Source organism: Pelodiscus sinensis, chromosome 5 (assembly GCF_052426305.1).
Source record: "Pelodiscus sinensis isolate ZL-2025 chromosome 5, ASM5242630v1, whole genome shotgun sequence".
In the NCBI taxonomy this organism is placed as follows: domain Eukaryota; kingdom Metazoa; phylum Chordata; order Testudines; family Trionychidae; genus Pelodiscus; species Pelodiscus sinensis.
The window spans coordinates 53733627-53805715 of record NC_143056.1 but is presented as its reverse complement, the minus strand read 5'-3'; the positions used below and the strand labels follow the sequence as shown (position 1 = coordinate 53805715).

At 40.4% G+C, this 72089-nt stretch overlaps 1 long non-coding RNA gene across 1 annotated transcript; it reads right to left on the bottom strand.

Annotated features, from left to right (window-relative positions):
* Positions 1 to 34859: 34859 nt before the first annotated feature.
* On the bottom strand, positions 34860 to 67475 carry LOC112545828 (uncharacterized). Its single transcript, XR_012903410.2, has 4 exons — positions 67264 to 67475; positions 62534 to 62617; positions 45139 to 45272; positions 34860 to 35038 (listed from the first exon to the last, which is right to left on the bottom strand). It is a non-coding gene; the product is annotated as an uncharacterized LOC112545828 (long non-coding RNA).
* Between the last annotated feature and the right edge of the window lie 4614 nt (positions 67476 to 72089).

Genomic DNA, 72089 nt, shown 5'->3' with positions numbered 1-72089 from the left:
TTATTTTGAAGAGGCATTTATTGAAATGTTATAATTTATCTATTGAATCATTTTTAGTGTCAAATTGTTTCTGTGCATACACAGATATAGTTGATTTTTTCCCTTGAACAACTACTCTGTTATCTTGTGTTTTATAACAACATACCCTCAGTATCATATATCTGTAGCTGCGGTAAATGAATGGTGTCAAAGCTACGTAGAAGTGGCTGCATTGTCCTCGTGCAACATTATAGTACATCATGACAACTCTGAATGACTGGGTTATGAAAAACTGTATCAATATTTAGCATTCACAGTACAAGCCTTGACACAATATAGACTAAAAACCTTGAAGTGCTGACAATACTTTGCAATTCGATTACTTTCTGGTGCTTGTGCTTCCATCTCTAAGGTAGTGCTTTGAGGGTATAAAAGTGTATAACAAGATGCTTGGAAATTTTGGGTTTTCTTGGAGGGAGGTTCTCAGAAACACAAAGAGTAAGCTTAAAATAATATTTTAAAAATCTACAAAGAAAGGAAATTCAGACAATAGAATAATAGAACTGGAAGGAACCTTGAGAGGTGATCAAGGCCAATCCCCTGAACTCTTGGCAAGACTGAGCATCACAGACCATTCTTGACTGGCATTTGGCTAACCTGCTCTTCAAAATCTCCAGTAATGGAGATTTTACAACCTTTGAGACAATTTATTCCAATGCTTAACCACCATGACAGGACATTTTTCATAATGTCCAACCTAAAACTCCCTTGCTGCAGTTGAAGCCCATTGCCTTTTGTCCTATAATCAAAATGATTTTTCTCTTTTCTCCTTGTAACACCCTTTTAGGTACTTTAAAGCTGTTATGTCCCCTCTCAGTCTTCTCTTTTCCAGACTAAAACCCAAACCTTTCAACTTTCTCTCATAGCTAATGTTTTCTGGATTAATAATTGTTGATGTTCTTTTCTAGGCTTTCTCCAATTTGTCCTCATCTTTCCTGAAATGTGGCACCCAAAATTGGACACAGTACTTCAGTTGAGGCCTAATCAGCACAGAATTACTTTTCATGTCTTGCTTACAACACCCCTGTTCATACATCTCAGAATGATATTTGCCTTTTTTGCAAGTGTTACACTGTTAATATTTTGCTTGTGATCCACTATATCCCTTATATTCCTTTTTGCAATACTCCTTCCGTTACAGATGATACTACTACTTTTTTTTTCTTCAAAAGGAAAAAGTTTGCCAGCATCTGTTATTTTAAATTAGAATTTTCTTGAGTGCAGGAGGTTTTGGTTTTTAATACCAATTTATTATTCTACATTTATTTCCAATATGTTTATACAGCTTGATCTTATATTACTCTTTTGGACTGTTGGATGTAAATTATAGATGTCTGCAATGGGGTATGCTTAAGAGAAAAGGAGGTTTTAAGACTAACAATTTTCCTATTATTATTGCTAAGCTCCTTAACTAAATCCTCCTTTCTCCTATAATTTGCCTTATCTGTTCTTTGAATTTTTCCAAACTAACTTCTGTTGTGGGTCTTATGAAATCCATTGTGAATCCTACAAATTGTACTATGTTAAATTAATGATTCCTTTGAATTTATTGTATTTGTTAACTCCTGAATCATAGCAGGTCTAGGACTTCCCGGTTTTGTCAGATGAAAGCAACTCTGAATCCATTAACAGTCAGGATGATTCTTCTCTGTCTCTCAAACCACCTGATAGGCCAATTTTTTTTAAACCTTCAGAAAAGCAACCATAAAAGCCTATATAGACCCACAGAACCAATCCTTAGTTGCTCACTCTGCCTTTACTCAAGTACATTTATATTTAAGTCAATTATTTCTCCTTCCCTTTTAGTACTATTACTCTTCTATTATATACTTTAGTAGGTAGTTTCTCTTTTGTTCCTAACTGAGGAATTGAGTTCTAGATTATGAATCATTTTAAGACTAGTCTTGAGCCCAATCTCATCTTCAACACGAAGTTATTTTTCTGGATGTTTTGTTTTTTCATCTCTTTCCACGTTTGAAAACTCCAGTGTAGTAGTGCCCTGCCTGTTTGTGTGTGTGTATATATAATCGTGATTCCAGAATGTAATGGGTTCAGGCCCATATGTAGGAATTTATGTAGGGGTGTTTGCTTTTTTGTAAATGTGGACTGCAATTTCTTTTAAATATTAAGGAGTTCAAAATAGTCAAGCAATGAGTGCGCATATGAGAGGTTAATGAAAAATTTGAGTGGAAACAGTGAGTGGTAAAATGATTTTGTTATAACATGCTAAAATATATACAGTAATAAAGGTTTATTGAAATTATCTTCTGGGTTTTGCTGTAACATCGTAAGTGAAAAACAATACTACAAAATATTCCAGTCTACATCTTCAGAGTTTTCAGTTAAGACTATATATAGGCTAGTAATAGTGAAATAGATTTTAGGTTTTTAGCCCAATTATATCCTATATATGAAATGTCTAAGATGTCGATCATATCATGGTTGACTGGTTGATAGCAAGCTGTCAACTGGTGGAAAATGAAATAGACCGGCAGCCTGCTTCCCTAGGTGCCCAGGAGGACTGGGTCAGAATCAGTCCCTGTCTGACTGGGCCACAGCTCTGGCAGCCTGGCCTGAGCCATGAGAAGGGATGGTGGTTGCCCTGCTTCTGCCATGGTGGCTCAGCCACATCCCAGCATCGGTCCTGTTGGTGTGCAGGGAAATCAACCCTAGCCTTCCCCCAGCCAGCCAGACCATGGGGGAGGAAAGCTTGTGTAGTGCACCGCTTCTGCCTTTCCCTAGCTGGCTGGCCAAAGCATGGGGAAGGGAGGGTCCAGCCCCACTGTCCTACTTCCAGCCCCTGCCCCCCCACACACACTCTCCTGCCCCCACCCTCTCGCCTCTGCTCCCCAGCTCCATGAACCCCCCATATTTCAACCATCTGCCCCTTCCGTGAGCTCCTCATATGCCTCCAACCCCCATTTCACCCACTGCTTCCCCTGGCTCTTCTTGACTACAAATGGTGAACCGCAGCCAATGTGAGCCTTGAGGCTCCCTGGCTATGGAGCCAGTAAGTAAACAAACTGGAATGCCCCAGTAGCTTTCTCAGAGTGGGTCTGCGCACCACTTTGAGAAACACTGCTGTAGAGTTTCCACATATTTTGAGAATCTTGTCTGATCAAAATTAAAATATACCTTCTGACAGAGTCCTATTGGTACACTGTATTTCTAATAAGCATGCAAAGAAAGAGAGCCTATCAGAGTCAAGTAAGGCAATTTATCTGGATTACCAATCACATTTCTATATATTCATACAATACACGTTAATAAATGAACTATAACTGCAAGTTTCATATTTTTATTATTCTTTTAAATTCCAGTCAGTCAATGCAAAAAAGCATAGAATACTTACACAGAGAAGTATATGAACTGTAAATGTATGAGCTCTTCATACATGACGCATAAGCTAAATTGATGAAGGCTACACCTTTTTGCTTATTTTTCAAGTCTAAAATCTCAAGTCTGTATTTAAAACCATGTCTAAAACACATAAAGGGGTTGCATTTACTGTATTTTTATACTAGCTCATTCAAGAGTGTTTAGTATGTTCATTTTACCCTTCAAAGAAAATAATGGTTGCAGAAATGGAATAAGAAAAACTTGTAGCATCTCCATTGACAGCAAAGTACAATTTTTATTATTTTGTCTATGGAGGTTTTCAGAGGGCTCCTAGATAGTCATAATCTAATTCAGGGGTAAAATGTTAGGGTATGTCTACACTGCTACCCTAGTTCGAACTACGGTGGCTAATGTAGGCATTCGAAGTTGCAAATGAAGCCCAGGATTTAAATGTCCCGGGCTTCATTTGCATCTTGCCGGATGCCGCCATTTTTAAATCCCTGTTAGTGCGGACTCTGTGCCCGCGGCTACATGCGGCACGGAGTAGGTAGTTAGAATTAGGATCTCTAATTCATACTACCAGTACACCTCGTTCCATGAGGAGTCACGGTAGTTCGAATTAGAGAGCCTAATTCGAACTACCAACTCCGTGCCACGTGTGGCTGCGGGCACGAAGTCCGCACTAACAGGGATTTAAAAATGGCGGCACCCAGCAAGATGCAAATGAAGCCCAGGATATTTAAATCCCGGGCCTCATTTGCAACTTCGAATGCCTACATTAGCCACCCTAGTTCGAACTAGGGTGGCAGTATAGACATACCCTTAGAGAGTACCAACAAGACCAACAAATTAGGAACAAATTTTCTAAAAACTTTGCTGAGATTTACAAGCAAAACAAACTAATGAGTGATTCTATCCACACAGAATATTTATTTGCAAATGTAGTCGATCCTGCTTGGGCCAGCAATGGAGTTTGCATCCACAAAGTTCAGCATTTGGGCTTCTACCAGCTGAAATGAAGTCTGGCTAACTTGGTTGTAATCAATAACAGACTTCTATACCTTTTTTGTGAACCAGTGCCAGATCAGGACAGAGACTTTTATTTTCCTATTGTGGGTTACAGAGGCATGATAAACAACTCTAACTTGCAATTTGATATGACGACATTCATTCCCTTCTCTTTTCCACAAACATCTGGGGACATGGATTTTGTTAATGTTACTGGGGACGGGGCAAAGAGGGGGGAGAGACAGTTGGGAACAAGGGCATATATACCCCAATGTTGCTTGTGACTGGTAGTATTTGTAGTCAACGGTGACGAAGAATGAGAGATTAGTAAATTTGATAAATACAGTCAGCAGATATGCTAAATATTACCGTATGGGTCATTTAATACAGCATTTCCCTAACTGCCCTCTCTGGTCTGTTCTGAGCCCTAGGAAATTGCATTCTACACAAATAGTACTGTGCTAGTAAATTAATTATTGTAGTGAGCAGTTTATACTCAAGGACGATAAAGCCATTGCAGAGAAACTAAATGATTTCTTTGCTTCAGTCTTCACAGCTGAGGATGTTGGGGAGATTCCCGAATCTGCACCGTCCTTTGTGGGTGATGAATCTGAGGAACTGTCCCGGATTGAAGTGACATTAGAGGAGGTTTTGGAACAAATAGAAAAACTTAATGTTAACAAAACTCTGGGACCAGATGGCATTCATCCAAGGGTTCTTAAAGAACTCAAATGGGAAATTGCTGAGCTATTATCTGTGGTTTGTAACCTATCCTTTAAATCAGCTTCCGTACCTAATGACTGGAAGGTAGCCAATGTGACACCAATATTTAAAAAGGGCGATCCTGGCAATTACAGACCAGTAAGTCTAACTTCAGTACCGGGCAAATTAGTTGAAACAATAGTAAAGAATAAAATTGTGAAGCATGTAGAAGAACATAATTTGTTGGACAAAAGTCAACAAGGTTTCTGTAAAGGGAAATCTTGTCTTACTAATCTATTAGAGTTCTTTGAAGGGGTTAACAAACATGCAGATAAGGGGGATCCAGTAGATATAGTATACTTAGATTTTCAGAAAGCCTTTGACAAGGTCCCTCACCAATCCTTTTCAACTTATTCATAAATGATCTGGAGAAAGGGGCAAGCAGTGAGGTGGTAAAGTTTGCAGATGATACCAAACTGTTTAGGATAGTCAAGACAGAAGTAGACTGTGAGGGACTCCAAGAAGAGCTCACCAAACTGAGCGATTGGGCAACAAAATGGCAAATGAAATTTAATGTGGATAAGTGTAAAGTAATGCACATTGGGAAAAATAACCCCAACTATACGTACAGTATGATGGGGGCTAATTTGGCAACGACAAATCAGGAAAGAGATCTTGGAGTTATCGTAGACAGTTCTCTGAAAACTTCCACTCAGTGTGCAGCAGCGGTCAAAAAGGAAAATAGGATGCTAGGAATTATTAAGAAAGGGATAGAAAATAAGACCCAGAATATCTTACTGCCCCTGTATAAAACTATGGTACACCCACATCTTGACTACTGTGTACAGATGTGGTCTCCTCACCTCAAAAAAGATATTTTGGCCTTAGAAAGGGTTCAGAAAAGGGCAACTAAAATGATTAGGGGTTTGGAACAGGTCCCATATGAGGAGATGTTAAAACAACTGGGACTTTTCAGTTAAGAGAAGAGGAGACTGAGGGGGGATATAATAGAGGTCTATCAAATCATGAGTGGTGTGGAGAGGGCGGATAAAGAAAAGTTATTTATTAGTTCCCTAAATAGAAGAACTAGAGGACACCAAATGAAATTAATGGGTAGCAGGTTTAAAACTAATAAAAGAAAGTTCTTCTTCACACAGGTGTAGTCAACCTGTGGAACTCCTTGCCAGAGGAGGCTGTGAAGGCTAGGACTATAATAGAGTTTGAAGAGAAGCTAGATAATTTCATGGAGGTTAGGTCCATAAAAGACTTAGCCAGGGGATAAAATGGTGTCCTTGGCCTCTGTTTGTCAGAGTCTGGAGAGAGATGGCAGAAGACAAATTGCTTGATCTTGTCTTTGGTCCACCTTCTCTGGGGCACCTGGAGCTGGCCACTGTCGGCAGACAGGATACTGGGCTAGAAGGACCTTTGGTCTGAACCAGTACGGCCGTTCTTATGTTCCTATGTTATGTTATTATGTACATGATAGCGAATAGAAACTACTCTGTATTTTATCTCAGTGCACTTCGCAGATTTTAAATATGTATAATAAATTATTAATCATTATTATACAGAACATCAGAGACAGTTCCCTGACATCTCTGGCCAGAGCCCTGACATTCAGGTAGTTGAATGACCTAGTCAAAAATCTTTTTAAACATCTGAAGCTAAGTGTACAGATTTACATGCCTGTACAATTATTTTTGTAAACATGTTGGCTACGTCTACACTGGCCCCTTTTCCGGAAGGGGCATGTAAATTTCATGAGTCGTAGTAGGGAAATGCGCGGGGGATTTAAATATCCCCCGCGGCATTTAAATAAAAATGTCCGCCGCTTTTTTCCGGCTTTTAAAAAAGCCGGAAAAGAGCGTCTACACTGGCCCCCATCCTCCGGAAAAAGTGCCCTTTTCCGGAGGATCTTATTCCTACTTCAAAGATCCTCCAGAAAAGGGCACTTTTTCCGGAGGATCGGGGCCAGTGTAGACGCTCTTTTCCGGCTTTTTTAAAAGCTGGAAAAAAGCGGCGGACATTTTTATTTAAATGCCGCGGGGGATATTTAAATCCCCCGCGCATTTCCCTACTACAACTCATGAAATTTACATGCCCCTTCCGGAAAAGGGGCCAGTGTAGACGAGCCCGCTGAGAGTAAATATTATTTCTATTTAGAGGGCTGATGTTTCTGGTTTATTCCTTTTTCTTTTCTTCAGTCAGCCTCTGATTCAGCCACATATAATATAATTCTTTGAGCAAAATAGGACAACAAATAATGGTAAGTGTCCAAAGGGTTCCTGGAACTGTTTGTTTCCTGTGCACTCTTCTCTGAGAGACACAATGGCCCAATAATTTCTTCAGTCAAAGCTCCTGGTTACAGAGGTAAAGTCAGCAATTCAAGGAACAGAAGCCATGCCAAGTGACATGAGCTGAATACCAAATTCAGAATATTTCAATACTTGAAGGAGTGCAGGCTAGGAACAGTTTGCAACACATTAGTGAAACTATTTGTCAAACTGTGAATTAGAAACAAGTGTGAACATATCATGATTGGTTTTGGAGAACCTGCTAAAAAGTCAAAACTGACAATTTTTTCAAGCTGAGTTATATTGACTTATTTATTGCAATGATTACAAATTATGCTGTTTACCTCTGAGACTTCTGCTAGCACATGGAGACAAAGTTATAGGAGTCTGAAAAAGTATTTTTGAGGTTATGAAACCTTTTGATGTACTCAGCTTTCCGAGTAAAAGAAAGTACCCTGACATAGACTATTACAAGAAACCTTCAAGTAATATTTCACTGAACAAAAGTGTAGACATCTATGAATACAATTTGCAGGGCCAATGGTAAAGCAGAACGAAGAGTGCTGGTGAATAGTAAAGTAGTCTGCAATTACTCAGCGTTGCACTTCATGTTGGCTTTTAGGGTATCTTTGAAGCACTTATTTTGTTCTCCTCTCAGCCATTGATCTTGACTCAATAGTGATCTGCTTCAGGAGTTGATTACCTAGCATTCAAAGAACTTGACCAGATCAGAGAGTTGGTAGGAGATGATCATACTTCAAAGCTGGAAGTTTTGGTTTGGTACAGAATGCTGATATTGGTGCATCAGTCATTCTAGTTAACTTGGAAGATCTTGTGAAGAAACCATTGATAGTATTGTTCATGACCCTTAGCATTTCTACTGTACATGATCAAATTTTCAGCATCAGGTTGGAGAATAGGTATTATGATGATCTGAACCACAAGAAGCATGGCATGGTTCTTGATCTCATGATCTTCAAAGATAGTTTTTCACATGTCCAAGAACTGCACTGGCACATTGGAAGTGCTGTTGAATCTTCATGTCAGTGTTGACTTTGTTCAGCAGATAATTGCCAAGACTGAGGAAATGCTTAACATTTTCCAGGGTCTCTGTGTTAATATTGATTATGGGAACAGGATCCTGGTAGTTTGGAGCCTGTTTGTAGAGTACATTAGTTTTCTTGGTGTTGACTGTGAGACTTAGTTGATTGTATGCCTCAGAAAAGATGTTGGCTGTTTTTTGAAGATCTTCCAAGTGAGTGCACAGAGTCATCCATAAATTGGAGTTCCATGGCTGATTCAGTAATAGTTATTGTCATGGATCAGAGATGATTGAGATTGAGGAGGTTTCTGTTCATTCTGTATTGGAGATGAAGTCCTGAGGAGAACTTGTAAGTGATGAAAGGGAAGATGACAGCAAGCAAGATGGGGAAGAGGGTTAGCATGACGCAGCTTTGCTTGACTCCTGTTTTGACCATTTTGGAGAAGTTGTCATGGAGGAGTCAGAGGATGGCAACAAATTTTGGCTTGTCTCCAGATTTGAGGAGAATTGTGCACAGTTGCATTGCTAATGGAATCAAATCCTTTGGGACATTGATAAAGGCCTGTACAAAGGTTGATGCTATTTGTAGCACTTTTCCTGAAAATGGCAAGCAATGAAGATGAAATTTTGAGATCCACATTGCAATTCCCTTGGCAAGGGAAGCATCCAGTTGAGGAGAATTCTGATGAGGATTTTTTTTCTGGAAGAGGATAATAATTTCCACAATCTGACTTATCTTTCTTGAATATAGTCTGTAGAAGTTACCTTGCTGACACTGAACATTTTCATCAGACAGTTCATAGCCCAAAGAGCCATTATGGTGAAGGAAAATGATAAGAAAGAAAATTCTTCAGCTGTATTTGTGTTAGTATTATTTTTAAAAACAATCTTAAGAAAACTATCACTAATAGAGGAACGTATATGCATAGAAAAACTCCTCTTTTCCTTGCACACCAAAGTCTCTGTAAGTAGGAAAAAAAATTCCAAATAAATCACTCAACAATATAAATATACCATATGTCTGATAATTTGTCTTCTCTGCACAAAGAATGGCCAGAAGATATACAAGGTACAATGATATCTTCAGTAGTGGACTCTGAAATCCTATGCATACCTCCTATTTACCTAGATGAACACAATAGATATAATCTAAGGAAAACTTATTTTTTTTATGTTCAGGTCCATGTTACAGTACTCCACAACTATTTCTGAATCAGATTGCTTCATTTAAAATAGCTAACCTAAAACAAAGCTCAGTGCACAAGGTTCTTTAAAAAAATGTCAACTATAGGCCAGGAAACAGTCTCAGAGTCTAATCCTACCTTCCACTGAAGGGCATGCTAGTGGAATCGGACCTGCGTGACCCCGTTTTTTTCTCCTGGTATTCCTAGTAAGCCACATCAGCTATTGAGAACATTTTCATAATCCTCACCAAAAACAGAATTAACATATCCATTAATACAAAACATGTTTGTGGCCCTAACCCCATAACCCTGCCTCCACCCTGTAACCAGAGCCTCTATTTGGAGAGATGGTGGAAAATGGGTAGCTTCCACTTCAACAGAGCTTTGAGTCCTGATGCTTTTATCCTTCCTTGTCCCCATTATTTGTACTGAAATGATAGAATCATATAATGGGATACAATAGTTGAAATGGAGCATGCACACTACAGTATTTATATGTAACTGATAATTTCATTATACAGAGACAAAGTAATGAGCTGCTGAAAATAACTCTTCATTATAATCTTCAGTTCTAAGATTCTCGGTAAACCCTTTAAAAAGAAATCCACTGCCACCGAGTTCATAATTTATGAGAGCAGTTTCTGCTCTGTGTTTAACTGGCTTGTTGATTTTGGCATCTTACATTTTGTTTTCAGCCATCTTATTGTAATACATGCTTGTAATGCAAGCTGCCTTTCATTTTCATCTTCCTTAGCACAGCTGGTGCTTACAATGTACCTTGTGGACTCATGGAGTCATTTCCTGTTGATGCATAACTCTATATGTAGTTGTGATTATCACCTGCATATGCAAGTAATATAAACCTGTTCTTTTTTATGCAATAGCATTTGCACCAGCCTCTAATCTTATGTACCACTTCTTCCACTTTTAGAACCAAGCTGGCAATTCACATCTTAAATAGCTTTAGAATTGCTCACAGCAATCAATGACAACTGAGGCATCACTAAAGAATTTCTTTTATCTCCAAGCTCCAATTTAGATCAGTCATTAAGCTTGAGTAAGCTTGAGCTGTCAGAACATTTTCCCTCATCACATGCTCTGAGCACAAAAAGTCAACTTCAAAATCAAATTTGTTCTATCTCTTACTACACTTTGTAATGGTTTAGTATGAACAATAAACTTAACTGAAATAGTACTGTCAATCTTTAGTAGCTCAGCTAACTGTATGGGATTCTTTATCTAAGGAAGGCTGCCATACCTCACATATGATGCACAGTAAATCATTCACTCATGTTACCTTTTTTTCCCTTTTACATTATTCAATCTTATTAGTAATATATACTAGGAAATTTCAATGCAGTGACATTGACCTTTTGAAATAAATTTTTAAGAAAGTGAAATGTAAGAGCATTAACTGGAAAATATCTAATAATAAACCATAACAAAAAGCCACTGATTGTCTTCAGAAATACTGCCTAATAGTCCATGTTCAAATAGGTGTTAGTCTAAGAAAAGAAGTTACCAGTTTAAAATCTTAGGTTTGTGTGATATATTACTGCATTTCCTTCAACAACTCTCTCCACCTCTCTTATTTTAAATATTTTACAGCTTTTTGAATTGTACATAGCAACTTTAAATCTTACTTCAGTGGCAGACTGTAGTTAAACAAAACAATCTGGGACACACAAATTATTTAGTAAACTTTGTGATTGTTCTTAACTTTGTTAAGGCCTCAGTCCAGCAAAATAAAATGTGTGTGATTTTAAGCACTTGAGCACTGAGGTTGACTTCAGTGGCATACTCACACGATTGAAGTTGTGTGTATGTTTTGCTGGAACAAGAGTGGAGTTTGGGGTTTACTTCACTATCTTCAATCTGAACTGAGTGCCTGACTGCCCTATTTATGAATATGAGGATATAATCAGTTGCATATATAGATGAAAACCCACAAGTTCATGGAGGATTCCTCCTCAATAAGTTATGTTTTGTTTTGTAAGATTATGATGATACAAAGAATTCATGGAATGTCTGATTTTCTGACATAATTGCTAATCAGATACACAGCATCAAGATTCTATTGTGGAGAAGACAACTGTAAAGACTGACATGATTTCAATTTTGAAAAAGTTGTTTAGTTTTAACTTTCTTTTCCTTTGTCTGATTAATGCTTCCGTACTTAGAATAGTTTGCACAATAACTTAAGTTTCCCAGAACAATGAAACAATCTGGACCATATTCTGCAACCTTTGCTCTACAGAGTTCTACATCACTACACATTCAGATTTACTGACTGTAATAGGACTTGTGGAGTAAAAGTGTGAGTGAGGGTGGTAGAACCTAACCCTTAGAAAGATAATGCTGATTGTTTTGTTCTTTCCACTGAGCATGACACTAAGGATAGGGAAGTGGCCAAAAAGTCTCCAATATCACCTGAGTCTCATTCCTACCTACATTATTTTTACCCCCCCCCCCCAAAAAAGCTACACATTTACAGTTAGTTCAAGTTATTGCATGTCATGTTGGGGGCGGGCATAAGGGGATGCATGTGCATGGACAGTAGAGCTTGTAGATGGCATACTAGCACATATATAACGTTAATCCATTTCTTTAGCTATATTTTGAACTTTTCATTTCTAGTCTGCAATTTCTTTTTATGTAGCTACTGAATGCAACAAGTCTCAGCCATTCCTAATACCCAGTAAAACAGAACATGGCATTAGCATAAAACATAAACAATCATAGGCATTCTTGATCAGGCACGATTCATCTGTGCTTATACAAGTAGGTCCATAAATAAAATTGAGAGAACTGAAGAGCCCTTAGTTGAATACATCTCATTATATAAGCATGTGGAATGCGAAGCTGGGAAATAAGACTTAACCATGACTTTCATAGAACGTAACCTAGCCTTTGTGACTGGAGTGTTTTTAAACTCTCAGATGTCCACTTAGCAATCATGAGAACACATCTACTTTGAAGCTGTATTAAAATAAGTCTTAACTAACCTGCAGTGGGGTGAATATGTTCTGTGTTCAAAAATTCAACACAGACCAATATATAGCCTAGTCAACATTGCTTGCAAACTAGTAATCACACTTACTTCATGATGACTTTTTTAAAATAAAATGTTTTGAAATTACATTTCCTTTTTACAAAGCTGTTAAATTCTCAATTATAAACACAGACATGTATATAATCATCATCACAAATCCCAAAGAGTTGTGGCTTCCTCACTGATTATATGCCACCTAGATTGATCTCTGGTTAGGTAATTCAGGCGGTCTCCATCCATCACTGACAATTGTATTGCACTATCAAAACTTTTGGTGCACACATGCTTGCTGGCTGTGTAGTGGCATGCCTAGGTAACAACACTTTCGTATTTATTCATCATCTTCCATTCTAACATGTCAATATAAAGAAGGCTGCCAAAAGATCTATCATATATATTATCCACCTGTACTGGTTTGGTTTTGGCAGCTTTTATAGATATAGCTGAATAGAGAGAGAGCTATATCAACCTATTATGGTCAATATATATATATATATATACATACACATGCACAGGGCTCGACAAATCATTGAATCTACTTGCCCATAGAGAGTAGATTTCAGCCAGGTGCCCTGTTTGTTTCCAGCGTGAGCATGCGCAATACAGGTCTTGCGCATGCGCAGTGTGGGGCTGGTGAGCATTTTTTGCCGCCGTTCATCAAGCCCTGTATATATATATGCCCCTCCCCTAGAACACATATGCTTTTTCAAATGTGAGTGCTTAATTTTTGGCACTTCAGGAGAGGTTATTTACTTTGTATAGTAACTAGAGGTCTTTGAGCACATGTCCCTGTGGAAGCCCATACACCCCTACACCCTGGATCAGATTATTTCAACAGCAGTGCTCATTTTGCCTATGTATATGCCCTATACATTCTCATGCCTTGAAGTGAGTCTATACAGGACTGCATGGGCATCAGCAGTACTCAGGCCCACTGACTGAGGGGAGGGGCAAAGGGGCCTAACAATTCTAAATGGCAGCAGCAGCACCTGGAGTCTTGGACCCTTTAAATCTGTGTTGTGGTGTGCCGTGAAGCCATCAGAGGGGTGTGCAGCAGAGAACAACAGAGTTAAAAATGGCCACCCTTAAAGGGGCAGGTGACCTTTTTGTTTTGCTCAATAACTTTCCCTCCGACCCCCTTTTGGTCAATAACCCCCCCCCCCCTTTTTTTTTGCTCAACAAAAAAAATCCTTGGTCTTCCTCATTAAAAAAAAATATATTTTTTGGTGTTCCTTGGTCTTAACAAGTTTAAGAAACACTGCTTTAAATAGCTGCTGGAGCACTAAGTGATGTGCTCTGGCCAGTTCTAAGAGCTGTGGTGCTTTGCAGAATGCTCCAGGCAGCACTGAGTGTTGGCTGTCCCTGCCTCTTCCACCCAAGTTCTCACCACTTCCCAGAACACAGACCTATGCCATTCCCACTTTTCCCAGAGGTCCTGCGTGGCGATCAGCTTCCCTCAATTCAGGGTGTTCAACTTGACATCTTAAAAGATCCTAACTATTCTAAACTTTCTGAAAACTAGGCCCTTTTTCAGGTGTCTCAAGTTGGGAAGCTGAGCTTAGGAACCCTAAAATCACTAGCCATTTTTATAAGGTCTTAAATTCTGGGATGAGGGAATGATTTGAGGAATGTGCGCATAGAAATCTATGTTCAAGCCCTGAAATGGTTCAGCTGCTGCCAAGTGAATGGGGGAAGGATGGGACATGTATTCCAGCACTAAGTAATTTCTAGTGATGCATTTATTTTGATCCTGAAATGGTTAGATCTCTTCAACAATAGGTGAGGAGGGGATGAGAGGATAGGAGAGATTTTTTGCCTGTGAATTGGAGGAATGAGGTTGGTGTCTATACCCTGAGGTGAAAAAAACTTGTTAAAAACAGAATGAGGAGGAAAGAACAGCGTCTGTAATCTGGCACTGTGCATGTTACTCCTGTGGAGGAATGAGTGAGAAAAGAAGGAGGCTGCATATGATTTGGGGGAATATAGAAAGGTTTCTTTAAGAAACAAGACGTTGCTTTCTATTTGATTAAAACGCTTATTTACATTTAAATGGTTTCAGGCTGCTTGTCATTTAAGTACAGTTTGAACCTCTCTAGTCCAGCACTCTCTGGTCCACCAACATCCACTGTCCAGCATGATTTTAATTAGCCGGATATCCACTTATCATGGGTGTGGCCAAGTTTCCTGTTGTCCCATAAAGTTTGTTTACAACCACCATCTTGGCTCTCAGGACTCTGTGCTGTTGTTTAGCTCTAATTTACCCCTAAATATCTTCTAAGAGCCCAGTAAGCAGTGGAAGTTTTGGTAATGCTGCTAGACGATATTAACCTTGTGGTCTAGTAAATTTTCTGGTTTGGCACTGGTCTATTGGACTAGAGAGGTGTAACGTGTATTTCAAAGAAGATTAAACACGGATGGAAAGTCTCATGCAGCTTTACTAATTTCTGCAGAGACTTATGTTATACTTCAGATCATACCAAATGCAAAAAGGCAAGGCACTTTTTCAAAAAGATGAATGTGTTGTATCTGATTTTCCTCTCATTTTCACCGTTACAAGGACCCAATTCAGCAAAAGTATTGAAGCATGAGCTTTACTCCTTTGAAATCCATGGAAAATTAGTGGAATTCCACCAGGAAAAAAGTGGTGTACGTGAAAGAGAATTACGTCCATTGGTAACTGATTGACCATTCATTATCGATGATAAATAGATCAATGGAGGGATGATAGGAGTTACTATAGAGAACTTTCTGGGTGTCTGGCTGGTGAGTCTTGCCCACATGCTCAGGGTTTAGCTGATCACCATATTTGGGGCCGGGAAGGAATTTTCCTCCAGGGTAGATTGGCAGAGGCCCTGGAGGTTTTTCGCCTTCCTCTGTAGCCTGGGGTACAGATCACAGCTGGAGGATTCTCTGCATCTTGGAGTCTTCAAAGTATTTGAAGGCTTCAATATCTGAGAAATAGGTGAGAGGATTATTCTAAGAGGGGTGGGTGAGATTCTGTGGCCTGCACTGCGCAGGGGGTCAGACTAGATGATCATAATGGTCCCTTCTGACCTTACAGTCTATGAGTCTATGAGTCTATGGTTAGACTGTGCGTAAAAGATGATTTTGCTGATTTATTTCAACTACTCAGAAGAAATTACCTGTGACTGAGATAAAGCAGAAAAAATAGGATTTGTTGATTGAGTGGGGGCATAATAGAAGCCTCATTTTGAACACTTGAACTTCAGTTAAAAATCTTAACTGACTATGATTTCTAATCTTTAGATGATTATACATAATCTATTATCAGTGATGATGGTGGATAATGCTTTATACTTTTCTAGGGCATTGATCTGAGGTTCTCCAAGTGCATTTCAAACATTAATTAAGATTCACAGCATTATTATGGGGAAGGTAAGTATTATTAGATCTATTGAATCTAATAGATCTCAAGGATGGTCAGAACCTTGAGACTTACTGTTTGTCTACTAGCTCAGCTCAGAGGTAGAAGGCCAAAATGGGCTTGGAACTGTTGCAATTTGACTCCAGATACCACAAGGGAGGAAAGAAAGGTTCAGACCCCCAAATTAGTAGTTGCATTAGCTGATTGCTATGTTATTGTATAGTCTTTAAAGATGCTTGTAATGTTCTCAACTTGGCATCAGTGGGACTGACAGACTCGCAAATCCCCTGAGCAAGGTATGCAGGGTTCCCAGCTCTGTGCTACCAGAAGGAGCAGGGCCTCAGGTGGAATGGCGGGGCTGGGGTTAGCCTGACTTAGGCAATGGAGCGTGCAGCATGGGGTTACAACAGAAATTTAAAGGCCCTGGGCAATTTGTTCCCTCCCCTCCATCTGAAAGGCAGGCCTGGACAACATCCAGGAATTTGCGTTGCAGTTAGTTTTCTTTAAGGTTTTTATTGCACCATGGGACAAAGATCTAGCTCACAAAACAGTGATTCAAAACCAGGTTAAGTAACATGTCCAAGTTCACTCAGCTACTTAGTGAGAGAACCCAGGGTTTTATTTCAGATCTACTCCTCTAACTTCTAAACAATATTCCCTCCAATGCAATCATCATTTTCTACATATTAAGGGTATGACCCTCCTTAATATGAAACTTGTTTCCTCACCAATGGGCTCACTCAGTGGTATGTGATTGAGGGATTAGGACTGAAGTCAAGAATGAAAAATGTCCTGTCACAAAAAGCTATTTGAATATCATCAGTTAATCTTTTTTTCCTAAATTAAAAACTTTAACTTTTTGTTTACTCCAGCAACACTTTGAAATTTAGCAGTACTGAAATCTAACTGAACTGAGATTATAGCAGAAAACCATTCCCTACATATTAATTAGAAACAGGAAATAACAGGAGGTAGGATGTTTGGGTTTTATACATATACTATTATTAAATTATCTTTTCTGAAGAATAATAGAAGAGTCCAAGAGTAGTAGGCAAGCATTGGGATATTATCCTACAGCAAGCTAAACTGTAATTTGAGTCTTATTATTTTCAGGAGTATGACTTCAGATATTAATTATTTTCATTTCAGTTTTTTTTGTATTTTGTTTTAAAAATAATATTTTCCCTCTAACTTTAACTTGAATGTTTCAGCTATGTTAAATTCAAGACTGTGCATTGGTGTGCATTGATAATCAAAATCCACCTAGTGGATAAAAGTAAAATTGATTTCCATCAGTAACAGAACTGCAAAGAGAGCCTCAACTAGTCTGTAAGATATTCTAATTAATATTAAAATGTATTCAGTTTTTTCCCAGAAGATAATTTTTAGTACTTGTGCATGACTATATAAACTGTGGTTTCCATTCAATTTGATTCCTTGATCTAGATTTTCCATTAGAACTTTGAAAATAGTTTCACAGTTTGTGCTGCTATAAGATGTGATGTAAAGCTAATGATTTGTTCCACAATTATTATGAACAATAATAGGACATAAGAACAGACATACTGGGTCAGACCAAAGGTCCATCTAGACCAGTATCCTGTCTGCTGACAATAGTCAATACCAGATGGAGGGAACAACAGGTAATCCTCACATGATCCCTCTCCTGTCACCCGTTTCTAGTCAAAGAGAGGCTAGGGACACCATTCCTACCCATTCTGGCGAATAGCCATTGATGGACCTAACCACCATGAATCTATCGAGTTCTTTTTTGAACCCTGTTCAAGTCCTAGTCTTCACCACATCCTCTGGCAAGGAGTTCCACAGGTTGACTTGTGTGGTGAGCAAAGAAGAACTTCCTTTTGTCTGTTTTAAACCTGCTACCTATTAATTTCAGTGGTGACCCCTTAGTTCTTATATGGTGAGAATAAGTAAATAATGTTTTCTTATTCACTTTTTCCACAGTAGTCATGGTAGGGAAGCAGATAATTTGTTACTTTTCCTTTCACAGCTGTTTTCAGTTATTCATATTAATGAAAGAGCCGGTCAGACATCTACCAATAATGCTGATTCACATTTGTGATTCATACTAGGGATGTTAAATATCGGTTAATTTAATAGTTGAGTAACCTTATGAATTTTTATCAGTTAGTCAGCTATTTTATATTCCCCAGAGGCGGAGCTGGCAGCCACTGTATCAGAGGCAGCAGTGCAGGGTTCCAGGCAGGAGCTGGTCCACAAGGGGAGCCAGTTTAAAAACCAGCTCCTCTTCTGGACCAGCTGCCTATTACCCAGTGCTGCTGCCTCTGATAAAGAGGGCAGCAGTGTGGGGTGGCAGCAACCCCTGTCTAAGGAAGGTCTAAGCTCCTGGACCTGGAACTGAGCCAGGTGGCCTGCCCACCTAGCTCCTAATACATTTTAAATGCAGAGCCATAACAGGGTAGGTTCTGGACCTGGCAGGAGCCAGAACTGAGCCAGGCTGCTGGCCAGCCTGCTAAAAAATTTACTGGAAAGGGTTGGGGGAGGGAAATGCTTATAGTCTATAACATTAACCGATAAGCTTTTGCTTATCAGTTAACCGACTACAATATTACATCCCTAATTCATAAATGTATAAAATTGCAGAATAATGAATGTACCAGGGAATCCAATGGGGTTTATTTCCTGAGTCCTGGACTGAGGTATTTTAAAGTATGGTATTGATAATTCCCCTTTCCCTCATCTTTATTTTTTTTACCTGAAAGCTTTTGACTCCATAGCAACCAGGATAAAAAACACAGGTGGTTATATTATACTTAATTAACTCTAAGCTTAGCCTATGCCTAATAGCAGATGAACACTAGATATAGACAGGGTATATTATATAATAATAGATAATATAATGTATAATATATTATATTAATATTATATTATTATATTAACATAATATATTTTATATAATATATCAGGGTTCTCCTACTTATACTTGCACAGTTCAAGTATTTCTTCTTGACCAAACTGGCAGAAGCATAGTAAGGTTTTTTTTCTTCTTCTTCTTCCTCACAGCATCTTGAAGGTATGGTTAGTTTAATTAGCAATAGCACTTAGGAAGAGTAGTTCATCACTATTTGTGGCATTTGCCAGTGTGGTTAAAGAGGTAAGAGACCTGGAATTTTTCTGATGGACCCTGTGGTTATGAGTTGGGGGAGCTCCTATGGCCTTCTAGGGCTTAGATTCCTCCCTCTATCCTATTTAGTATCTTTGATCCCCCTTGGTGGGATGGGGAAAGACAGCAAAAGAATTCAGAAGACTAGGCTCAATCCCAGGCGTAGGCGTAGGCTTAGGAGAGTCTGTCCTGAATTACAGGTTATATGGTCGGCATTACTTAATTTGTGCCAGGTATTGCTGGGACTGAGCCCAGCCCTTCTTATATATGGCAGTTCATAGCCCCAGCACCTTTGTTTGCACCAAATCAGGTAGGAAAGCTTTTTAAAAAATTGCTTGAGCCCTGGCACCTCTTTCAAAATAAATTAAGCACAGCTGGTAGGAGCTTTGTAACCCCAGCACATTGTAACTACTTAAAATGCCTCACATGTGAAAGTCTGTATGATAGGTCAGAGCAAATTTCATGAAGTTGTGGCCTGTCACTTAAAATCCATTGTTTTGATATGTCGCTGAGTGTGACACTTGTTTCACCATTTCAGGTTTATATAATTTATCACGAAACCTTCAGTTAACCAAAAAGTGTTTAACAATACTAGAATGTTAAATATTGTCTTCACAAACCACTGCATTACAGTGTCTTTATGTTACATATAGATCAAAGGGATGGTATTTGGATCCTGTTTATGTCTACACAATGGTTCTTAGTTTAGATCTGAGAACAAATTGGCTTGTGTTGTTTGATGGTTCTAAAAGTAATGTAGCCCGTTCCAGCATGGTAGAAATCTCACAGTCATCTCTTCTCATAAAATGTCTGCTCTTAGGCCACAATCAAACATGGTAGGAAAACAAATAGAAACTTCTGGATTTTGTGAATGTATAGTATCATAACATTAATTACCAATATTTTATAAACCATTTGTATTATTTATGCACAAATTTCTATAGCAATTATAAACTTAGTTCCACTAGCAAGGCTGGAAGAGTTGTATGTATAAGTGAGTAGTGCACATATGGACAAAGAGAAAGAAAGAGAGAGGAATTTCTGGTAAAACTGAATGCCTGCATTTAAAAGTTTGGTCTTGCTACTGTTTGGAAAGTTTTGTCAGTGCTTAATACTGAAAATTGGTAGATTAGCCTCTTTTCAGTATGCACATGAAAATCTCATTATGCACATGTATTAAGGGGCATATAAACTCATGTGATGTATTAGGCAAATGAGTATAAGTGTATGAGATCAGAAATAAATTCTGACTACCTTGGGTATTTTCTGTACACCATTATTGAACTCTTCAATGTAATATTTTAAAATATGAAAAAATAAGAAGGTTGCATAATGACACTAAGTTTCAATTAATTTTTATGTAGAGAAATTCTCAAATAGCCATCCTAATGCTATTCATCAGTTCCAAAAGTACAAGTGAATTAGAACCATGTCTGAATAAGGATTACTCACAGCTATTTGCAGATACTAAAAAAATGCCTACACATTACAGCTAATCTTACTGACTAATACTTGCCAGCAGTATTCATCAAGAGATTAAGAACAAATTCAGAAAGTAAAATTTAGAGGAAACTTAAAGCAATCCTTCAGATTTCTTAATTATTTTTGAAGATTAACATAAGTAAGAGAAGAAGACAGATATAGATAAGCAGTGGTAAGAAAACAGTGAGATCACAAATGCAACATCTCAAAGCATCTGTCCTGAAATCAGTAGATACAAACACTGCATGATAAATGCTGGAGTGGTCTGTAGGTCAAAAAAGGCTGGCAGTATGACCAATGGCCTCTAACATTTTTGGTATGGAGGCATACCTTACTGACTCCAGGTTCCAAAGTGCACTGCTCCATAATTAAATAAAAAGCCTGCCCACAAACCACGCTTCCGTGTTATATTTTCTATAGAGTCATAGCACAAGGACTACTATGCTTTCAGCCAAGGCAACTGTTATTTTAGATGACAGAAAACAACAAACAGATAAAAATCTGCAGGAGAAATAAAGTGCACTGTGTTTCACTCCATATGATCTACTATCTTGAGTCCTCTCGTTGTCTTGCCCCCTAGCAGACAGGCAACTTCTTACATTAAAGGTGCAGTACAGACAAAACAGAATTCCACATAAAGGAGGACTCTAATCTGCTTTGTACTATGCAAAATTAGGTACGGCTCTCAAACTCTTGGCCATCTGCCATCACAGCTGTTAGTTGGGCAAATTGATATTCCTGATATATCCTACAGGTAATGTAGGATATATCAGGTAATGTTTCTGTTTGAGTCCAGAGAGACATGTAGACACAAAAGCTTATCATATTCAGACAATGCATTCCCTCTACCCAGAAAATTTCAAAATACTTGAAAAAGCATGGACAGGCTTTTTGGGTAGAGAAGGTAATGATAGAGATACCGTGGCCATTGGTTATTAAAAGTAAAGTAAACAAGGCTTAGACACTATGGGTGTGTCTAGACTACAGGGTTTTGTCAACAAAAGTGGACTTTTGTCGACAAAACTAAACCTGCGTCTACACTACCGCTGAGTTCTGTCGACATAACGTCGACAGAACTCAGCAGTTTTGTCGACGCTGGTAAACCTCATCTTACGAGGAATAACGCCTTTTGTCGACAGAGTTCTGTCCACAGAAGGCATTATTGCATCTAAACTGTCCTTTGCGTCCACACTGTTATGTCGACAAAGCAGCTTGCTTTGTCGACAGAACTGAATGTAGTGTAGACGCTCTTTGTCGACAGAAGCTTTGTTGACAATATCTGTCGACAAAACTTCTGTTGACAAAACCCTGTAGTCTAGACGTACCCTATGTGACCATAGAACCCTCAACAATCCAAAGGGCCACTTCACAAGAGAACACAGTTCTGCTTCTGGCACTCCTGGTTCTCTGCCCTGCCAATTCTACCTCCTTTTCCCCAAATTACAAGATGTACTCCAGCAGTCTCCAAAGGTAGACTTCCCTTTAATCCAAGTACTATGTGTCCCTGACTTTTAATCTTACCTTAATCCACTCTTGACCTTTGCTACACACAAATCCAACTCTTCAAACTCAGAGAAGCTTACAAAGAGAGATACAAAATATTGTTTTGTTTTCTTGGTCACCCTCCCTCTCAGTAGGACAACACAATATTGCCTCACTTCAAGGGACAAACTGAATTAGCACACATATATAAAGATACAACATGAATGGCTTTTAAAGCCAAGGAATGCTTTACATGATTCTCTTTTCTCATGTGTATTTTGCTTCTGAGATGAGTGGGCATGGCTATTAGAGGGGGCTAAAAGGATAGGCAAATTACATTCTGTGCTCTTTAGTAGTGGTTCCCACATGTTCAGATTTAAAAATGAAAACATCTTTTATCTAAATGTTATTCAAAAGAGTTGCTCACACCTAGTATTAATAGCACTGATTGTAATTAATCAGATTGTCAGTGAACATATAATTCCTGATAATAAAAGCATTATACTGTACCAAATATTCAATATGTTTTAAAAAATCTCATTTAGTTAGTACTATCAAATTAATTTGTAACATAAGGAATCATTACAAGTTTATGCACCTTCTCCTACATTTTTCCTCCTGCTCTGAGCCCTATCATATTTTCAAGCCCCAGCCCTGACTTGTGCACCTCCCCTCCCTCCCATGAGCCTTCCCACAAAAGGAGTTTGTTTTCTAGTAAACATTTGAAATATGTTTCAGCATTTGAATTGTTCATAGTTTAACTGAAAAACCAAAATCAAACATTGTGGAGTTTGGTCATCAACATTTTTAAAAAATGTTTTTAAATAAAACAGAAATCGTCTTAAAAATTGTCTACTATATATTAGAGAGTTTGTATATCTGTCTAGGAGTCTATTTGTTCAAGAATTCCTCCTAATCTATAAGAGCTAGAATAAACTTTGGTCTGAAGCTTCCTCTTCTCATAACTTAAAGCAAGGTCAGGGTTTGGTCAGGCCAGGACAATGGGATGCGTGTGAAATGCAATTGTTTCTCATCAAATGGAAAGGTAGGGATCTGTAGCAGAGACATGTCTTAGTCATCATGGAACAAATAGCATTAAACAAGACGGCTGTGTTTACATTGGCCCCTATTCCATAATAGGGATGCAAATGTAGCACTTTGGAATAGGCAAATCCACGGGGGCTTTAAATATCCCCCGCGGCATTTGCATTAACATGGCTGCCACTTTTTTCCGGCTTGTAGATAAGCCGGAGAAAAGCGCCAGTCTGGACGCGATCCTCTGGAAAATAAGCTCTTTTCCGGAGGATCTCTTATTCCTACTTTCAAGCTCTTTTCCGGAGGATCTCTTATTCCTACTTTCAAGTAGGAATAAGAGATCCTCCGGAAAAGAGCTTATTTTCCAGAGGATCGCGTCCAGACTGGCGCTTTTCTCCGGCTTATCTACAAGCCAGAAAAAAGTGGCAGCCATGTTAATGCAAATGCCGCGGGGGATATTTAAATCCCCCGCGGATTTGCCTATTCCAAAGTGCTACATTTGCATCCCTATTACGGAATAGGGGCCAATGTAGACACAGCCGACTGGTATAAAGAGAATGCACAATCGGGGTGGTATAAATGGTGCCAGTCCAAATGCATGTTGGTTGAGTTAATTTGCTACTGTAGGCTGCACTAATTGATTTATTGATGTGCCCCCTATGACCTGAAGCGGTTGTGACATTTGATTAATCTGTTACATAGTATTTTTCCAAATTGTCAAGCAAAGGTGTGTTAACTTTAATCTAAATATATTGGCTGTATACAATTTATAGTTGGTATGTTTGGTTAAACCCATTTGCACATATTAGCTCAGTTTTGTTGCTGGATGCTCCCAACCATGCCTGTGTGTATGTTCATGGGCTCAGCGAGGTGGGTGCACCAAGATTATTTTCCTTAAAAGTAAAATGACTGCAGTAGAGGTTATATGGAGGCTTCCCATATATCCAGCATCACCACTGGGATGGTCAGGATCTCCTTTATTGTTGACATCAGATATGTGACTGTTGTCTGCTCCCAAGTAGCTATGGAAGGAAAACAGGGTTAAGTATGGAAGCAAGTAGTATAGTAAGTGCTACCTACTCTGGTCTAATCAACCATAAAAGTCAATATTTCATTCTTTTAACTACAGTGGAGTTTACATTACTCCTATTATTATTGTTCCTACCTTCTGCCGCCTAGCAGGCCCCAAGGAAAAAAAACTTTAATCCAGTTATGGAGATCATCTGTGGTTAACAGCAGCCAGTAAGAGACAAAACACTGGGAAAAACAACACTTACTGCTACACTAAAACTAACTTATCACTTTAGCTTCTGCCTCCTTATAACAAGGTTAAAAGAAGTCTGTGGTATATAGATATTCAGTGTGCATATTAGCTATCAAAGTAGCAGCTGTATTGGTCTGTTTCAGCAAAAACAACAAGGAGTCCGGTGGCACCTTAAAGACTAACAATTTTATTATGACATAAGCTTGGGGGGAGGGGACCTAAGGCTTGAGGGCCAGATGCAGCTGCACAAATCCATATGACCCCTTGAATCAGTACTTGTACATAAATCACGTGTTATTGCAATCTTAATAATATTTTAGGCAAGCTAGTTAGAGCACAGCTAGTCCTGGTTTATCTCCACAAATTGCAAATCACACCTGCAGCAGCTATGTGGACATACCATAAGTCACAGGCATAAAACTAATGTAGAATCATACCCAAGATATTTCCTTAAAATACTCCTATCCAGCTCCTACTCCTTGACCAAGAAAAACTTCTATGTTTTTATTCTCTAGTTGTTGATGTGGTTACCATTTGTTCAAATTAGTGGTTAGCATTAGGAAATTGGTCATGCCTTTCCCACATCTCCTTGACACACAGCACTCCAGTAAAACACAGAAGTCAGTGCAAGGGTAGAGGATAGCCCAGCATCAGATAAACTCAGTGAATATTTGATTGATTGCAGATCCTGAGCCTCAGCATCAATACAATGTTTAAACATGTGAAATGAGGATGACTTGGCAGGTATATCAAATCTTCTCCTGTTTGGCACTAGTGGAAATTGTCCATCCTGCTTTATTTCCCTGCCTATTTTTGCTGCTGATATGAAAAGCAAAGCAATTGAGATTAAACAAGTCACTCAAGGAGCTGGAGTTTCTTAGTGTATTAAATGAAATAATATAAAGGACGATGCAGCATCTGTAAAGCGAATGCATAAATTGGATGATAAGCATTTGAAGTAATCTAATTTCCTCCGTATTGCAGAGTTATGTTTAATCTGATTTTAGACTAGTATATGGACACTGTAAACTGATTTGAGAATAGTAGGCTGCAGTCACTTGATGTTCTTCTTTGGCTTAAATGTTGCAATTCTTTGGCACAACCACCATTTATAAATTAGATTTAGATGTTTGCAGAGGAACAGTCTCTCTTTCTGCTTCACACATAGCCAGAAAAGGTTCTGAGCAGAGAACTGAACCTTGTTCCTGCACAGTATACTCAAAATTTTTGAAAGTAATGCTTTACTTAACTGCCAAACACAATGTTTTAAATATCACAGGTGCACTCACACAATTTCTTAAGAACTTTCAACACTATTCTAGTTGCATAGGAGTTTGTACTCAGCCAGAAAAAATTCTGACCACTTTGTGAATAAATTCCATTTCTAGCAGGTGTTTCATCAGATGTGCTGTAATCAGTCCTGGAACTGGCTGCCAAAAGACTTATCTGTACATGGAATTGACATCTGCCTTCACATGAGTAAGAGGAATTAGTAATTTCTTGGATCCAGAAACATTTTACTAAAACTATGTGCATTGATCTTTATTGATCGATTACATTTTAGCTGGAAAATTGGAGGGTCAGCTTTGGTAAGAAGAAGATTCATTTAACTTGGCAGCATAACTTTATGGGAGAAAGATTCATTAAAAATAAAACTCACTAGGAGTACAAGATTGTGTTTTAATTCCAAGACATTGTTTTGAAACAAAACCATGCATACTGTGGTCAAAGTCAAAGTAATGATAAAAGTAACTCACTAAGCAATTTCTAAAGGTGAAATTCAATGATATTGCTGTTGTCAGACCAGGTGTTAAAATATTATTGGGTGTTAAATTAATTCTCACTCTGTTAACACTTGTCTGAATTGTAACAGCTGCTAAACATTGTTCCACAAGAGTAAACTATGCCTATGTGGAAACAGATGCCTAATCAATAGGACCAATAGAAATATATGAAATCATGAAGAAAGCACTGTAGGGCAAGTGAGTCCCAGTGGAATGTCTCAACTTAATGAAAACATTGTTTCCATATATCCGTGTACAGTACGACTGAAGAAGCAAAATACACAGTCTTTCTTCTTTTATTTTTGGTTTACTATATTTGTGTGGAAACCCATAACAGCTTTATTATTAGAGGCAACACATCTGATCTCAGGTTGGAGGTAATGGAGTTTCCAAAAGCCTCTTAAAAAGGAGAGAATTTCCTGAGAAACAATACCAGGACTTGAGAATGAATGCAATTTTGTTGTTTGAACATGGGACTAGGAACTAAATAAACTGAGTTTCATTTCCAGGATACTTGATAGAGATTTGCTGCATGACTTTGTGCAAATCACTTGACCTCTTTGTAGCTCAGTTTTCCCAACAGGAAACAGTTCTATCTCCATTTTCCTAACTTCCTGGGGGTTATAAAGTCTGTCAAGTTTACATTTACAATGACTGGAATGTAGAAAATGATGATTATAGCTAGAACAAATGGCACTTAATAAGGTGATATCTTGACTTCTGCTCCAGTCCCCTTGTGCCAAATAAAATGATCAGAATAGTGCAAAGGAGACCTAAAAGCCTTGGTGGTTTTCGGGGATGAGTCCTCCTCTGCAAGCATTGTGGCAATCTGACCTGGATAAATCTGCCTTTGTGGTTCACCATCAGAAGCCTCAAGGAAGGAGCTGTGGCAGGAGTGGTGCTGATGGACAGGCTCCAAACACATGGGCTATGTCTAGACTGCCATGATTTTCCGCAAATGCTTTTAACGGAAAAGTTTTTTTGTTAAAAGCATTTGCGGAAAGAGCGTCTAGATTGGCACGGATGCTTTTTCGCAAAAGTACTTTTTGCGGAAAAGTGTCCGTGCCAATCTAGACGCGCTTTTGCGCAAAAAAGCCCCGATCGCCATTTTCGCGATTGGGGCTTTTTTGCGCAAAACAAATCTGAGCTGTCTACACTGGCCCTTTTGCACAAAAGCTTTGCACAAAAGGGACTTTTGCCCGAACGGGAGCAGCATAGTATTTCCACAAGAAGCACTGATTTCAGACAGTAGGAGGTCAGTGTTCTTGTGGAAATTCAAGCGGCCAGTGTAGACAGCTGGCAAGTTTTTCCGCAAAAGCAAACGCTTTTGTGGAAAAACGTGCCAGTCTAGACACAGCCATGCTGCTGCAGGGATTCTGGACAGTGTTACAGCCAGAATAGACTCAGAAGGCTACCATATCTCAGCTGCTTAAATTATGCTGGGGTCTTTCCAGCCTTCAGCAAAACCCAAAGGAACAGGTGGAATCCATTTCTTACTGGTATGAGAGGAGCAGCTAACAGGGAAACATAACTTCCTCCCATGATTCTCCATGTGATTCCTTCTCACCCTAGCCCAAGCCCCTCACACTATTTCCCTTCCCTTGCCATGATCCATCCTCCTTGCCTGGGGAGAGGAGGGGGGATCACTGTCCTTCTGCTGTGCCAGAGACTTTGGAACTGTAGCAGTGAAAGGAACAGAATCTGAGACTGCTGGGTGGCCCTACACCAGTAGCTCCTCCGAGGTGACTGTACTGCTCACACTCCTTCCATGCAGGATCTCCTCAATCTGCCCACTAGAAGGCAGGTCTGGGGGCATACTGGAGCTGCCAGTGTGAGGCTACCCAATGTCCCCATTTCTGCTCCTTTGCTCACTGGAGTTCTTGGGAGAGCCCTGTAGTTCAGGGCTTTCTTGAGGAACTGCAGCAGGGAAAGGAGCAGTGCACTGGCAGCTACTTGGCATGGCATCACCAGTCCCAGCCCTGTTCACCACCATAGATGCTGCAGAGATGGGGATGACCATGCATGGAAGATGTGAGTTGTGGTACAGCCACACCGGAGGAGCTCCTGTGTCTTTCCAGTATGCCATTCTGGCTATAAATATCTTGCTAGTAAAGCATACCAGACTGTACCCTACTTGCACTTCTGGAACAGCCTAGTATTGGGAAGACAAAAGGAGACTTAAATGTACAGAACAGAATTCATTCTTTAAACCTACATTTTCTTTTCCTAATTACCCAGTTATGTTTATTGAAACATAGAATCATAGAATCCTAGGGCTGGAAGAGACCTCAGGAGATCATCAAGTCCAGCCCCCTGTCCAAAGCGGGACCAATCCAAGTAAATCATCCCAGCCAGGGATTTGTCAAGCCAGGACTTAAACACGTCTAGAGATGGAGATTCCACCACCTCCCTAGGTAACCCATCCCAGTGCTTCACCACCCTCCTAGTGAAACAGTTTTTTTAATATCCAACCTAGACTTCCCCCACTGTAACTTGACGCCATTGCTCCTTGTTCTGCCATCTGTCACTACTGAGAACAGCCTCTCTTCATCCTCTTTGGAACCACCCTTCAGGAAGTTGAAGGCTGCTATCAAATCCCCCTCACTCTTCTCTTCTGAAGACTACATAAGCCCAAATCTCTCAGCCTCTCCTCGTAGATCAAGTGCTCCAGCCCCCTAATGATTTTGGTTGCTCTCCACTGGACCGTCTCCAATACATCCACATTCTTTTTCTAGTTTGGGCCCCAGAATTGGACGCAATATTCCAGATGTGGACTCACTAGTGCCGTATAAAGGGGAATCATCATTTCTCTAGATCTGCTGGCAATGCTCCTCCTAATGCATCCTAATATACCATTAGCCTTCTTGGCTACAAGGGCACACTGTTGACTCATATCTGGCTTCCTTTTCAGTCTTCAATTTCAAAATATTTCACTCAAAAGTATTTACTTTGTGTGCACAACCTTTTCCATTTGTGTTTAGGACCAAAGGCATCAAGGAAAATGAATCCTGAAACTGTTATGCTGATGGTGGGGAGAGGCTGTACAAGATTATGACTCGCTGAGAGAAGAGAAGTAAGCCTGGGACCTGGTAATGAATTAAATTTTGCAGGTAAGAAGTGGGGGCAAGACAATAAGACAGGGTACATATAGAACAGTGGTGGGCAACCTATGGCCCAATAGCAGTATGTGGCCCATCAGGGTTATATGTGTGGCCTACAAGACATTTTGTTTACTGTTGCTCATGTGCATGGTTGCCAGATTCTTCTGGTTTCCATCCATGTTGTTTTTTCCTACCAGTATTACTGAAATGACTCACATGTAAAGCAAGCACATGTGAAGTGAGGTGTGCGCTGATTGCACACAACATTGACTGTGAGACCTGTGCGCTCCCATAGGCTATTGCAACCTGTATGAAGTTTATGCCTCCAGGCATAAGTAAAAAAAAATCTTCAAAACTCCAAGCAAAACTCTTCCATGTGTACCCATTTTTCCCTGGATAGGGGTTGACACTATGTTAGATAATGAATTCAATAGGATTTCTAATCCATACCATCCATCCCCTTCTAATACAACTGATGTTTATGTAATTCACTTTTTTACAGCTTTTCCTGTTAATACAGGACTTCAGCCTGACTTCAGAGGGGTAAAGAAGGGCTGAGCACTATTCAGAATCAGCCTACAAATTAATAATTATTTTCCTTTTCCTATTCTTCCTTGGGACAGGCAAACATACAGATTTCATAGGATGTTCTAATATTTTCAGTGGCCTTAAATATCAGCATGGGTGAGTTACTACGATTTGCATTTTTATAGTCTTGTGTATCATATTAAGTATAATGTCACTTTTTATTTACTATGGTCTATTTTGATCATCACCATAAAACAGTCTTCTAAAATGTCAGTAACAGTTCATATCCCCAAAGAATATGATATGAAGGGCAAAACACACATAAAAAAACTTGACGCCATTTAAAACTTCACTGTGCTTAGAAACAAAGTAAGGGATACATGGATGAAATGTTCCATTGTGGCTAGTTGGTCTTGGGACCACAATACTGTACTGAATTACTTCACTTATGCATTCGCCTTTGAGTTTTAGCCTTTTATGTAACTGAATCTTTATTGCACAAGTTATGTTGGGTCTCACCCCTCCTTTGTGGAAGGAGGGGCAGAGGTGCAGCAGCTTCTGTGGGTAGATTTACCCAGCAGTGTAAGCCCCGAGTTACTAGCAATAAAGTTAGAAGCCCCTGGTTTTGTTAAACTAGGGCTTCAAGGTCAATTCTTATTTGTAAACCCATTTTAGGAATTGTTGTCCCTGTCTGAGGCTCCATTGCTTTATGAAGTCCAAGTCCAATCACCGATAACCCAGATTTCCTAGCACTTTCCCAAAAATGTAGCCACTCTAGCTCCTTGGTAGGGATGAAGTATGGAAAAATGTGAATGTCCAAACTTGACTGTCCAGAGGACAAAGCCAGTCCATGGGATTGTGAAATACTTTTAGCAGATGCTCCGGGCACAGATCCAGTTGAGCTACATCTATGAGAAATACAGCTTGACTGTTGGGTTGACTCAGGCTCTAACCTTCCACCCCCCATGATGTCCTGAGATTGGGTCTGAGCCTTGGTTAGTACCAGGTGTGTTTTGATGGAAGGGGTGGGGCACGGAGCCCAAGTTTGAATACTGGTCTTACATTGAAATGTGAACATACCCTGTGGCAAGGGCGCCATTTCAGGAGAGCGCGGGTGGCAGCAAGCGTGCACTCCTGGATGTGTCTTCCTTTTCATCCGCAGATGCTAAGGGAGTGAGGAGAAAGTACTTGCATTCTGTGCATGCCTCTCACACTTGGGTGGTAAAGGCAGGTCACCAGCCAGGTGTGAGCAGCATGCCCAGAATGCATGTACTTTCCCATCACTCCCTGATAGTCCAGGGAATGGGATGAAAAACAAATTGAATCCCCATGCTCATGGATGCTGTCCCCCTTCCCTCCTAAAATGATGGCACCACCATTGCCCTGTGGCACCACCTAGGACCCCAGCAAGGATGTTCAATGTGGTTGGGCTTCTCCTAGGACAAGGGACTGTTGAGACTGGAGGGGTAAATTGGTGGCTGAGTTTTGGTGATGCTAGAAAGGATGCACATCTTTTCCCTCCTGCCAGTTTGGTGATTACTGGAAAAAGTGGTCTCCCTGGGGATATTACACTTCCATTCAAAGCTGTCTTATTTTCAATGTAGTATTGAATTTTTAAAAAATGTGTTTTTAATCTGTAGGGACTTCTGTATGAAAGGAATCACCAATATAGAAAATTTGAGAATCACTGTCCTAAATATTTTTCAGGCAGGAAAATGATAATTTTGTACACCATAGATTCCTGTGTTCCTGACCTGCAGAACTTGCCAGTAAATCAAAGGAAACTGGCATAGCCCATCTGAATATGTCTCCAGCTGAAGTTCATGCAGCCTGAAAAAACCCTACATTCTGTCCCTCTTGGGAGACTTTCCCCAAGATCCTGATCTCCATATATAATTATTAGACTGCACACTCATCAAGCTGGGTTTTGATCTCATTTACATTGATGAAAATTGACAACTTAGTTGTCTTCAATAAGGATATGCCAGATCTAACAGCATCACTGAGATTCAGCTCTAGCTTCCTGACTGCCCCGAAGTAGAGGGCAGCTACAGAATATTGACTGATGATCCATTGTATGAATGGAAAAGCTGAAAAATAAAAAAGTTCCAGGCTACAGCTATCTTTTTCAAGCATAAATGAAGTCAAGCCCATCAGAGTAGCATTATTCAGGAGATGGTAGAACACAGGCATATTCCAAGGGCTGATAGCTTAGCTATACAAATTTACTCAAAATTGTAACTGGCCACATATTTACAGATCTCTAAAGTGTGGAGGATGACTAAACGTGGAAGGTGACTATAGAAATACACATAAGTGAAAGACAACAAGGTGTAAGCCAACAACAAGCTACCTCTACTGTGCTTGTAAATAGCTGTTGCCATATCATACATTTTAAGATATATCATTAAGATGGACTTGCCATTGAGTGGAAAACCTACACAAAATACCAACAGTTGCATCTATATTTCTTCACAAAGTTAACTGATTCTGCATGTGCCTGTGACATATACATAAAAATGCTCATCTGTTACAGGAAAATTTGTTGGCCTCTACTTTCAGCAAGTTAGACCTTAAGATTTCCAAAGACATTTTTACATAGTGGTTTATTGAACACAATTAACATTTATAAGCCTTGGAATATGTTAAAAAGCTCAAACTGGTGAGCACTTACTCAAGTGTGTAGTCTGTAGTAGGTTAAACCGCTCTCTGTCCCCTTAGGAGAAGGTAAACACTGTTATTGTTCCAGAGTCCTGCTCTACTGGTCAGGCCATCTAGTCTTTTTTTACAGGGTTGGAGAAAGAAGTGGAAGAAGGAGAAAAGAGGAGCTAATATGCTTCCATGTACCACAAGGAGTACGTAGTCTTAGGACTACAGGACACCAGGCATGGAAGATGGGGAAAGGGAAAGAAGAGAAAGTACCAGCCCTGCTCTTTTCTGAGAGGGTATGTCTACACTACAAAGTTAATTCGAACTAACAGACGTTAGTTCGAAATAACTTCAATAGGTGCGACACATACCAACTGCTGGTTCAAACTTAATTCGAACTAGCAGAGCGCTTAATTCGAACTAGGTAAACCTCATTCTATGAGGACTAACGCCTAGTTTGAATTAAGTAGTTCGAATTAAGGGCTGTGTAGCCACTTAATTCGAACTAGTGGGAGGCTAGCCCTCCCCAGCTTGCCCTGGTGGCCACTCTGGGCACCACCAGGGAAACTCTTCTGCCCCCCTCCTGGCCCCGGAGCCCTTAAAGGGGCACAGTCTGGCTACGGTGCCCGTGCCAGGTGCAAGCCTGCCAGCACCCAGCCAGTAGACCCTGCACGTGGCACAGCACGAACCAGCCACCCGCTGCGACCCAGCCCTCCACCTCTTCCCGGGACCAGGCTAGCGGTTCCCAGGAGCCTGCCCGGGGCCGCAAGAGGCGGGCGCCTGCCTGGTCTAGTGTGGACATCGTGGACCTCGTCCATGACCTCTGCACTAGGCACAGGAAAGTGGCCATCTAGGGCAGGATAGCTGCCAGCCAGGCCACCCAGGAGCAGGTTTGCATGAAAATCAAGGTGGTCCAGTGAGACCCCTGACCCTGAGCCCTGAGCCCTGAGCTTATAACGGCCGTACTGGGTCAGACCAAAGGTCCATCTAGCCCAGTAGCCTGTTTGCTGACAGCGGCCAACACCAGCTACCCTGGAGGGGATGGACCGAAGACAATGACCAAGCCATTTGTCTCGTGCCACTCATCTCCAGCCTTCCACAAACAGAGACCAGGGACACCATTTCTATCCCCTGGCTAATACCACTCCATGGACCCAGCCTCCATGAATTTATCTAACTTCTCTTTAAACTCTGTTATAGTTCTAGCCTTCACAGCCTCCTGCAGCAAGGAGTTCCACGGGTTGACTATTTGCTTTGTGAAGAAGAACTTTCGCTTATTAGTTTGAAGCCTGCTACCCATTCATTTCATTTGGTGTCCTCTAGTCCTTCTATTATGGGAACTAATGAAGAAATTTTCTTTATGCACCCTCTCTACACCACTCGTACTTTTATAGACCTCTATCATATCCCCCCTCAGTCTCCTCTTTTCTAAGCTGAGAAGTCCCAGTCTCTTTAGCCTCTCTTCATATGGGACCTGTTCCAAACCCCTGATCATTTTAGTTGCCCTCCCCTCTCCCACCCTCTCTCTTCCCCTCTCCCACCTCCTTTTTCCAGTCTCCCTGAGTTTTGTTCAATAAAGAGATTTTCTATTTTTGAACACACGTGTCCTTTATTTTGTACATCTAGAAGGGGGGCTAGGGAGGGGTAAGTGGAAGGAGGTGAGGGAGGAATGGGGTACGAGCCCCCGATGGGGAGGACTGGGGTGGCTCTGCGGGCTCCTCGGGGTGGAAGCTCTCCTGCAGCCCCCCGATTGACTCCCCCCCCCGGATGGCAGCTTGCGGCAAGTGCAGCCGGGCTGATGGCCGAGTGCTGTGATGTGCCGAGTGTGGGCATTCAGGGCACTCCAAGCCAGGACTGCTTTGCTGTCCCTCATCAAGTTAGACAAACGAGCGGGGAACCCCTGAGAACTGTCTGTCCGAGGTGGGGGTCGGGTCCCTTTAAGCACAGCCCTCGGCTAGCCTGAGACAGCAGCTCTATGCTCTAAGTCCTAATCTGATGACCTGCCGGCACTGCTTCCGGCCAGCCTTAACCTCAGTTCAGGGTCCACTCAATGTGGACATGCTAGTTCGAATTAGCAAAACGCTAATTCGAACTAGTTTTTAGGTCTAGATGCACTAGTTTGAATTTGCTTAGTTCGAATTAACTAATTCAAATTAAGTTAGTTCAAATTAGTGCTGTAGTGTAGACATACCCAGAGTGCCTTAGGCAGCCAAGGTTCTCAAGACATTTCACCGATCCACAACCTGTTCTTCTATTGGCCTGCAACCTTTGCCTCGCTGTTCTGCTTCTTCAGAGTACCACCTTATGCATAATAAAGATCCTTCGTTTTAAGGACTTACCCATCTCCAGACTTGACAAGCTTCACAGGTGTACCAGGTTGGGGATGATTGTGCCCAGAGGGGCTTTTTAACATTTTCTTGACTGGGTGGGTATTTACCTCTACCCCATTATCCTACTGCTTTCAGTAGGACAATGATTGAGTAAAGATTTCCCAGTGAGTCACTACATTATTTTAATTAGTTCCTGTAAAAAAATAAAAAAATACAGTATTTTAAAATGTGAGACTGTCATGCTGTAGAATAAAAATATGAGCAGCCCCTTTACAATTTTCTTTCTCTCTATATAAATGCTATGCATAGTGACATCCGTCTCTAAATTTTGATCCATACTAATCGAATGAAAAGGTAGCAAAAATGTGAGCCTGCAGTCTGAGAATAAAGGAACAAATAATTCATTGCTACAGTACAATAATAATAGACTTCAGGAGGGAAGTCTAAAAATAGTATGCTGAAGCTGTCCTTGATTTCCTAAGACAAGGCAGTTGTGAACTGTGGTTGAAATGTAGCTATTGATTGCATTGTGGAATTCAAGACAGAAGAGCCCAATTTACATGGAAACAAATTAAACAATGTGTTTTGACTGCAGGATGCATATCACCTTATCATAGATAATCCAGAGTTGTGGAGCGTTAGAGAATAAATCAGCTATCCAGCTAGATCAGATAACAGCTGAAAAATATGAGAGGATTCCAGGTTTCTTTGATTTGTCAGTTTAAATTAATGTGTGGATCACAAATAATTTACTCAGATGTAAATGGAATTTGCATTGGACCAAAATTAGACCCATGAATTACTCACAAAGGTGTCCATTTTGCTTCTCAGATTCCAACAATAAGAACAGTGACAAACAAGAATGTAGGAAAATTCCTAGCTTCTTACTGAGCTACAAGAGATCTATATAAAATGGAACTATCAATGACTAAGCTGAACCATAAATTCTTAGTATTCGGTCTACATTTGGGAATAGATGCATGGAATTAAATTTTCTCCATTTTTTCTGGTATTATTAAGGACCTGGTACAACAATCATTCTATTGTCAAGCACTGGACTTTGTTGGGATTCTCAGTGTCAAGTGTACTTAATACATTTGAGAAAGATTTCATGGCCTGAAATGAAAGTGTATTGACAGTAGGTGAGATTCTGTATTACTGCTCTAAGGACATGCCTATATTGGAATAAGAGACCCGTGGCATAGCTGTGGCTGGCACAGGCCAGTGGGGCTGAGGCTAGGACCCAGACTCTGGGATGCTCCCCCTTTTTGAGATCTAAAAGCAATGCCTACATAGCAATTTTACAGCCCTGTAACCTGATCTCCATCAGCAGAGTCAGCAGACTCTGGCCAGCCATCAGTGTTTAATTGCTAGGTAGAGTTACCCTAGGGATCTGTTTATACTTTGAGCTGGGCTAGTAATCCCCAGTTTAAGGAGATTACCAACAGTAGCTCTAATTGAAGTATCATGTTATTGTGACAGCACAAGAGATGGGAAGCTGTGCCATGTGCATTCCTAAGGTCCTGGATGAGCATCTAGCGCTGAGTTTCACTCATGGTACTATAACTATGCTTTTCTTTGGTGCATTACCGCAATTGGAGCTATTGTGAATATGTTTCATTGGACTAGAAATCCAATGAAGCACAACACAGAACTCACAGTCCAGCAGCAGGAGGGGGTTGAAGGTGATTTTTAGTCTTCAGGTTGCTGCCTCCTAGGATGCAGCACTACCTAGATTCTCCACAGCATTGCTGCGGAGGTCGCTACCCCCTCACTGCACACTTTCTTCACTAGAGTAGGTGAAGGAATCTTTGGGAGGTGGCTATATGGCTGTTTTCCACAGTAACTGCTACAGGAATTCCTCCCATGCTTGGCGATGAAGCTTTTAAAGGTCATTTTATCCTACTTCAGCTTTTTTCATGCAGCATAAAAGGGGCTAGAATGCAGGTGAAGTTCCTTCTAATTTACAAGGCCTTGATAGTACTTTTATTATATTTTCTATACATTAAACAGTTATCAATGGAATGAAAAGACGTGAATAATGACATTGAGAGAGGTCCCTTTCATCTGTACCTTTTATGATATTAACGCTTTGAAAATAATCAAGAACAAAATATTGAAATATAAGAACATACTTACTTTATCGTGCTATAAACTTGATTTTAAAAAATCACAGCAGGTCATAGATTAGCTTTCCCAATCACAAATGTTCAGAAATCATTAATCAACCATGCCCTTGTTTCAAAAATGAGGTTTTCTTAAGACTTTTGAGACTAAACCAATAAGTAATTTGGGGACTTTTTATTTGATTTCTGGTTTATTTCTTTGGAGCTCATTATTCAGTTTTCCTCTATAGCCATAAGGAAAACAAACTTCCATTTGAAAACTAATCATGGAATCATAGAATACTAGGACTGGAAGGGACCTCGAGAGGTCATCGAGTCCAGTCCCCTGCCCTCATGGAAGGACCAAGTACTGACTAGACCATCCCTGATAGACATTTATCTAACCTACTCTTAAATATCTCCACAGATGGAGATTCCACAACCTCCCTGGGCAATATATTCCAGTGTTTGACCACCCTGACAGTTAGGAACTTTTTCCCAATGTCCAACCTAAACTCCCTTGCTGCAGTTTAAGCCCCTTGCTTCTTGCTCTGTCCTCAGAGGCCAAGATGAACAAGTTTTCTCCCTCCTCCTTATGACACCCTTTTAGATACCTGAAAACGGCTATGATGTTCCCCTCAGTCTTCTTGTTTCTAAACTAAACAAACCCAGTTCTTTCAGCCTTCCTTCATAGGTCATGTTCTCTAGACCTTTAATCATTCTTGTTGCTCTTCTCTGGACCCTCTCCAATTTCTCCACATCTTTCTTGAAATGCAGTGCCCAGAACTGGACACAATACTCCAACTGAGGCCTAACCAGTGCAGAGTAGAGCGGAAGAATGACTTCTCGTGTCTTGCTCACCACACACATGTTAATGTATCCCAGAATCATGTTTGCTTTTTTTGCAATAGCATCACACTGTTGACTCATATTCAGCTTGTGGTCCACTATAACCCCTAGATTCCTTTCTGCTATACTCCCTACACCCAGGCAGCCAGGCAGAGATCCACCTGTGAAAATGACCTTTCAAAACAATGTATGTTACTTTTAAAAGCAGATAGCTTTAATCCCCAGAATGCAGAAAGTGCCTGGGAAGGAATACATTGTTTATTTACCTTACCTCTCCAAAAACAAATACAGAGCCATCCACCCAAGCACACAGATCCTCAGGATATTCTCTGACGGATTTTTGTGGAGAGCTAGTACTCTTCTGATAACTCTGGAACCCCAGTTTCTACTCTGCTTCAATCCAGTGCAAAGCCATAAGGGTTACTGTGTTGCCATTGGTACCCCCAGAATTTCTAGGGGGATCCCCACTGCAGTTGACTGCAGAAATGGTAATACCCCCAGGGAGACCACTTTTTCCAGTAATCACCAAACTGGCAGGAGGGAAAAGATGTGCATCCTTTCTAGCATCACCAAAACTCAGCCACCAATTTACCCCTCCAGTCTCAACAGTCCCTTGTCCTAGGAGAAGCCCAACCACATTGAACATCCTTGCTGGGGTCCTAGGTGGTGCCACAGGGCAATGGTGGTGCCATCATTTTAGGAGGGTAGGGGGACAGCATTCATGAGCATGGGGATTAAATTTGTTTTTCATCCCGTCCCCCGGACTATCAGGGAATGATGGGAAAGTACATGCATTCTGGGCATGCTGCTCACACCTGGCTGGTGACCTGCCTTTACCACCCAAGTGTGAGAGGCATGCACAGAATGCAAGTACTTTCTCCTCACTCCCTTAGCATCTGCGGATGAAAAGGAAGACACATCCAGGAGTGCACGCCTGCTGCCACCCCCGCTCTCCTGAATTGGCGCCCTTGCCACAGGGTATGTTCACATTTCAATGTAAGACCAGTATTCAAACTTGGGCTCCGTGCCCCACCCCTTCCATCAAAACACACCTGGTACTAACCAAGGCTCAGTCCCAATCTCAGGACATCATGGGGGTGGAAGGTTAGAGCCTGAGTCAACCCAACAGTCAAGCTGTATTTCTCATAGATGTAGCTCAACTGGATCTGTGCCCGGAGCATCTGCTAAAAGTATTTCACAATCCCATGGACTGGCTTTGTCCTCCGGACAGTCAAGTTTGGACATTCACATTTTTCCATACTTCATCCCTACCAAGGAGCTAGAGTGGCTACATTTTTGGGAAAGTGCTAGGAAATCTGGGTTATCGGTGATTGGACTTGGACTTCATAAAGCAATGGAGCCTCAGACAGGGACAACAATTCCTAAAATGGGTTTACAAATAAGAATTGACCTTGAAGCCCTAGTTTAACAAAACCAGGGGCTTCTAACTTTATTGCTAGTAACTCGGGGCTTACACTGCAGGGTAAATCTACCCACAGAAGCTGCTGTGGAACGAGGTGTACCGGTAGTTCGGAATAGGAATCCTAGTCCGAACTACCTAGTTCGAGCACCGTGTAGCCGCGCTACACGGGGTTCGAACCAGCGGGGATTTAAAAATGGCGGCTCCCCGCTTATGCAAATGAAGCCCGGGAAATTCAAATCCCAGACTTCATTTGCACGTTCGGTATGCATACATTACCCCACTAGTTCGAACTAGCGGGGTAGTGTAGACATACCCGGACATACAATGTAAGGCCCTGATCTGGAAAAGATTTATACATGTTATAAAAAACATAGATTTATAGATCCAAATGCCAGAAGATGAGTCCCAATTATCAAGCACATTTTTTCTGCTTAAATTCTTCCTCTTGGCTGATTTGGCTCATAATTGTTTTTATGTGAAAGTCTTTGAAAGATCAGGGTTAAGTGTGCATATGGGTAGACAGTGTATATATTTGCTGTTTCTGGGACACTTTTACAACATGAGTACATTATACTTAGCCATGATTATATTTAAAAAATAAAAATATATTTTAAAAAAGCTAGTTCCAAAGAAACATGTTGTTAATCTCCTATATAATCTATTTAAAAAGACTGATGTCAGTGGTAACCCAAACTTCTGTCCTAGAAGCACTTGTGCTTAAGTTTACACAACTGAGTAATAACAGTGAAGTTAGGCATGTGCACAAGTGTTTGCAGGATTATGGTCCTAGAATAAAGATAGATCCTACCTTTCAGATGAAAAGAATGAGAATGAAAATTGCTTCTTTCCTTTCTCCACTGAGTACAAGTGTAAATTTCTCTTCTCATATGCACACAAAGTAGATACATGTATGTGCAGTTCAATCAAGCTTCATCCTATACATTTAGGTTCACTCTATATCAGGTTCTGGGAAACTTTTCCCTTTTTATATCAAGTGTTATTTGGTGTGAGCACCTGTATGTGAGTCTGTGAAATGTGCTTTTTTGATCAACAGTGGGAATAAACATGAATCATTTGAAGAAATAAACACAAAAGTGACACAATCCCAGTTAATATGGATTAAATGCATGGAAATGGATTTGAGGGACTATTCTAGTACTGTGAAGCCTGTAACTGCATGAAAAAAATGATCTCATTGAGTTCAACAAGAAACTCTCAGTGCTTAAAGCATGTGCTCAAGTCTTTGTCTGATCTGCTAATACAAGATAGTTCTCTTTTGTCAGTTGTGACCAAATAGTCTGAGAGATCAAGGACCATTAAGCTGTCCCAGGTTTGAGAGACTTTTGTTTTTAAATAAGTTAATTTTTAAAAACCATTATCACTCCCTCTTTGGCAGTCTTAATAAGTTAAAATGCATTTAACGCTAGCAAGGCAAAAATAACGTAGTAATTCTGTTGTTATATGACAATTACATTCCTACTGCTCTCCATATATATTTAGAACTATCTGTAAAAAGAAAATATTCATCCATTTTAATGCAAGCAACTGTTGGGTGGCCACTTAAGTGGGATGAGTGAAGATCATGAACAAGACTCTGACTTCAGAGAAGGTGGGGGTGGGAGTGTTCCTCCCTCCTCTTCTTTTTTATGAGAAAGCATTATATATATATGTTTTTTTATTTTTTTAATTTGTTAGAGAATTGTGATAGGAAAGCTGTGGGCTTTGTTGAAGTTTGTTTAATTTTTATAGTGTTTAGTATTATATTGTTTATACTACATAATTTAAATTTTCCTAGCTTAAAAGTGTAAAATGATTGGATCTTTTCCCAGTCTTTATTGCATTTCTTTTTTTTTCTAAGCTTTTTCCAGTCTTTAATGCATTTTTTTTTTGGCTTGGCCATATGTGCACTTAGGTTTTTATCGTAAGCTTCTCAGTAAAATTGTATTGGAAAAAATATATTCCTAACATTGCCATGAACACGTAAGCTATGTCTAGACTGCAGGCTTCTTTCAGTAGAGATCTTCTAAAAAAAACTTCTTCCAAAAGAGAGCATCCACACTGCCAAAGAGCATTGAAAAAACGATCTGCTTTTTCAAAAGATAGCGTCCACACTGAATGGACACTATCTCGCATGTGATTACTATGGGTGGAATGGTCACCAGGGCTCTGTCTAGACTAAACCTCTCTGTCGACAGAGAGATATAGATTAGGTATGTTGAAATTGCTAATGAAGCAGGCATTTAAATATCCCGTACTTCATTAGCATAAACATGGCCACTGCTTTTTTTTGAAACTGAGCTTTTTAGAAGAAAAAAAAAGGCAATCTAGACATGGATCTGTGGACCATAAACCCTTTTTTGACAGATCCTGTAAACCTCATTTTTTGAGATTTATGGTCCACAGATCCATGTCTAGGCGACAGTTTTTTTTCAAAACAGCTCAATTTCGGAAAAAAGCGGTGGCCATGTTTATGCTAATGAAGCACAGGATATTTAAATCCCTGCTTCATTAGCAATTTCGAAGTGCTTGATTTGCATCCCTCTGTCGACAGAGGGATGCAGTCTAGATGTAGCCCAGGGCACCTGTGCTTTTTCCTCTTTCCTATTCTTGCGAAAGAACTCTTTTCGAAAAAAGGTTTCTTTCTCATAGAAAGAGGTTTACCCATGTTGGAAAAACCCCTCTGTTCTTTCAATTTCCTTTCAAAAGAACATGATTGCAGTGTGGACGTAATTGAAGTTTTTTGGAAAAACAGCTATAGTGTAGACATACCCTTGGCCAACATTTTGCTCAGGCTATTGATTATCACTATCATTTTTTTAAATGTCTGCTACTAATGAACATCACAGAATGATATCGGCAAATATTAACAGCAGATCTGGCAAATAACCTCCTCTGATATTAATATCTGCCAAGTTTGGTTGATGAACTACAGATGTGTGTAACGCACAACAGGGCCTTCCCCTTTGTGGCCAACAGAGCCCTAGGTGACCTTGTTGCAGAAACTCCAATGGTCAGTTGAGTCTCTCGTCTTTCAGGGTACTAAAGTTCAAATATAAAGGAATGTGACAAACATTCATTCAAGAAATCTTTGGTAGAACCCTGTCCTTCAATGCAGTTTTTATCATACAGCCAGTCCTTCTAGCCAGTGTCTCTAGGTATGTTCAGTCCATCCCATGGAAGGCTGAACCTAAGCTTCCCTCAATGAGAGAAGAGCACGATTCTACTCTCCTTCTTCATTAGGCCCACACTAAGCTTGGCCTTCTCTTTAACTCTTTCTCATTCTTGACATCTTCTGCAAGTGAGCTGAGCTAGGGCCAGATAGGGTCAGAAGCCCTCATCTCCCACCTTCTCCACTTGCCACTGTGGCACTCATATCGGTTGCTAACATTCTCTTTTGTGACTGTTCATTTTCTCTCATTTTTTTAATGGCTGGGAATGAGCTTAGTTGCAGACTAGTAACATATGGTAATGGACTGGGGAGATGAGCCTTCACTGAAATATAACACGCACAAGGACACTAAAAAAAAAGTAAAGTGTGAAAAATTGTTGTTGAAGCAGCAATAGCTTGGCTGTTGAAGTAATAGCAGCTTGTTGTGCTGTTGGGAAATGAAATGTGTGCCCACTGTGCATAAAAAGAGCTTTTGAAAAAAAAGCTTAAAATGTATATTGCACATTTTTCCCTTTTTTTCCCTTCGTGTTAATGTTATGTGACGTGGCCGCTGGTGCAGCAAGAGGTAATGTAATGAACAGGGATAAGAATGAATGTGTCCTCAACCTGTCTGGGCGATTGGGGGTAATGACACAGGTCCACATCCTCTTCATATTTTTCACACAAATTGTCCCACTTAATGGGATCACTTGTATAAGTAAGGTGAACAGAATCTGCCCCATAAGAAGGCTTAAATCAATAGAGCAATGTCTCCCTAGAGAACTAAACACACAGTTGATATTTTCCAGATTCCAAAACAGCAACAGTCTCCTCCTCTCTGAAAACAATAAATGATATCTATAATATCTTGGGCCTGATACCACTCTCAGTAACATTACTGTTGTTGGGGAACCAGCTGCAGCAAGGCCAGTCTCCTAGCAACACCCTGGACACAGTTGAGCTTGGCTAGGCCTGACTGATTGATTGCATGCCCTGATTGGTGAATGGGTAGAGCTAGCTACTACTTGATCCAGCAGCAGCCAAATCTTGATAGTTGTTTGTTGTGTTTGTGCCTGCAGCTGTGTTTGGTCCTGTTTCCTCTTGTGCCTCCTTCAGATCCTGAAATTGCTCATTTCAATTTTTGATGCCCATGGCTGTGACTCCATTACACTTCTTAACAATGTCTCTTGGTCACCCATTGGCTTTGGCTGGGCATTCCATAGTTCTGAATCTTGACCCAAGTCACCTCTGTTTTAACTAGGATTGCCATTCTTTCAGGACTGTCCTAGAGTGTTGATAAATAAAATATTAATTTTTAATTAAAGATTGTCATGTGAGGAAACCTCTAGGAATGCATCCAACGAAAACTGTCAAGCTTACTGTAACCTCTTGCTTGTTCAGAGTGGCACTCTAGTAATGGCATGGCCAGATAGAGAATGAGGCTAGTGTTAAGCCCTAGTTAACAGATCTATCTAGAAATTCGTGCATTTAGCTCCAGAGGTCCTAAGTTTGATTCCCTACCACTGATATTCCTGTTGGGGAGGGAGAGGAGTCATCATACAAAGTAGTTACCTGTATGGGGATTTTGCAGCAGTGATCAAATGCTGCAACTTAATGCATGAGTTTCTACTGCATGAGATAAAAGAGCCATGTTAGCCCATGATGTAGCAAGTGCATCAAGCTCTAGAAGGCCTGCCCACTGCTAGAGGGGACAGAGTGCCACTGAGCAAAAAGGAGTTACATTAGCTTTAACCTCCTGGCCTGGCTACTTCTATGGCTCCAACCTGACTTCTTTTATCCAGGTTGTGGTCTTGACAACTATAAATCATAGATTTATATAGTGTAAAGCCAGATGGGACTATTAGAACATTTAGTGTGACCTCCTTTGTAAAATATGTCATCTATTTGTTTTTTACCCCTGTTTTCATCTGAATAACATGATTTATCAAATTATAAAGCTTCCAGAAAGTCTTGACCTGAAATTGTCAAAGGAAAGAAAATCTACTTTTCTTGTTAGTTTGTTTCAACAGTTAATCATCCTAACAGTTAAAATTTGTTTCTTGTTTGTAATTTGACTTTGTCTACTTCCAACTTCCAACCACTGCTCCTTGTGATGCCTTTGTCTGCTAGATTAAGAAGCCTTCAGTAGCCAGTATTTTCTCCCTTGAATACACTTGTACACTAACATCAAGATACCTTTTGATCTTCAAGAAGAAAATCCACTGAAGTCAATGGGGTCCTCTAGCTGTGCTTGGATGTAGTAGAGAGAGCTTCCCCCAGAAAACTAGCTTCAGCTCCCAGATCCTTGATTGTCCAAGCATAGCATAAGCTGGATCAACAAGGAGCCTTCAATATCTTATATTAGTGGCATAAGGTCTATAATGAACCTTACACTGGTGACAGATAAGGAATAATGGAGCTGTGCTACAACCTTTCCCTGGAGTGTGCCGTTCTCTCCTTATGCTACTGGTAACAGGGTGGCAGGGTGGCAGAGCTGCCTCTGTTGCTTTGTTCTGACTGGGAGTTGCCCTACACAAACAGCATTCCCCACCAGCAATCTCCAGCCATTTTTAGGTCAATTTGTACATAATTCAAAGGGGAAAATGGCATCAGTAGATCAGAAAATCTGATCCAATGGAGATACATATGTGTACATTTACCTGATCAGAATTAGGCCATCATTATTCATTTCTAGATAACGATACAACAGATTCAGCATTCTAGTTTCAGTAAAACTCACCACTATTTGGGGAAGATAATTTACTTACCAGTTGCAATGCAATATTGCTCCCTAGGCTGAAGAATCTGGAAGCATTGCTGAGGTTTCTCAAATAATCCCCTCTAATGACAGTCTCATGTTTTGGAGGGACCCACAGCTCCTCTTCAGCTGTAAAACGGTGGTCTGGAATGGTAAAAGGGATAGTGATATGGGATTACAGGCAGAAATTCTAGACATGTTAAACCAAGGGTTTTATTCCAGCAACAAAGGAAGTTGAAGCTGTTGGGAGATAGCAATTTATAGGGATCTTTGGTTACATCAAAATCACACCACTGGGGCATGAGTGCAAATATCATCCAGGTCTGCTAAATGTCATTCTAATACTGAATTGTTAGATTAATGAAATCATCTATCTGTTCCATGGCTTTGTACTGCTGTTCATCAGAACATCAGAGTGCCTCTAAGATTACTATGAGGATTTTCTCTAGCACTTTTATTTAGTTTTCTGAGACAATGCATCAATATTATAGGTCTGAAATGTAAAGTGCATATGCAAACTGCTTCTAATATGCTGCGGACTGTGCCAACATATTTTCGCACATGTGAAAGCCTGTCATTTGTGCATATATTAGGCATTTCCAGTGTTGCTAATCCTTATAGGGCTTCTGGTTTCTGAGCCTTTAGGACCACTTGGACAGATTTTCAATTTTTTTGTCCACCATCATGAGGAATAGAAACTTCTTTACCAAATTAAAGCTGAGAGTCTCACTTTATTGTCTTTAGGAGCTGAAGCTGTAAGCAAAAGACTAAAGTCTTTTAAAGTCTTTTTAAAGCCGCTCTACTCTGCACTAGTTAGGCCTCAGCTGGAGTACTGTGTCCAGTTCTGGGCGCCACATTTCAAGAAAGATGTGGAGAAATTGGAAAGGGTACAGAGAAGAGCGACAAGAATGATTAAAGGTTTAGAGAACATGACCTATGAAGCCAGGCTTCATGAACTGGGCTTGTTTAGTTTGGAAAAAAGAAGATTAAGGGGGGACATGATAGCGGTTTTCAAATATCTAAAAGGGTGTCACAAGGAGGAAGGAGAAAATTTGTTCCTCTTGGTTTCTGAGGACAGGACAAGGAGTAATGGGCTTAAAGTGCAGCAGGGGAGGTTTAGATTGGACATTAGGAAAAAATTCCTAACTGTCAGGGTGGTCAAATATTGGAATAAATTGCCAAGGGAGGTGGTGGAATCTCCCTCTCTGGAGATATTTAAGAACAGGTTAAATAGACATCTGTCAGGGATGGTGTAGACGGAGCTTGATCCTGCCTTGAGGGCGGGGGGCTGGACTCGATGACCTCTCGAGGTCCCTTCCAGTCCTATTATTCTATGATTCTATGATTCTATGAAAGTATTGTGAGATTTACATTAAAATAAAAAAAGTTGGCAATAACATATTTTGTATACACTTTTATACAAACACACTGAAATTGGACCAGACTTTTTGGGCCTGTTTTTATTCCAGTTATGCCGCTATAAAACTACTGTGAGACAGCCTAGGGCCCTCTGCCTGTTTCAGATATTACTCTTGTACTCACCTTTTTTATTCTCTTCTACCCTACTTTTTTATTTTAATTTACTGAAGAAGCTGCCCCTGAAATGGGAAACAAGCACAGTTTCCTTATGTAAACTGATTATTTATGTCTGTTGTCTTGATGAGAGCTGGCTTATAACTATGCGGAACTGTGCTAAATGGTAATCAGATGTACTCAATGAATGAAGATCATGTTTTTATACATATAAATGATTTATTTATATTTATACTAGTACTGATGTACTCAAGTACATAGAAAGTTTAAATTAAGATGTATACATTGGGGGGAAGTAGGGAGAAGTGGAAGAGTAGGGTTATGGGGATAGAGCGATTGGGTGTGGGAGCATTAATTCACCTTCCCTTTGCATATGTATTATGATACAGTCTTTAAGTACAGGGTCACATACTATTTTGCTATGGCCCATTCAGCAGCAGTACAACCGTCCCCATTGTTCCTTGCTGGTGTACATCAGTCTTATGGGAGGACAACTCTGAGGGGTGAGAGTATAGTTCAGTTTCTATAGCTTTCACCTCTTGTTATGACAATAAGTGCCAACTGGATTAATTGTGTATGTAGTGTGGTTACACCCGTTGCACTGAAGGGAGCTACAGAGCATCATGGGAGGGAGTAGCACAGGTCAAGGGTGAAGTATTCTCACTAAAAATGCACTGCCACGAAGCCTCACCCCCTCTGTGGTCCGGTCTCCCAAGCAAACTGGAATCAGTCTTGGGAGCCAGGGTCTCTCCACATGCCCAGGGTGGGGAGCCTGAAAGTGTTTCCTGGACCATGTCCCTCTTCTGGGTCCCACAACTAGGGCATGTGGAAGATCTGCTGTTCCACACAGCTTCCCACGTGGCATGCTTCATCCTTTGGCTTGGCGGTGAGAGCTTAGTGTCATGGTATGAGCCATCTTGGCAGCTATGGATCTTCTACCTGCTTTGGGTGGGAGAACTGAGGGAAGGAACGTGGGCCAGGGTCTGCTCTCAGACCTTCAGCCCATCCTGGGCAGATGAAGAGTCTATGGATTCCCAGAGCTGCCAGGCTGCTCTTACCCAACTCAGTGTACAGTTTCTGGTATGGCCAGGGAGTAAGTCTTTGGTGGGAAGAAGAGGGATGAGGGTGGGGCCTGTAGCAAAAAGTGGATGGGCCAGGACTATCAACTTTCAAAAGTGGGAGGGACATGGCCCTTTGGCCCCCATATTCTGATGCTCCTGACACAAGTACATGAGCTTCCCAATTTGTAAGATAAGAACAGTATGTGATCATGTAATGAAATACTTTATCATAATGCATCGATGCCAGGGCCAAAAATTAAGTGTGCACAGACTAACTTAGTTTTGGCTTTTCCTAACATTTGACTGTTCATCCTTAATGTTCTTTTTGTGTGTGTAAAGTATTAACAGTAACAGGCAGCCTATTCACCAGTAATTGGAGATCAATGGGTGAGAGGAGTCACAGACTTCACCCATGTGGATAAGGAGGGCTATGACAGTCACATACCATGATGTAGCTGTTTCTAGGGACCAGGATAATTATGGGCTAGATAAGGACTTTAAAAAAATGTACTGCTAGATACAAACAGAACAAGCTGACTCACATTACTCTTTATGGATTACTCTTCTCGACACTTCATTTAAGTTAAATGTTTTCTTGTGTTTTTAATGTACAGCACAGGGAAAAATTTCAGGACAGTCACTCATGCAATGTATCTGAAATCTCTTTACAAAGAATGCACACACTCTGTATAAAAACTGAATAATTTTCACATACTTACCATCCCATGACTTCTGAGAGATTCGCATTACAGAGAAAAAAAATGCTGTAAAGCTATTGAGATTTTATCAACTGCTGCCTAGAGGGGGGTGGGAAGCGCCCCCCCCCAATCTAGCTGTGGTTATGAATGGAATGGGCCAATAACACAGATAGCCATCAGAGCACATGGGAGCCCTTAAGACCGCTTCTGTGATATGATAAAACATGTCTATGTATGAAGGATACTTATCACAGTAACCTTAGAGACCAAAAGGTATTAGTTTTAGGAAGATTAAATTGAATAGATTTCTGAGTCAATTCGTGCCACTTTTGCACATAAAGATACAGCAAGGTGCTACTTAGTCTGTTCTATTGAGAGTTCCAGAAGGTTGATACTGGAAATGTACATGTGATCATTCCAACATTCTGAATAGTAGCAGTTGTCTATTTTTCAAGACTTTAAAAAATGAGGCGATGTTCCTCTTCTATTGAATGCACTTCATATTTAAAACCTGAATACTTTTATGTTCAAGAATGAAAATAAGATTAAATTTATTCCCCCCGCCCAATCCTTATATATAACTGATAAAGTAGAATCATAGCTGTAAAATATAATATATATTTGAGTGTGTTTGTCTGTGTGTGTGCATGCTTGTTCAAGAGCTCCTTCTAAACAGTAAGTGTTTGTCTAGACTACATTCTTCTTTCGAAAAAATTAGGAGAATGGGATCTTCCAAAAAAGAAAGAATTTGAAAGAATCATATCTAGACTGCGATTTCACTTTCAAAATACCCTTTTTTGAAACAGTGATCGGATGCAAATGAAGTGTGGGATATTTAAATCATTCCACGAGGTGTAACAGTTAACTCGAACTAAGGACTTAGTTCAAGCTAACGTTTGACTGCCGCGTATAGCCGCAGGCACTTAGTTCGGACTAGGGGGATTTAAAAATGGCGCCCAGACGGGAAGATGCAAATAAAGCCCAGGATATTTAAATCCCGGGCTTCATTTGCAACTTCGAATGCCTACATTAGCCTCCCTAGTTCGAAATAGGGGGCTAGTGTAGACATACCCTAATAGAGTACTCCCTTCCCTATTCATATGCGAACAGTGCCAGCTTTTCCCATTTGTCAGCGAGCAAGAGAAAAGTGCACAGTTTGCTGTATTCCTCACTCTGGCTGGGGAGTGCTGGTGGCAGATGAACTTGGACCTGCCCCACCCAGGGGTCATGCACCCCTCCCTTTGCAATGCTGCTGGAGCTGTATCAGCCCTTGTGAGGTGCTTCTCACTGCTGTGGTGAGAGAAGGCTAGGGTAGTCTCCTTTACCCAGGGCAGCCTGTATCCTGAACTCCTCATCACCAGCCTCACCCCAGAGCAATGATTTAAATGAAGCATGTACATTTTCATTTTATTTTCCAAAAACAAAAATTAATTCATATAATCATAGGGCTGGAAGATATCTCAGGAGGTCATCAAGTCCAACCACCTGCATAAAACAGGACCAACCCCAACTAAATCATCCCATTCAGGGCTTTGTCAAGCTGGGACTTAAAAACCTCTAGATACCACCCTCCAGGCAACCCATTCCAGTGCTATTGAATTGAATTGAGGATCGAGTAATGCTAAGTAAATATTCGACAGGTTGAACCTCTCTAATCCAGCTTCTTTGGGATTGACTAGTGTCAAACCAGAGAATTTGCCAGACCATGGGAGCATTGTCTAGAAGCATTACTAACACTTCCACTGTTTACTGCGCTCTTAGAAGACATTTATGGGTAAATTAGAAGTAAATAACAGCACAGAACACAGAGAGCCAGGACGGATGGCCCAAAACAAACTTTATGGGATAGCAGGAAACTTAGCCACATCCATGATAAGTGGACATGCAGCTAACTAAAATCATGCTGGACCATGGATGTTGATGGACCAGAGAGTGCTGGACTAGAGAGGTTTATCCTGCAGTTATAAATAAAAAGAAACCTAGTATAACAGAACTCTAAGGAAGTAGAACTCTCAGAATAATTAAGATGTCAGGCACAAAAAGCTGCTGCTTCATATAAATCAGGCTATATATTATAGGCCAAAATACCATTTAGCACCAAACTTTTGTAACAATAAAAATGTGTTGAAGAAAGTTGTTTTTGAGTTGTTTATTTGGGTTCAGGTTGCCAAAAGTATTTTGCTAAAACAGAAAAATGTGCTTAGTTTTTAGAGCTAAATGTGTTTCTCGGAGCTATATTTTACCCTAAGCCACTTCCTATCTATGCCTAAATTTTGATATTTCTAAAATGGGGATAATGATACTAATTTCCTTTTTAAAGGGTTTTGGGATCTAAAGATGAAAAACATTACATAATAGGTAGGTATTATGCCATATGGTATCTAGAAAGTTTCCATCACCATATTATTTATCATAGGGCTCCAGTCTGCAAACCTTACATATAAAAATACTACACGATTTACTCAGCATTAATTAACTCAATTAATTTTTGTTCTTTAGAAAATAAAATAAAATAAGATAAAATAAAATAAAATAAAATGAACATTTACATGCTTCTTTTAAATCATTGCTCTGGGGTGGGGTTGGGGTTTCATATCCTAGCTCTCTCACCACAGCAGCTTGGGGCCAGGTGAGAAGCACCTCTCCATGGCCGCAGAAACTCCGGAAGCACATATGGGGGGAAGGGGTGCATGTCCAATTTTGTCTGTCTTCCATCCAGAGTGAGGAATGCAGCAAACTGTGCACTTTCTCTTTGCTCCCTGATGAAGGGGAACAGCTGGCACCGTTCCCGTATGAATCAGGAGGAGAGAGAAAGCTGCAGCCCCAACCCCATCCTTCCTAAAGAGCATCTGGAGGGTGGGAGCTTGGGGCTGGGACAGTCCTGGACTGGGAGGGGAATGCTCCCAGCCAGCCCCTTTCCCATGCTTGATGATTCTGTCTCCTTTCTGTTTGGTTTTATGAGAAGCAATCCCATTCTAGGCATATCTCATTTTCCTGGCACAACCATACACACACTTTGATTTAAGTTTTGTTAAGAGGAAGCTGTATACTGAATTTGTTGGTCCTAGCTCTTACTGTTTAGAAGGAGTTCTTGAAGAAACAGACAAAGACAGGCCAACACATTTTCTCCAAAATATAGTAGATACACAAACATTTTTGTGTCCATGGTACCTAAAGAAGTACTACAACTATTACTAAATAAGCCACAACAAGGTATATTTTAGCAGACTTGCATAACTTGTGCACGTTCCATAGGCACTCCATTTCCAGAAGAATACGCCAGCAACTTACTAATGCACCATCTGGAATGGTTTACTGATAATAGATTATGACTTATTTTTGCCATTTTAAAGAACAGGTCTGAGTTTTTAATGAATTGAATCTTTCTACTGGCAACTTTTTTTTTTCAGAGTAGAAGGATGAAGTAAAACGGTAGAAGAAAGCTTAAACTTGTTTCTTCTATTTTTTTGATGTCTTCTTCTGTTTCTCATATATCCACTTCTCATAGTCGATTTAGAGGCATTTTCTTTTGAAAGCTGCCTTCTCTCCTATCCCCACTCCACATACTTATTTTAAGGTAGAGACTGAGTTGGAAGTTTGTTTATATTTTCCAAAACATTGCAGAAGTGAGCAGTGATTTAATGTACCATAGTTCTGAGTTCCCAACCTGAGACACTTTGGAAAGGGTCTGATTTTCAGAAGGTACTAAGTGTTCACTATCTGAAATTCAGGTGCCTTCAAGGTGCTTCCCAAAATTTAGGCTACTATAATTACTAGACACTACCGAAACCCATTTAATACAAAAGACAGAACTTTTTTTTTGTCTCTATAGTGATGTATTGTAGCTGGGGGCTGGGGCATAGCTGTAACATCAAAATCCAGTATCCACATCTAAAGCAGATGTGCATTTTGTGGAACACAGTCAAGAAGCACATACACAGGTATGAGAGTAATGTTCCTTTATAGCTAGTGCAGAAGGTTTCTGCCTCAATGGCACACTTAAATTAGCTTTCATCAGTACTGGAGGAAGAGGCAGTATTACAGTATCCTTAAAGGAGGTGTAATTAAATTATTGGCTTTGAGGGAAAAAATATCTGGGGATGCTTCAGATTACTCTATATTAACGGATCTTAAGAAAACAGTCATCCCTAAACTCTAATACCACATATACAGTAAGAGTTAAATTTTACAAGTCTGGATTCTAGTAAGAGTTAAATTTTACAAGTCTATATTTTTACTGCTCTTTATCTTGCAAAACTAGAGCTATCTTCTCCTATCAATAGATGCTGATATTCGTAGTTGTTCAGTTCATTACCCTGAAATTTGCCATTGCTTCCAATGGAAGATGCATGAGACACATGACTTAAGTTCTTCAAAAGTTTATATGCATGACGCTCCTGCCTTAATCAAGTAGATGGTACACTGAATATTTTTAAAACCAACTAAAATTTGTTTTGACATAGGGCCTATTACTTTGCTAAACACATTGCTTATTATAAAAATGCATAACAATTAGAAAGGCCTAATATAACAGATATGCCATTGCCTCTCAAATGGAAAATATGTGTATCTTTCAGAATCCCATAATTAAACTACAAACATAATCTTTACAAATGTTTAATGGCACAGTTGGAATTCAGTCATTTTAGTACACAAAATTCCTTTCAACACATTTCTTTATTTAATTGTAGTTTATAGTAAACATTTCTTTCACAGACATTTCTTTCACAGGATAGCATCAGGCATTATTTATAAATAAATCCTAATGCATTTTTTGTTGTTCATAAGTACACAATTAAAATACATAAAAACATCCAAAAAAGAGTGCAATGCTATAAAGAAACTCCAGTTGATTTATCCTGAAAGTCCTCATAGTTTCTGTGTTTTAAGGTAATAATATTTCCTCTTCTGTTTCTGTCATTATTAAGCTATCACCCAGGCCAACATTAACTTAGAATTTGATCCAAAGCCTACTGAAGTCAAAAAGAAAAATGATTCCCAATGACCTCAATGAGCTCTCGAGTAGGCTCTTCTAAAAAAAAGTTTTAAAGAATGGTTGTAGTGATACTATACAAGTGACTTGCTGGGTTCTGTATTTATTCTCTTTGCGGAACTTCAGAACAAATCTGATCAGTTTTCAATATAAAAAATAAAGTTTGTAGCTTTCCTAAATTCAACTTGGGAACTAAAAGTTAGTACGTTGCAAACATCATTGCCAGTAATGGAATCTGTCTGGCATCCCCCTTCACTGAAAGACCAAGAGTAAAAACATATTTTTGTCAATGAAGCAAGTAAACGTGACTTACAGGAAGAGATACCAGGATCACCAGGATGAGATATGACAAATAATATTGTGCCATGTTTACACAAACACTGTACTGAGTAAAATGCAGGACAATGTAGCACTTTAAAGACTAACAAGATGGTTTATTAGATGATGAGCTTTCATGGGCCAGACCCACTTCCTCAGATCAAATAGTGGAAGAAAGTAGTCACAACCATATATACCAAAGGATACAATTAAAAAAATGAACAAATATGAAAAGGACAAATCACATTGCAGAACAGGAGGGGGATGCGGGGGGGGGGGGGAAGAAGGAAGGTAAGTGTCTGTGAATTGATGATATTAGAGGTAGGGAGAGTGGGATGTTTGTGAGTTAATGGTATTCGAGGTGATAATTGGGGAAACTATCTTGGTAATGGGTGAGATAGTTCAAGTGTTTGTTGAGTCCTTTTTGGAAAGTGTCGAATTTTAACATGAATGACAGTTCAGAGGATTCCCTTTCAAGTGCAGATGTAAAAGGTCTTTGTAGCAGAATGCAGGTGGTTAAGTCATTGAGAGAGTGTCCTTTCTGGTTAAAATGGCAAGAAACTGTTTTTTCTTTGTGATCTTGTCTGATATCTGTTTTGTGGGCATTAATCCTTTGGCGAAGTGTCTGAGATGTTTGTCCAATGTACATAGCAGACGGACACTTTCGGCACATGATAGCATAGATTATATTTCTGGATGCGCAGGAATATGTGTTCTTGATCTTATAACTCACTTGGTTAGGTCCAATAATGGTATCAGCAGAATGAATATGTGGACAAAGCTGGCAAGGGGGTTTGTTGCAAGGGAAGGTACCAGGGTTGGTATTAGTGTGGTATGTCCTGTGGTGGTTGGTAAGAATCATCTTGAGGTTAGGTGGTTGTCTATAGGAGACTATGGGTCTGCCTCTTTGAGTATGGTATCCTGTTCCAGTATAGGCTGTAGTTTATTGATAATGTGTTGGACAGGTTTAAGTTGTACTTAAACACTGTACTGAGTACAGTGACTAGATAAAATATCAGAAATGCAGCGGGGCCCAGAACTCAGCTGGTGTGAATCAGCAAAACAAGACAAAGTCCTAAAATCATTCTGAAGACCACTGACCTTTAGCCAATGAGCTCAGTTATTATAAAATGCAAGAAAAAAATACAAACAATGAACTTAAGCCAAACTATACCACAACCAGATAGAAGTCAGTCTTGTATTTATTTACAGCGCAAAACCATCTCTATTCTACTGTGCTTCACACATTGACAGTGTGATTTACACATATGAGGGAATTTGCAAAATTCAAGGAGTCAGACAACCCTGAAGTTTTGAGTAGCTCTTATAGACTTCTTACATATGCAAGCTCCCTCTAATGGGGTGTCTGACTATGTCATGATTCAGCTAACTTGTGCTCAGTCATAGCCAGAACTCACACATACAACTAACCTATGAGAGACTGACTTACTTGAATATTAATAACCCTGTCCCTGCAAGATCCTCAGGTCATAGATCAACTAACACAGCTTCAACAAGAACATTGTTGGAACAGCCCAATAAAACAAACAATATTTCACAGTTTTCCTTAAAAGAGAAGAGAGTCCTGGCATCGAAACAATTTACATGGTAGAAACCCTGGGATCTCTAGTTGTCTAGCCAGGTACTGGGCAGGGAAGCTGTCAGGAAAATCAGCCTTTAGAGAACTTTGGGGAAATCAGACTGTCTCTATGACACCTTTGGATTCTAGTCCTTTTCCCGGTCATTGTTACTTTTAAAGTTAGCCGTCTGTGTTGATTTCAAAAGTTCACAACCACCTGTTAGTAAGCAATTATCACTTTTTAAAATGTCAGCTAAAAACCCACAAATAAAACAAATCAGAGAATTTCGCTGTTTCTATAGACAAGACATGAACAGGAAAAAAGGCAAAGCTTAACAAAGATGGGGGAGGTGTTCAATGGCACAAAGGTCACTGGAACTAATTGGGAGATAGCTACTCTTCTTTCTGAATAATTGAATGATCAGAGTGAACTCGGATATGGGTATCAGGATTTCCTTGTACAAGCAATGCCTCTATATATCCCTATCTGTAATAATACTGCCCCAGATACTTCTATATAGAAACTCTAGGGGAATATGTATTCTTATTTCAGTGGCTGCTGGATCATACCCTATGCCAAATGCACCATGTACCTGTGTTCTCACATGTATCTAATAAAGAGTTGTGGGTCTTTTTTAGATTTTTGATGATCTGGCATGGAGGGATCTAATGACACTACCAGGAAGAAATAGGTGAAGCCTGAACATTAGCTGCCAGAGATACTTTTATTATACGGAATAAGAGGTAAGTATAAAAGGGGGAGAACATTTTTATTAGTACATTATTTTTTAGCACTTACTTTCTGCAATAAGCTACTTTACATGTCTTCAGCCTTTTTAATACTTTCCTTCATTTCATTATGATAAATTATATCTCCCACTAAAAGAAGCTGGGAAAGGAAAAGATCACTGTAGCAACTCATAAACAGTACAAGTAACTACTGTATGAATCAGTAACTTGGGGTTATATCTTCATGGTGACTATAAAGGTGAAGAATGAAAAATCTTTGGCATTTACTCTCCTGAGTAAAAGATGATAGGCTATAAGGATGTATGAGATACAGTATTTCAGGAAAGAATTAGTCATATAAGCATTCTTTCTCTGCTTTCATATCTAGTTATGGTGGATATTTATTCAAAGAAAAACAGTAAAAGTATGCAAACTCCTTGCTGTCAAAGAAGCAGGGAAAAGTAGTATGACTTTTCCATTGAAAAAGGTCAAAATAGATAGACACACAGTCTGTGGAATAGTTTGATGAGTAATCACAGAGTAATCTCAGTGGCTGCCTCCTCTCCAGAAAGCATACTCTTATCACTAAAATTGTTCAGTATGGGCTCAGTTCAAAAGCTCATGAAAGTGTCCATGAGACACTTTCCATTGATTTCCAGGTGCTTTGGATCAAGCTCCTTAAAACACTCAAAGTGAGGTACAGTGATCATCAGTATTTTGGGACCCTCACCAGAAGTATTTTATCAATACAGGACTCACATTACTAATGTTTCAGGGCATAAACCGATCACCAGATGTATACAAAGGAAATGTCTGTTTGTGTTGCAGTCTTAAAATGTTAAACCTCTCTAGTCTGGCATCATCAAGACCTGACTGGTGCCGAAACAGAGAATTTGCCGAACCATAGTAAGCCAATATTGTCTAGCAGCATTATCAACATTTCCACTGTTTACTGGGCTTTTAGAAGACATTTAGGGATAAATTAGAGCTAAACAAAAGCACAGAACACCGAGAGCCAGGACTGGTGGCTTTAAACAAATGTCATGGGGCTGTAGGAAACTTGGCTACACCCATGACAAGTGGAGATCTGGCTAACTAAAATCATGCTGGACCACAGATGTTGCTGGATCAAAGAGTGACTAGAGAAGTGCAGCTTGTATTTCATGAGGGTTTGTGCCTTCCACTGATGCAGACAGGACAATGGACTGAATGGAACATTGGTCTGGTGGTACATGGCAAGTTCCTAAGCCCCTGCTTTCAAACTATAAAAAAGAAGATTCAGCTTGAACTGCCATTACTGGAGAAACCCTAATGTCTTGTGTGTCACACATTTTCCAAAGCCAGATTTCATTATATATACAAGAATGAATCAGATACAGGCTGGAATGATTATACAGCAATTATTTTACTGCAGACAAGTCAAAAAGTTTCATCATAAATTGTGTTTCTTACAAGAAGATGACACTATTTCATGATTGCTGCAATCCCAAGTTGGCTGTTGCAGGAGATTTGTGACAGACCTGACGGTGTGAGATACCCCTGTTCTCTTTACTTCTGAATTTGTACCTCAAAGCTCTCATCTGTCATCCTGTTTGTCCCAACTCTGTCCTCAGTCATGCTGAAAATTCTGTATATGCCATCATCTTTGAAATGTCATGACATTCATGGATCAGTAAAATCTTTTAAGAGAGCATGGAAAATGTCTGAAATAAGCTTTCTAAATTGAAAATATGATTGTTTTAGAAAGATGAATAAAATGAATATAATAGAAAAGAAAATATGTTAACAAGGTTGATTCCATTTGATAATTTTCTTCTATGTTGTATGATCTTTATACATAATTATACATATAGGAAATTAATAAATTTGGGATTAGATGAAAGGCATCACTGGAGGCCCTCACATAATCTCACCATTCTGGTGTTTATACTAGGTAATATTTAAAAAGATCTGTGAATTCTTACTTAAAAGAATCAGTTCATAAATGGCTTGGTAAATACTGTAAATGGAAAATGTAATTCAAACATATACAGTAAATACAGAATCAGGGGTCTGGTAGCAAAGACTGAAAAGAGGAAAAGCTGCTACAGTAAAAGGATTTTTAAAGAAGGACTTGGAATGACTGTAGAAAAATCATTAAAGCCTGCAGTTTAATAGCTGGTATTAACTTAGAACACAAACAGAATGCCAGGGTTTCTAAAAACCTACAAGATTACAGTCACAGTTTCAGGGTAACTGCACCTCTGTAAGTATCAGAAGGGTAGCCGTGTTAGTCTGAATCTGCGTAAACAATGAAAAGTCCTGTGGCACCTTATAGACTAACAGATTTATTAGAGCATAAGCTTTCATGGGCAAAGGCCCACTTCACCCACGAAAGATTATGCTCCAATAAATCTGTTAGTCTATAAGGTGCCACAGGACTTCTCGTTGATTATGCACCTCTATAAGGACTCCCAGTTAAGATTTCTTGCTCCCACCTCTCTCTTCTCTTGTGTGGACTGGAGTTTCCCCCTCCTGACAAGGGCTATAAGGCTCCATCTATCTTACACTCTGATATATCCAGCAAGCCAGTAGTACTAAAGGCTGGTAGTACCAGGCTGTCTCTAGACTGGCAAGTTTTTCCGCAAAATCATCTGCTTTTGCGGAAAAACTTGCCAGCCGTCTACACTGGCCGCTTGAATTTCCACAAGAGCACTGACGATCTCATGTAAGATTGTCAGTGCTTTTGTGGAAATACTATGCTGCTCCCATTCGGGCAAAAGTCTTTTTCCAAAAGACTTTTGCGCAAAAGGGCCAGTGTAGACAGCAGAGATTTCTTTTCCGCAAAAAAGCCCCAATCGCAAAAAGTACTTTTGCGGAAAAACGTCCTGCCAATCTAGACTCTCTTTTCCGAAAATGCTTTTAACGGAAAACTTTTCTGTTAAAAGCATTTCCGGAAAATCATGCCAGTGTAGACATAGCCCTAGTGTTTTGCTGTGTATTTACAACAGTTACAAGTTACCTCACACTAACTATCACCTTTATTCATAAGGGAAAACCACTAGAAAGAAAAAACAAACTTCTTATAGGTTGGACCTCCTTATTCCAGCACCCTTGATTATTGACCAGTCCCAGATGGGAGAATTAGCCGGACCAGGGGAGGTCTCCTGCCACTGGCCCCCCAGTCCACCGCCCCTCAGTGCTGCTGACTCTGTTGCCCTAGCCATCTCTGCATCTCCTACTATTGTCGACCCAGCTGGGTTACCAGCCCCACTGCTACCAGCACCTGGCTCCCAGTTGAACTGCCTGTTGTGCTGCTGCCAGCCCCAGCCCCACTTCTGCTGCTGGAGTTTGTGGGGAGCTGCTGGAGGTTCTGACCCCAGCCCTGCTGCTGCGGGCTGCTGGAGACTCTGGCTCTGCTGCTGCAGACTCCAGGGCACTGCCAGTCTAGCATCACTGCTATGGGCTGCTAGGGGCTACTGCAGGCTCCAGCCCCAATCCTACTGCCATGGTTTGCTGTCAGAGGCTGTGGGCTCCAGCCCCATCCCGCTGCCCCAGGCTGCTGGGGGCTGCTGCAGGCTCCTGCTCCCAGTTCTGCTTCTGGATGCTGGTCTCCTCTGCTACTAGGCTCCCAGGGCTCTCTGGTCCAGGAATATCCATGGTCCAGCAAAACCACTGATGTTGCCAAACCAGAGAGTACTGGTTTTGGGAGGTGTAACCTCTAAGGCTACATCTACATTGCTCTCTCTTGCGCAATAACATATGCAAATGAGGTGTGCCTCATTTGCATACTTAATGAGCCACCGCAAGGGGCTTTTGCACAAGAGCCATTCTGCTGCTTATTTTCAGGCAAAATGGATCTTGCACAAGAGGGGAGGGTTTGCACAAGAAGAAGCTGTATAGACGGCTCCTTCTTGTGCAAAAGCTCCTTGAGCTAAATGGTGGCTCATTAAGTATGCAAATGAGGGATTGTGATATTCGTAGCAGCGCCTCATTTGCATATGTTCTTGCTCAAGAGACGCAATGTAGATATAGGCCATGTGCAGGCTGAAAGCTGACCAGAGATAACACCTATCAGTCTTATGGGGTCGTGATAAGCCAAAGTCTTTTGAACCCTTCCTCAAAGCTTGGGGCCCTTGGACAGAAGATCCTCTCCATGTGCTGAATCAGAAAGAAGGTCCTCACAACCTTTTTAAAGCTAAAAACCTTTCTTTGTTTCTTAGTCTTTGGAAACCCAGTTTGAACCAGTGTAAGCAAACGTCCAGGGTGTTTACATTGCAAGTGCTTCATCTTAGTCACCCTGTGCTGTCATTAGTTCCTGAAGGAGGTGTGATAATCCTCCCCTATGGAGTAGAACACAATCCTACCTAGGCTCCTTAGCCCACAGTGCTGCAGAAACTTAATACAATATAGTTCTTCCCAGATGTACTGCATGTGGGTGCAATATCTGTCACAATTACAATATGAATCAAAAGTTTTACCAGAAGATAACACAACATAATGGCTTGAGATCTCAGCGGGTGAGTGTTTCTTTTTATTTTTAATGCAAAAATAGAAATAACATATTTGCTCCTAGAGGGTTGCTATGTACAGCAACCAAAGCTAGACCAGATGTGCAAGCAGAAACCTAGGCTTATTTCCATTAGGAAATAACACATTTTATGAAGCTATAATGGAAGTTTGTATATTTCTTAAGGGGATTCAAAGGAGCCTTGCAAACTCAAATTTTCAAAGGACAAAGGAATAAGATGATCTAAAAGCTGGGATTAATATGGGGGAAAACATATCAAAGTATGTTAAACAGGTAGCCTAAAAGATAATGAAAACTGCTAACAGCTTCAGTGAGTTCAGGAAACAACAGGATGAACGTAAAATAAGAGATTATACAAATAATGGGAAACATTTGTTACTGTATTTATATAACTAATTTTATTTCGTGTTTGAAGGTAGTTTCTTTAAACATGAAAGATTATACATTCATATTGCTGCAATATGCCTGCATAAACTAAGATGTTCTGTGAACTAGTAACTATAAATCCCATGAATTATAGCTTTAAAACAAGCTACAGTAACGGGGGAAAATACTGGGGGGAGGGAGGGAGAACAAATATAGGTGCAGATCCTCGGCTGCACCAAGTTTCTGCTCAGCACACAGAATGTGATGGACTCCCTGAATCTCTGACAGGATCTGCTCTGACTAGATCCCCAGCAGAACTTAGAGCATCATTGGTTGTGGTAACAATCCTCAACGGACTTTATATCAGTCTGAAATAACAAAGTACTCAGTCTCTTTATCCCTCTCTGATCACTACCTGCACTTACGGAAGATGGAATAGGAGCATGCTATGACAGCTTTGTGCACACTAGGAATGATCCTGTATTAATGGAATCTCAACTGGGGAGTCTCCAGGCTGGTTTCCACACCCTTTGCACTAATTAAGTGGACAAGACTAAAGAACCTGGCCGACAGAAGTTGTAGCAGTGTGCAGTGTTCCCTATAAGCTTAGCACTTGTGCGGCTGTTCATCTGGGTGTTTTGTTTTTATTGGTGGTGCATATTCACACATGCCTTAGGGCATATAACAAAATTTATTCCACACAGAGATGGAAAAATATCTGCACAGGGATAGAAAAGATTAGAGGGAACATTGGTAGTGTATGAACAGCCTGTGATGAGCAAGCTCATGCTGAGTATTTTTCACTTTCATCAGACAGTATGATGAGGGATTTTGAATATGTTGATACGAATGGCTAGGTATACAGTTCTGCACTGAAGAGTGTTATTTAAAATTCCATGATTAGGAACATAGAAATTGCTCTACTGGAATGGAGCAGTGGTCCATTTAGTCTAGAATCCTGTCTCCAATGGTAGCTAGCTGTTTGAGAGGATGTTGTAAGAATACCAGTACTGGAAAATGATCTGCACATAGAAGAAGATTCTGACTCATCAACTTGTGAATGTCTTATGCCCTGAAACATGGAGGTTTATTATTATTGCAAAACAGAAAAATCTCTTCTGATGTAACTCTAGATATTTTCAAAATAACTATTTCCCTACACCAGTGCTCCAGTTCTTTTTCCATGAAAAAGGGTAAACAGGAGTGCCTGATTTACTTTCTATATACTTATCTTCCCTCTAAACTAACGGTCTTTTAAAACTGTGCATACATGGAAGCCTCTTATGTTTCTTACAATTTCTGCAACCCATCTCTGAACCTTTCAATTTCTAGGAAATCATTTTATAGATAGAGGGATCAGAAATAATCATAGTGTTCAAAGTGAAAATGTACTGTTGGTTTATATAATGCAATTATATATTCACAGTAAGAATCTTTATTTCATTTTATATACCTCAAAATACACAGCTTACTTCATGACTGCTGCTTCACATTAAACAGGGTTTTTTTTTTCTGAACTGCCCACAGTGCCACCCAGGTATTTTTCCTGAGTGGTACAAATAATTTAAACTCAAACAATACATAGTAGTTGTTCAAATGATCTTCCTATGTCAATTACCTTGCTTTTGTGAACAGTGATTTTCATTTGTCATCAAGTCCCTCGTCCATCTGTCTTGATTAGGTCTGTTTGAAATTCTTCACACTGTGTTTGGATTTGACATAAAATTATTTATCTTAAGCAATTTATACATTTTGACCAATATCATTAATGTACCGTACTTGGTCTTGGTATGAAATAATGAAAGAGCCAGCTATTTACCTTTGCAGTGCTTGAATTTGGTAATTTCATATCAATTGCTCCTGTCTTTTAGACAATTCCTATTTCATCATATTTCTTAAAAATATTCTTGCTAACTAGATAGTTTATCTAAATATACATAACTAAATAGCTTCTGCAAAGGACTCCCCAAAGATTTTTTTTGAATGTTTATAATCTAAATAATTTCATCTACAGAGTAATTAGCATGTATTACATCTATTCAAGATTTTTTCTTCTAGGTCTTCCATGGATCATCTGCAATGAGACTCCTGATTTTCTTTACCGAGATACATTCTAAGGTCACTAATGTTCTGTTCATGGTCAGGTCCAAGTATGCCTTCTGCATTATTAGTCTGTCCTCTTCCTTCAATATTTCATCCGTGGGATTTTGTGTTTCTATACATGATTGCTTCTTGTTCTACAGTCATTACCATTAAAAAGTCAACAATTACTAAGAGTTACCACACCATAGTAGGTAAAATACCACTGTTTTAATTTATCTGAGGATAGAGAAATGCTATGGAATCTAAAACAGTAGTAGCCATTGGTACTACTTCAATGTTTTTCTTTTGCAGTGTCTCCTCTTCTCTCACTTTCCAATGGTATCCCTCTGTGCTCAGTCTTTAGTCCTTTCCCTGTCAATCTCCACTTCCTGGAGGAGCTCATCCAGCTCTATTAGTTAAATTACCTACTTCGGGGGTAGCCGAGTTAGTCTGTAAAGTATAAACTTAAAAAAGTGGCCATGAAAGCTCATGATACCATCTACATGTTCTGTTAGTCTATAAAGTGCTACCAGACCATTTGTTACCAATACAATGATGATTCTTTAGCACTAATTTCTCTACTTCTATCCATCATTTGAAACTGTCTGATAGCTATGCCTACAGATTTGTCTGCCTACACAAATTGGATTTACGAAAGGTTACAGTTTCTTTTTCCTCTTCCCCTTATTTTTCCCCCTTTTTCTTTTACCATAAATAACTCCACCAGAGTCTCAGTTGCTCAGACTTGATGTTTCTGTTTGAATCCTCTCATCCTGTTATCATCCAGGATGTTATTAAATCTGGGCCATTCTTCCTCCATCCCATGTCCCAAATCCATCCCTTTCTTTCCAACTCTACTGCTAAAAGCCTGCCTCTCAGAACCCCTTGCCTTGATCATTGCAATCTATTCCTCTCTGGCCTCCTCACCTCTTGCACTGCAGATCTCAAATCTATCCAGTGCATTGTGGTTATAATTGTCTTTCTTATTCACACCTTGTAGCCAGACAGGAACCCCCTTGTAACATCCATTTTTGCTTGCCTGGAGCATACAGGGCACACAGAGAAGAAGGCCCAGGCTGTGTGACCGTAAATGGCTGTAAACAGAGATACGCCAATTGCTGACCAAGAGGCTGCCAAGGAGTGCCCTTGACTGAAACCCATATTGATACGAACACACATCCATCCGCGGGGGGAGGAATCTCTCGCCCAGTAAAAAATGTCTAGTGCTCACAATTTAGTTATCTCTCTTGCAAGTGTAAATTAACTTGAAACTTGCTTGTAAGAACTGGCGCCACAAAACGGACCAGTACAATTCGGCATCTTAGATAAGAAAGAGAATACGGGCCCCCAGGGGTATAAAGATAGGTCCAGCAGCGCATTTTCTCTGAGTGTCAATCTACCATCTATCTGCTGGTCAGGTTTGGTGTTTGATCTCCCGAGGTTCCAAGGGGACGCCCACCTCGTATTCGTCTTTCCTAGGAATTGAGAGACCAGCCCTGGCCTGACACGCTGGAGTCGAGAGGCACAGAAAGGGGTAAAAATTGTACCTGGATGTGGTCCTTTGTTTAAGTATATATATACATAGACTTAGAGCTCTTTAAAGATTAAGCTGTCACTTGGTACCATTATTTCTATTTTCTATCTTTATTTTCTTTGTAACCATTTTTAAAATCTGTATTTGTTAGCATTTAAGAAATAGAGCAATAGCCATTGTAACCATATGCTTTTATAAGTCTTTTAATAAACCTGTAACTGTTTAAGCTTTAACCTGACTCCTTCAGTTGCTGTAACAGAACCAAGCACAATTTAAAAGAACTTCAGCCGGTCATAAAGGGACAGACATAGGGAGAGCTTGGGCGTTTGGATCTGTGTCACTCCCAGGTGACAAGATCCATTGGGGCACCTTTCCAGCCTTTCCCAGGCTGCCCGCTGCGAAGGAACTTTGTGTTCTAGCAGTTAAAATCTAAGGTGTAATAAGCTCTTCCTATATAACAGGGCGTCTGTTGGCCTGCTGGCCACCCTCTGCGATGGGACCCTAGTCCTAGCAGTAAAGACACGGACGTTAAACCTTTTCTCGGAAGCATACACACACACACTGCCCTGACCGTCGGCTGACACACCTTCAATAGTCCCATCTCTGTCCTTGAGTCCCTGTAGTGACTTCTAATCTCTTTCTTCATCAAATTCAACTCCTTATTTTATCTTCAAGCTTCAGTTCCTCCCACCATCCCATCACTGGTTTCTCATATTTCCCTTCTTGTGCCCTATCATTTGCTAAAACAGCATGCCTTTTTTCCTTCTAATTCAAGCTTCTTGGCACCTACATTTATAATATCGTTCTTGGTCCATACATCTTAATTTTTCAAACTCCTCTGAAAGACTCAATTCTTCTAGTTTAGTCTTGAAGTGCTAACTTACAATGCATTGCTTCTGCTCTTGACAGATTTTATTTAGTCAATCAAAATAATAATGTATAAGTTGAAACAAAATATCTAAAAATATATTGTGTTTGTACAGTAACGGATGTCAAAATCTCCTATGGTAACTCTATCCTTGTCAAAATCCCCTTCCTCACACATTGACATGAATGTTGTCCTATATTTAACTTAGAGTTAAGGGATGTTGTATTAACTTAAACATAATAGATGGATTAAAGTTGTTAACATCACTGTGCATTATTACCAGTGTTAAACAGAATCTGAGGCTACGTCTACACTATAGGAATTTTTGAGCAAACTCGGCCGCTTTTGTGCAAAAACCCATGGATTTTCCACACCTCAAGTGTGTTTTTGCTCAAGAAAATTTACAGTAGAATGGCAGAACAGAGGGCTTTTTGCAGTATAGGTATACCTCTTTCTAAGAGGAATAACTTCTTTTTGCGCAAGAGTTCTTGGGCAAAAAGGTGTGTTTGGATGCTCAACAGGGGTTTCTTGCGCAAAAAGAGCCTATCAGAAAAAGCAGAGATGCTCTGATGGCCATTCTGTTAATGACAATCAGAGCTTTCTTGCACAAGAGTGTCCATGCAGTGTGGATTCTCTCTTGTGCAAAAGTGCATTGCTTTTGTGCGAGATGTTTTTGCAGAAGAAATCTTCCACAAAAAGCTTCTCGTGCAAAAAGCCTTCAGCGTAGACGTAGCCTGAGGTTTGGTATAGTAGGACCTCAGGCATAGCAGATAAAGAAAAGAATGAAAAAACAGTTAAAGCATTTCAACTGTAAAGTATTAAATAGGGTCTTCGTTTTAAGAGCATCCTTTGTTCCTTTTTACTGGAGAATTTTTAAAAGTAAAAAAAATCTGGTTTAGCAGACTTAGAGTCCTTCAAAGATGGTAATAACTGTCCTGTTGGGAAAGAAGAAATTGGTTGAGGTAGGATGGAGCTGTTTTTGCTGTTGTTGGTATAGTCCAATCCTGTTTCATTCCAGGTGGTGTTTGGGACTCAGCTGGATCCAGCAGAGATGTCAATGTCATCTTGGTCCCTGTCTCTTGTCCAATTTGGTCAGGACATCTCTCAGGATCAAGGTGACAAAAAGCAGGAGTCCCAGGAGAGAACAGGGATGGCAGCTGCATTTGTGACGTTTGCTCCAATAGCCAGTTTTAATACCCCAAATCTCTTTAGAGATCCACAAAAGGAGTAATGGAGAGAATAGACCTTCCCCTTATTATTTTGTCCACCAATTAAGTCTATTTTTTACACCAGTTTCAGGTCACTAATTTATGGTTCCACACTTTTCTTGTTTATCATGCAAGTTCTTACCAGTCCTTGAATTATAGCAGTTGACTTTTTTGTTTGGACTAACTCAGTTTTTCATACCTTTTCCCATTAACATTTATTATTATAGGAAATTGTGATGTCTTATACATTTTCACATACTTTGTAAGCTCAGTTCACAATTAGGGTGAATTTGTGGACCCACTTATCGCACTAGGAATCTCAAAAAATCATTTTGTCTTTACCCCCCATGCTGAGATTGTAAGTTCCCTGGAGCAGGTATCTTTCTTTGATTTGATTAAAAATACCATGCACGATTGTAGCACCAAAGAAATAAATATGAATTTGCAAAGATTCATACATGGATTCTCAAGAAGCAAAATGTGTTAAGTTTACACAGCTCTAGTATCAATTTGATTTTATTAGTTTATGCCCCCATATGTACCACAGGCTCCCATTTTAGTTGCAAGCAACAATCATCATTCAAAGTCTATTTCTATGTTGTACTTCCAGTGGACATAACAGAAAAGGCACTGCTGTTGGGAAGAGTAGAGGATACCTTGTATCACCTTGGCTTTGTCTGGATTCTGGCTTTCTTTGAAAGCCAAAATGATCCCCTGGCATATGTTAAAGCCACATCAGCTGTCCATCTCAGGTTGGCTGTGGACTTCAGGGAAGAAATGCTGTCATGCCATGCGCTATATTTCCCCCTCTGTGACCCCAGCAAACCATATATTCCAAGAGCAGGGCTGGGGTCCTGTATGTTTGATGAGTGAATTTGCTCTGGTCTATTGCAGCAAATGACATAATAAAGGCGCTTGCTTAGAAACAGCTGTGAGGTAACTTGTAATTGTCAGCAATCGACAACAAAGCACAGGAGTTTGTATATTGCTAGTGTCTCTAGCTTGCCATATTTTAATGATTTACGGTCAGATTATGTAAATTATGCAACAATCTGAGTGAGGAGTAGTGAATAGCAGTATAGCCCAACTAGCACAGAACACTGCAGTTCATCTGCTCAGCAATATCAGGTGCCATAAACACAGTTCTGCTTTTTATACTGGCCTCCTGTAGAGTCAAGTTCAAGATCTCCATCCTTGTCATCAAGGCATTCAGTAGCTTAGGCCTGGGGCAACTAAATCTCTTGGCTGTGAACTACAACTCCTCTCCCCATGGCACAATTGACCACCAGGGTAAAATTAGGCTGTATGGGAACTGGAGCTTTCTCCCACTGCATGGGAACTGAAGACTGGGACAAGACTGTGGAGCAATACCCCCTGAAACTAAGAGTCATCACAAACCTCATCACTACCTACTCCAAGGGTGAGGAGTTTCTTTGCCATTTCCTTCTGGGACAAACAGTGTGTGCAATAAACACCCCAAACACTTTGTGGCACCAACTCTCCCCTGTGGCAAGAATGAGCCTTGTGTGACAGATATTAGTCCTGTCATTCAGCTCAGATAACACAGTGACAAAGCTACACTGAATGGAATGGATAATATCCCAGGCACAGCTTCAGGAAAGAGACCATCTCAAGTCAATATGGCCCTTTTGGAGATCTCCAGAGTGCAGGAAAAATATATAATTTGCATCCTGCCAAGGGATAGCATTGTAGAATGGAGAGGCCTGGCGGCACTGTGGCCTTGCCAGTTTCCTTCTTCAATTATGAGGTCAGTTTATGACCATAAGAAGCAGCAGTCCTTGTGCTCTCTTGGGCATAAGAACTTCCCCTCGTACCTCCTTCTGTGCACCTGCACAAAGGCCAGAGGAAACCGATTCCTTAAAGCAGTGAAAAATAAGAAGCACTAGGGCAGGGGTGGCCAACCCATTTAACAAAGAGCTGAAACAGCGGCAGAAAAATGAGAAGAGCCACACCAGAGGACCGCCCCCCCCCCCCAAAAAAAAATTGTCAAGCAAAAAAGTCTGCCCCTTTAAGAAACAAGCTTAGGCTTTTTGGCCATATCAGGCTCCCATCGACAGCCGCCATCTTGGGCGCCATTTGAATCGCTGCCCTGGTGAGCACAGGGGAGCCTGGGACAGGAGTGGGGTGGAGGCTGTGGGGGGAAGGAGGGCGCGCAGAAGCAGCTGTGTGAGCTGCACTTTTGGGGGAGAAGAGCCACATGCGGCTTGCAAGCCACAGGTTGGCCACCCCTGCACTAGGGTTTGGATGTGTTTTCCTTTTTAAAGCATTCAAACTCAAAGATGATACTGTACCACTTCCTCACTCCTTTTGGGGCCTCTCTTGCTTATCTGCCCTCAAAGTGCTGCAGTGGTCTCAGCGGTGTTTCATGTCAGCAGTACTTTCAGACACACTGGCCTTAGAAAGCTTTGTATTTCCCCTCCGCTCAGAGGCTTAGAGTTTAATATTTTCCCCTTGCCCCTATAATTCATGGCCAACCTAGAGGAGGTATTCTGGTTTGTTACAGAGCACAAGGCTATCAGGCAAGGAACTGAAAATCTGAAGGGCTTGTTTGCCAAATCTAGTCTGTAATGAACAGTTTACTGCAGCTCTTGTAAACATACTAATTAAGGTTTAGTCATGCTAAACCTCAAAACCTGATACAGTAATGGGTCTGCATGTATTGATTGTATATGGAATGAAATAGGAGGCCCTATCTACAGCTTAGTCTCAGCTGTGATAACAGTTAGGAATATATCAGCCATATCACATTGAGAAAGTGCCTGTGGCATAAAAGCAGTAGGACCCTGTTCACATGTGTTTTGCTTTGCAGTGTGTCAAATTACTGTCATGATACTGTTCACCAAGAATTTTCTGTGCAGTTCTGCAGGCTTCTGCCATATCATTTTGATTCACTTGCAAATTGGCTTATCAATTTCAGTTAGAGAAATAGCAGAGGACACATTATATAGTCAGGTGCCTATTTCCAAAATTTTTGCAGAAGCATTCTAATGCAATCAGCGTGATGCTAATGTGTTCTGCATTTTGTTTTCCTTTTGGGCTACTATGTATGGTATCAACCACTTCTCTGCTAAGATAGTACAAGAACCAAAACCAAGTAAGCATGAATACAAATATATATGTTCAGAATTGGTTTGATTATAACAATGGTAGTATGTCTCAGACTCTTGTTTAATTAGGTAGTCTGGAAAAAAATTACTCCTGGTGAAATTTAAAAGAAAGTGCAGAATTTCTGCTCATTGGAAAATTTCAGTAGCGTCTCTTTGGGTGCACCTACTCCATACCCTTTGCTTGAAATAAGCTATGTAATTTCAGCTATGAAAATTGCTTAGCTTATTCAAGTGTATTTTAAAATTGCTTATTTTGTAATAAGCGCTCTACACAGCGCCAAATTTTGAAATAAACACTATTCCAAAATGTCCCTTAATCCTTATGGAACGAGGTTTACAGGGACGTTGGAATACCACACCTGTTATTTTGAAATATCTTTTGAAATAAAAGGTGCACTGTCAAAATACAGAATAGCCATTTTGGGATACCAGAAGTACAGGCAGTACAGGGATACCAGAAGTACAGGGTTACATACAAGATAGGGACTGTAGGTTTGTTCTTAAGTTGAATCTGTATGTAAGTCGGAACTGGCATCCAGATTCAGCCGCTGCTGAAACTGACCAGTGGCTGACTACAGGAAGCCTGAGGCAGAGTTGCTCTGCCCCAGGCTTCCTGGAATCAGCCTCTGATCAGTTTCAACAGGCTGAAAATGGACGCCAGTTCCTACTTACATCCAGATTCAACTTAAGAACCCCAGGCGTCCCCAAGTCAGCTGCTGCTGAAACTGATCAGCGGCTGATTCCAGGAAGCCCGGGGCAGAGCCACTCTGCCTCGGGCTTCCTGTAGTCAGCGCTGATCAGTTTCAGCAGCAGCTGACTTGGAAACGCCTGGGGCAGAGCAGCTGGGGTGCTGCTGGGTTGGTCCCGTAGCGCCCAGAGCGGCGCTGCGGGACCAACCGGCAGTGCCCCAGCTGCTCTACCACAGGCGTCCGGAGAAAAGCCTGGACTGCTGGGGGGGGGCGTACTAGCTGTGTCCCCACCCCCAGCAGACCAGGGAGACGCGGGCGGGGGACTGAGATGCACTGTGGTCCCGCCGCCCGGGTCCTCTGCGGCTTTGCTCCCTGTCTCCCTGGTCTGCTGATCACCAGCAGACCAGGGAGACGGGGAGCAAAGCCGTGGAGCATGCCGGCAGCGGGACAGCCGCGGCGTGTCTGGGCTGTCCGCTGCCCACGTGCTCCTCGGCTTTGCTCCCCGTCTCCCTGGTCTGGGGAGACGAGGAGCAAAGCCGCGGAGCATGCGGGCAGCGGACAGCTGAGACGCGCCGCGGCTGTCCCGCTGCCGGCGTCCTCAGAGGCTTTGCTGCCCATCTCCCTGGTCTGCTGGTCTCCAGCAGACCAGGGAGACGGGCAGCAAAGCCCGTTCGTAACTGCGGATCCGACAAGTCGGATCCGCGTAACTCGGGGACTGCCTGTACCCCAAAATAGTACCGCATTGTAGATGTACCCTTCAGGACCTTGTAATGGATGGAAAAAGTCATGGTGTGACCAGTACCCATAGAAACTTATTACCACATCTATAATTGATCTCATATAGTCAAACAATATGGAATGATTCCAGAAGTATATGTTTATTTGTAGTTAAGGATCATAAATATATGAAATGCTCTCTGCCCAGTTCATTTCAGGATAGGAAAACTACAGAAAAAAAAATTGAGTGTAGGCAGAAGGATTACAAGTTTCCCCACTCTACCAATATGTTTTGATTCCATCTTGGAATGAAAACATAGTACTATCTATCCATATCCATTTAAGCCTTCAGGCCACTTGTTAATAGGTGAAATAGTTTATGTCAACTGTAGTAGTGCTTTTTATACTGTAGCCTGGGTTGATACCAAAATCTCATTTTACCGAGTTCATGAAACTGACATGGAAATTACTTCAATTCATGATTGTTTTGCAAAGCATTTGAACCTCTGCCCTCAAGGTTCAAAACTCTACTGTTCCCATTCCGGTCTATCCAGTTCTCAAGCAATTTTTAAAACTACATATGCAGTAATTTCCTTGGAGCCCTGGAGGTTGAAATATTGTTTGGTGTAATAATAATACTAAACTTCATGACAACTGAAAATTCAGTTGCCATGCAGTAATAGATTTTCAGTTGTTAGTAAGCTGGAATTAGTTTTATTTTACACTTGTACTAAAAATGGCCCAAGTCATTACCATGGACTTTAAAAAACAACCCCCCCCCCCCACGCCACAAAAAAAAAAAGCCTGCCAAAATATAATTGTAAATACCAGCAATACAAGGAGGGTGAGGTAATACTTTGTATTGGGCCAACTTCTATTGAGAGAAAATCACACTTTAAGCTTACACAACATCATTCTTTAGGTCTAAGAAGAGCTCTGTCTAAGCTC